Genomic DNA, 72,089 nt, shown 5'->3' on the forward strand with positions numbered 1-72,089 from the left:
ATGCATGAGCAGGTGGTACAGGGGTTTGGGGGAATGTTGTGAGGATAAGGAGACAAGACCCAGGAGAATGCATTTTGCAAGTGCCTGGCATTTGTGGAATGTTTACCCCTTCACTCTTTCAAGGAAAATATTCCCAGAAAGATTATGAAGCATCTTGGATTATCTGAGGCTGAAACTGCTTATGCCCATAGATTCACATTTCCCTATTTCAAAAGAGAAGGAAAAGTCCTCCTCTCTATTATTAAAATTCAGAGACAGGCAGATACCAAGAGAAAAGGCAGTCATGGAGATGTGTGCACAGGTTAACTCAGACACCAGCATCTGTGTTCTGAAGGCAATCATTTGACATGACATTAAAGCACTTATGATAGTATTCACCAGGAGTGCATAATTATTGGTGCATGCAGAATATGTATAGGAGAAGATAATTTCACCTGTCAATAACCCAACATCCTTTTGCCTTATAGGACAATCACTTTGAAAGTTGAAGCAGACCCCGAGCCTTGGTACAGAGGCTGTGGCTATCAAATCACTGTAAAATGTCAAGTGTACCTTGATGTCCTCATGTTTTTTCAAGGTAATGTTGTCTCTCCTTTGTTTCATCTTTAGTTTTGTATACCCTAATAAACTTATGGCTATCCTTGTCCCTCTCAGTCTGTGCTTATTGCAGGTGCACACGACATCCCTCTGAGTATGAAAAGTATAATACGTTCACCCTTAGTTCCAATGCAGGCACAACCATTGGCCGGGAAGTACTGGGTACAAGGGAGTCCTCGGTGGGAGGTGGGAACATCCTAATCTAGATGTGAGTGGTGATTGTGCCAATTCATTTTACAAATATTCACTGAGCATCTGTTGCCAGCCTCTCACAAGGTGATTTTGTTTATATAGACTGGGATCTGGTTCCATAAAGTGGCTGATTTAGCTGGTGGGTGATGAATGAGGGGCCAGAAGTTGTAAGCCAGGCCAGTACAGGGGCTCTGTGGTCATCCAGGCGTTGTTGGGCCTTTGCCTCCCTGTGTACCAATTCTGAGAGACCTGTGGGGAATGTTTTGCTGGAAGCAGAGTTTGAGAATTCCTGTGAGCACATACTGCGGCTATAATTTCTTTATTGGGAGATAAACAAAGATCAGAGCTGAGAGGACTTTGAACAGGGCTAGAGTAGAGAAGAGGGCCTGGGGGCTGGGTTTGAGGGGTCAGGCAGACAGTGGAAATAGTGTCAGTGAGACATACTAGGACAGAAGAGAGAGAGAGAGATAGGAGAGAGAGGCACAATGGAAATAGGAGAAAGGAGGAGAGAGAGAAGATACAAAGCCAGAATCTCTAGCAAGAGACCTAGGTTGCCAGAGCAAGGAAGAATTCAGAGAGCTGGACAGAGATAGTGAGCTCCAGAGATGGAAGAGATGGAGGAGAGGAATGGAGGCAGAGCAGACAAAAGAGATGGAGAGGATCTGACAGAGGTCGCCAGAGAAAAGGAGGGAATGTGGAGCCTGGAGAAGCAGGTGATAAGAGAGACATGGGCCTGAAAGCAGGGGACTGATGGGAGTCGAAGGCTCTGACCTCCCAGGGGCCATTTCCACAGACACCTGTCAACTTGGAAACCATGTATAGCTGCTTATCTGCTTGAACCTCTGGGTCTGGAAGTGAGTGGTGGCTTCTAGATGGTACTGCCCCTTCACTGTCACTGTGAACCACATCATGATGTGAGGCTATAATGCACCAGTAAAGGTATATTTAAAAGACGACGGATGGAACAGAAGACAGAGCCCAGATATAAAGATGTCAGAGACCACACAGAGCAGAGACGTGGAACTAACTTGCTGTATGAAATGGCAAAGTTTCATGGAATAGGTACAGTGAAAATATCTACAGAATTTACCTTTTCCTCTTCATTCTCCTGAATAGCCCATTTGCTGGGGTCACTCTCGGGAAATCCATGAGGTCCTGAATCATGAAGGGACAGAGGTTTATTCGGATTGGTATGTCCTATGCACAAAAACCAATTCTCCACCTTTCCCACACCATCTCACTCTTTTTCTCCGAAGTGCTGATGGTTTACCCTAATCCTGCCCTGGTCACCAAGGACAAGGGCATTGTTTTAAAAATGGTTTTAAAAAATGTATACATGGCCACTGTGTGGCCCTTGGAATCAAAGGCCCAATGTCCTCCACCAGGTTGACTCATGTGTGGCAAAGCCCAGCAGTACCACGACTGTCCTATTTTGTGTAGTAAAGAAGCATGCCCTCCACAAGTCAGTGTGGTCTGTGCAGACAGTCATGCCCTGTGGTGGAGGTGGACGGGCTGGCTGAGGTCTCAGAGGCCACTGGCGTGGAGAAGGATGCGCTCCTTGTGCCATCAATGGAGGTGGGTGACCTGGCTCACTTCATGGTATTTTAAATCTAAGAAAACCAAGGTAAACATGGGAATCATAGTTTAATGAGATTATGTTTAAAAGCATTTCAAAGATAAGGAAACACATGTTATCTATTTGCTCTCTTGTCTATAGAAGGAGGCATCATAGTTCTTAGAAAATGGTACCATTTCAGATATTTCAATCATTATCAGGATAGATCAAATTAAACCACCAATAAGCTTTTATTTCTGTTACCCTCCTATTCCATGGAGTCTTGCTTCTCCATGGGGGTGTACATCTTTTGCCTGGCAACCTGAATTCTTCTCTGAGCCTACAGATTCTTGATAAGCTCAGATCATGGCTTCATTATCTTCCCATTTCCCCAAGAGGTAGGCTGTACCAAAACACTCCCTCTACACTTTAGATTCAGAGCATCTCTAGCTTCTAAAGGTTTCTATGCAAAACTAAGCTACACCTACTCTGCTTTCTCCCAAGAAGTGTCCCTTTTCCTCGACTCTTATCTGAACCCATGGCAACCCCTTCTACACTGCCATTCAAAACTGAATCCAGCAAGGGTACAATTGTGAGGAGGTAAGAAGTCAGCCATACACTCACACCTCTTTCAACCAGAACCACCATCAGATGCAAGTACTGAAAAAATGTTACGAAGACAATAAAAGACTAAGTAAGACCTTACCTTCATGTCTAGGAGGCAATATCTGAGAAATAAAATTAAATATGCCAAAATATATCATTAGAAATACCTAAAATTCCTGGTGGAATGATAATCCAGTAAAATTAAAATATTTAGCTCAATGTAATAAATTCATTGCAATATAAGTTAAGAATTTAGAATTATCTAATTTAGTATTAACACTTCATAAGTCATTTCTGACTGAGGACATAGTAAAAAACTTTCTTTAGACCAAAAGATCACTCTACATTCTATTAAATATCTATAAATCTGAATCTTCTCATGAAAGTGGCCAGCATCTTTTGTCTATTCTTCTAATGTATTGCTTCTCTGAGTTTCTTTTTGGTCAAACCTGGTATTCAAAATGGAGTCCCATAACTTGGCTTATTATCAGTTGATTTAATAATTTTTAGCACAGCTGTTGACCCAAGGACCTTGTTCATGATCAGCCAGTGCTCCACTATTGATCTGTGTCCTTAACATCCAAGGATTATTTTAAAAACCCTCTGAGAGCCAGGCATGGTGGCACACGCTTGTAATCCCCACGCTTGGGAGGCAGAGACAGGAGGATCGCGCAGGTTCGAAGCCAGCCGCGCTGGCGTAAGAGACCCTGTTTCAAAAATATAAAATAGGTCTGGGAGTGTAGCCTGGAGGAAGAAGGGCTTCCAGGAACCCCAGTACCACCAAAAATAAATAAATAAATAAATAAAATAAAAAAAAAAAACCTCTGAGAAAAAAACACACAGGTAAAATCTGAGTACTAAAATGTGCATCCTTATCTCAACAGAAAACTTAAAACCCTAAAAGAGAGTTGGATGGCTGCTGAATTAATAAACAATGTAAACAAATAAAGTCCCATGACTTTCCCAGACTGCCAAGAAGATCATCTTCCAATAGAAAAAGGGTGGAAGGCGGCTAGGGCTGCGATTTCAGTCTCACCGAAACAACACACCATCAGTCAAGGAAAAGTGCCAGGGCTCGAAAATCGTATTGCATTGATGATAAAGGGTCAATTAATCAAGAAGATTGACAATTATCAATATAAATGCACCTAACAAAAGAGCATCAAAGCACATGAGTCTGGACGGGGATATCGCTCCGTGGTAGAGGGTTTGCCTGCATGTGTGAGGCCCTAAGGTGTATCCCCACTACAAAAACAAAACAAAACAAAAAACCTGACGCTCACACTGAATGGACTGCAATGAGAAACAGACTATTGTAGTTTGACAGATCAACACTCCTCCATTAGTTTGACAGTTCGATACTCCCCCATCAGTCTCTGACGGGTACAGCAGGCAGAAAACTAGTGAAGATTCAGCAGCGCCAAACAGCAGCACTGGTTACTGTGACTAAGGAATGGATCGAATACTTCATTTTTTTTTTTTTTTGGTGGTACTGGGGTTCCTGGAAGCCCTTCTACCTCCGGGCTACACTCCCAGACCTATTTTTATATTTTTTTTAATTTGGAAACAGGGTCTCTTAAGCCAGTGCACGCGGCTGGCTTCGAACCTGCGTGATCCTCCTGTCTCTGCCTCCCAAGCGCGGGGATTACAAGCGTGCGCCACCACGCCCGGCGAATACTTCATTTTTAAACAAGAGAATACCTGTTCATTTCAAACTCATATAATACATTCACCAAGATGGACCACATTTAGGACAATTAAATACAACAAGTTTAAAGAAGTAGAAATCATGTTAAGGCTGCTCTCAGATTACTGTGGAATAACAGACATATACTAGACATGTGAAAGACATAGAAGATGCATCGACAAAAACATTTAAATATTGCAATCTAAATCATAAGAAAAATAGTATTTATCAAAATGTGTGTGGTATGCAGCACGTGTTGCTTAAAGGTGAATTTAAAGTTGGGAATGTAAGTAAAAGATGCAGTGACGCTGAACATTTTTGCTTGTGTGGGACTAAAGTGCAAATAGAAGGTAGTCAAGTATACTCACCAGAAGGAATAATAAACGTGCAACAATGGCCGCTGTAGAAAGGCCCAAGAGACCATGAAGAATTGATGTCTTGTCATAAATGTAAAAATTTTTAGGCCCAGGTTGGACATGATTGTCGATCTGCTGTACTTATAGTATTGTAAAGAATGAGAAGTCTCAAGGATATTCATAACCCAACAGATATAAGGGATCATCCTAAGAAATCCTAGAAAAACTGCCAAAATGTAATCACACGCCTCAGGTGACACCAGCGGGTGCACCGCTTCAGGACAAGTGGGAAACTGGCAGCCCGGTGGGTCTTCCTCGGCGGCAGTGGTGTTCGACACTGCGAATGTGGGTGTCTTTAAACATGATTGAATTAGTGTAACAAAATTTTACTTACAAGGCTGCCAACCTTTCACTACTATGATAATACGGGAAAACAGATCCACATGGATTGTAAAAAAAAAAAAAAAAAAAAAAAAAAAATTGGAGCCATGGAGGGAGATCTCACCCAGGGCTTCCAGTCTCCATCTAACTCTTGTGATGTCCATCAACACAGTTCCGTTCCACTGTAGAAACAGTTTTCTTGACATATCATCATATATGTTATTATTCTCACCTTCAAAAAGGGCACAGCTCTCTCTTTAATGCTCTAAGGTTACTCTTTCCAGGTTTGCCTCCTGATGTGGTTGGAGCAAGAGACCTCGATGCGCACAGTGTGGCCACAGCCCAGTCAGGCCGAGGGTCTCTTCTGCAGGGAGGTCGTGGGTCCCATGGAAGACCCCGGAAATGCAGTTCCCTGGACCGCAACGTGACGCGGCTCAGTGGCAAGGCAGAGACCACTGAGCGTGTCAGGGTTACTCACTTTCTCCGCTGAGGCATCAGCAGAACTGACCAGCAGCAGCCAGAAGAGGATCCTCTTTAGGACCCCCATCTCCTGGTCCTCAGGAGTCCTGAGGCCCCAGGAGGAGGGGTGGGGATGGGATGAGGATGGGGGTCGGTGGGGTGGGCAAGGAGGAGGAGTTAGGCCCTGAAAGGAGAGGAAGGGGCTCAGGAAAGTATCAGTTCAGATCAAGTCTAGCGGGATGACACAGGGCAGTAGCTCAGCAGACCAGCAGCGCTCAGCAGCCCTTGGAGGCGGGCAGGGCTCTGTGTCCTTTAAGCTCCTCCTTTTTGGTGGTTGCCTTAGCAGCCGCGATGCTTTATAGCCTCTCTGGACCAATCCGCGCCCTTGTTGCATCACAGTGTGCAGAAGGCACGCCTTCCTGCACAGGAAATAGTCCCTAGTCCTGCCCCAGTGCCCAGCCGGCCAGCGCCAGGTCTCAGCCTCTGTGGAACCTTCTTATAGCTTTGAACTTCTGTGGTTACATAGAAGCTCCCCTGAACCCCACTTTGGGGCGCCTTCTTCCTTTTTAAAGTTTCCCACAGTCAGTTTAAAGCATAGAAAGCAAAAGCAAAGTTTTATTTATTTTTATTTTTATGTAAAACATATTGAAAAATGGCATACATTCAGACTTTGCTTAGTACCATCTCCCTTCCCCTCCCAACAGTGAGTTCCTAGATTAACCATGCTATATTCATAATTTTACACATATTTGGGTGTAGCTCTTCCATTAATCAACCTCAGCCTTCTTCCTCTCCTTCCATTCTAGCTTTGCTGAGATTTCCCTTCAGTTATCTGGAGTCCCTCTGGTATCCCTAATACTCCCTAGTTTGGGCATATTAGAGAAAACATATGTCCCTTCTCTTTCTGTGCTTGGCTGATCTCACTTAACAGACTGTTCTCCAGGTCTTTCCATCTTCTTAAAGCAAAGTTTTAAAAACCCCAAATCTGGCATTTTAATGTTCTTAAATTATTTGAAATTAGCTTAAATGTACTTCCTATGCAATTTAGTAGCTTGTATTTTTTAATCATTCACTTTATGTTTAATAAATATTACTACTAGATAGCCAATGATCAAAATATATCTGTAGGCGAATCTCATAAAGAAGCAGAATTGGAGGTTTCACACCCCTGTCTCAGCGAGTTATTTGGTAAGCAACAAACAGAACTTTAGTAACATACAGAAAATTGTAACAGCAAACTGTCTAATCTTATCCACCCATCTGTTGTTTTTTAACCTATAAAACACCTGTAGAGAACTCATTAAATTTTCTACCTCATTTCAGTGTTTCCAAAGTCATGGAGGCTGCTTAAATGGTTGCTTTAAATAGTCTCTTTTAACATTATGCAAATTTATTGTAGAAAGGAAGCTTTCTGTTACTGCTATAGAAGGAAAACCAAAGTCTCCTCATCATTGATATAAAGAAACCATCATTAACAGCCAAAAAAGGGAAACCATAATCGGGATAATAATACAATGTTATGAAATTCTTTTTACTGTTTCTATAAAGAGCGGCTGAATTGTTCTGTCCTGGTTATAAAGGAGACACCAGGATCAGGGGCTGCAGTGAGGCCCACAGTTTGGGAAGCTAGGCCTTTAGAGGACAAGGACTTCCATATGGGGCTGCCAGTGTTACTGGGGCTGTATTTCATCAGGCAAGAAGGAAAGGAATGCACCCCTGTAATCACAGTACTTGTGAGGGTGAGACGTGAGGATCACAGCTTCAAGGCCAGTCTCAGTTATGTACGGAGTTTCTCAGAACTAGTTTTTCAGAAAACTATTTTCTCAGAAAGACTTTGCCTTTTTCCAAACAATCAAAATAAATAAATAAATAAATAAATTAGTAAAAAGGGCTGGAGATGTAGCTCAAAGGTAGAATAGCCCTGAGTTTAATCCCCAGTACATAAAAAGAGGTATCATTTCTGTAGCAGAGGAAGCCGTAAAGGCAGTGTCAGCCTCCCATGCAAGGAGCCCTCCCGGTCCCCACAGGCAGCACCAGGAGCCCTCAGCTGGGCTGGGTGTCGTGGTCAGAGACCACCTCCGCTATTAACCAGCTCCGTGAGCCTGGGTTTGTTTCCTTCTGCACATATAGTGACCATGGCCATGTGAAAGCCTGTCATGATTCCCCAGGAAGTAGCATACTGGGCACCTTTGCACATGAGCATTGCTAGGGGCATCTTTCTTCCCAGAACTGGCACCTTAGAAGGTCTTCAGCCATTAAAGGTGGTAATGATGACAGTGGTGCCTTGTTACTGCTGTGGGGAGCACTTGGCAGGTGCTGTGTCCTGGCTCCTGAGGCACTATCTCCATCTCCTTCACACAGATGAGGAAGCAGGTCTGGAGAGATGGGAGTGGCCTTTATCCAGGCAGCAGAGGGATGGGAGACTTGGGTCTGGAGGGGATGTGAGGAGTGGGGGACTCCCAAGGGTGAGAGGCCAGAGAGACATGAAGTCACCTACATGAAGAGGTCAGACCACATGGGCACATTCCCAGCCCAGCCGCTCCCCTGCCACTCAAGTCACAGCCAATCATCGCTGTGATGATGATGATGAAGATGTAGATGATGACGATGATGATGAGGATATCATCTGATGTTCCCCATGGTGTCATGGTTGTAGAGCAGAGGGTTCCAGCCACTTTGGCATGGGCCCTGGGGGGCCACCCACTCCTTCTTCAGGCTTCTAGATCTCCTAAGCCTCAGGAAACACCTCCCCCTCTAATCCCATATGGACCCTGTGCCCTGTCCCCAGCGCCACCTTACCCTGGCCAGTGTCTGGCCTCTCAGAGGCCCTGCAGGTGGCAGATGCCTGACATGGGATTTGGAGCTCAGAGAAGGCCGCCTTCAAGGAGGAGAGTTCAGGGGGCAGGTTGCAGCAGAGGCTGTTTTCCCCATTTGCACACGGGAGTGCCAGGCCTTCTGGTTGCTGTTTGTGTGTGCACATGTGGGTTTGCTTGTATAAATCTATTGTTATGAGGTACAACTGCCAGAGAAGCCACTCAGACCCAAAATATAGCCCAAAGAGTCTTTATTAGCCAGCCAGTAACCACACTGCAGGGTGTTTAGTCCTGAGTGCAGCCCCAAGTCATTTCCCAAAGCTCTTTTTATACAGAAAAACTGCAAACTTATGGATGTTTTAAAAGTTCATGTTCTTACAGCAGGGTGGTACAGGAGGGGTGTTTGCCAAGTGTAATGTTCAGGAACCACACAGCAGCATGTGCAGAGGCTCAACAAGCCATCTTGACCCCTTCCGTTATACACACATCCTGGTCATGACAAAGATGGATCCTTCTATTATATACATCCCAGTTGTGGCAAAGATGGAAAGTTCCTAACGGCTTTTCCTTCAGGTGCAAGTTAAACAGAAAGCTTAGCCAGAGGTTATGTATGAGTAGCTGGGCCACTTCGGGCAGCAACATGATGTCACTTACTCTAAGGCTAAGGCCCCAGGTTAGCTCATAACATTATCTGTGATCACTAAGGTGTTGAGCTTTGGTGTCTGAGTCTAGTGTTGGATCTGTGGGTTTTCTGCTGTCTAACCAGGTCTGCAAGTCTCCTGAGATCTCTGTGTGCCTTTGGGTGCAGGTGACCCTGAATGAGTGTATGTCAGTGGTACAAGTCTGTGTGTCCATGATTATGTAAGAGTTGTATGCGTACCTATGGGAGTGTCTCTGGCGTGTGTGTTTGTTTTATATCTCTGTGTGCTGGCTGTGTGTTATTTTGTGGCCTCTTTGGGCCATCCTGATTGGTGTGTGTGTGTGTGTGTGTGTGTGTGTGTGTGTGTGTGTGTGTGCCCAGTATGCATTGAATGTGTCCTGGAGCTCTCTCTCTTGAGCCTCCAGGTTGTGTGTGCCTGGGCTTCTCTTGTAGTGTCCATGGAGCTGCCGTGTGGGTCTGTGAGCCTGTCCAAGAGCTGTGCACGGAGAGCCCAAGTGAGTCTGGGGCTGGTTTTGTGCTGGCTCATTTCAGTGCTAGAGGGGTCTGTAGATTCCCCAGCAAGTGTGTGTGTCTGTGCAACCCAGAAACAGGCGGATGTGGACGGATCCTGTCCCGTGTTCATCACGAGGAGTGTGTGAGCAGTGGACAGTAGGATCTTTCCCACCTCCTGGCGGGGACACTTATGCCCTGCTTTTCACAGTCCTGGTTTCCCCTGGTGGTTCCATGCCAGACCCCAAGAACATGGAGTATCCTCAATGCCCAGGACCCCAGATCAGGGGTGTGAGGATGTCTCTGGATTCTTGGAGGGGGTTATAGAGAGGAAAAAGGGTTAATGGATAGGGGAAGTCCTGGGTACAGTGAGTGGGTACCCCTAGGAAGGGCTGGAGGACAAAGCTCCTGGTTCGTTAGGAAAGAATAGGTTTGTGGGTACCTGTGGAGGAAAGTCTGGGTTTAGGGTTCCTAGGTTACTGTGTAGGGTAAAGGAGTACTTGATCCCCAGTGGCTAGGTACCTCATCATCCAGGCTGGGATTCAACTGGGATGAGGTACAGCAGGAGCAGCATTATTGGGAGACAAAAGGCAGAGTCCCCATTGAAGAGTGGGGTAGGGAGGGGTGTGGTAGGCAGGGCTGGTCAGCAAGCCAGAGCTTGTGTCTCTGAATACCGCTGTGGCCTCTCCTCTGGCAGGGTCTGGGCAGAGCCCAGCAGGCAGGTACCTGGAGCCTCGCAGATCTTCCCGGGTCCTGGCTATGACTATACAGTGGGCACTTGGGCTGCCCCAGAGGCTGCTGGGCCTGAGATATCTCAGAGGGGGGATGTAGGACAAGTATGGAGCAGGGGAGAGTAGCATAGGTTCACTCACACAATAAGTAGACAACCCAGTGGTGCTGTTACTTTTGCTCTTTAGGATTTTATTAAGTGCCACCCAAATCCAAGAGCCACTTGGGCCATCTAAAGGAACAGATGACTTCGAAGAAAGGCAATAGCTGAACATGAACGGACAAAAACCTTGGCATTTTGGCTCTCCTGACACTCTTCCAAATCAGCTCTCTCCACCACGCCCTCCTCTCACCCCACCCTGGGGAAACCAGGGTGGCCAGGGATTTGCCCAAGCCTGCGTGGTGGATCCTGTGTTAATTGCCGGTTATATCCCAGTGAACTCCTTTTTCCGAAGTTCCTTCCGTTTAATCTTGCCGGTGACAGTTTTAGGCAGCTGGGGGACAAACTCCACCTGGTTGAGGAAGCAAATCCATCTGGAGTCTGGCTGTAGTTCTTACCAATTGCACATGCCCTTCCTTTGCCCCTTCATGATCCCCATTAGGCTAAAACCATACAGTGACCTTAATGGGGCCCAGTGAGTATTACAGACTCAGCTCCTGACCCCCCCAAATGGGGTATAGCCATGTGACTTGTGTCACCCATGAAATGTGCATGGAAATGCAACAGGTCACCTGTTGCAGAAGAGTTTGGGCCCAGTGATGTTGGCCACCTTCTCTTCCATCTCTCAGATAACCTAGCAGGTGTCTGTGTGGTGGCTGCTCCTATATTCTGGTCCCAGGATGAGGGCATGGGGCAAACGTTCCAGAAAAGCCATGCAACATGAGGGAGAAAGAAGCTCTCATTATTGTAAGCCTGCATTGCCTGAGGCAGTGTATTACCTTTTGTGAGATCTAACCCATGTCAACTGGGAAAATCACCTAGTTGCTGTCTCACCTAATATCTCAAGCATGAGCTTGGCTTTCAAACAGACATGTGTTGGGTGTTTGACTTCCAGCTCTGCCTCTAATGGACCTCAGGATATTTACTTTGAGTGTCTGAGCCTCATCTTTGTAAGCTGGAAGAGTCATACTATTTCAGGCTGGGGAAAGGATTAAATGATACATTAATGCAGGTAGAGCCCGTCCCAGGCTGGGCACCCTAGTATGTACTCCATAAATGTGACCCATGTCACTGCTTCATGATGTGTGCGTATTGACTATCTACATTCAAACAATACAGTAGAGTACGTGTGTGCGTGCGTGTGTGTGTGTGTGTGTGTGTGTGTGTGTGTGTGTTACTAGAGATTGAGCTCAAGGGCACTCTACCTCTGAGCTATAACCCCATCCTTATTTTATTTTTTAATTTGAACCAGAGACTTGCTAGGTTGTTAGTCTGAGGGTCTAAGTTGTTGAGGTTGGCCTCAATCCTTTGATCCTACTGTCTCAGCCTCCCAAGTACGGGGATTACTAGTATGCACCATCATATTCAGCCAAAATATTAATATTTTGACATATATATCTTTAGATTTAAACCAATAGGGTAGACAATATTTTATGTATATTCTTTCAGTCTGTTTTTTCTCTTAGAAATCCACTGCCAAGCCGGGCGTGGTGGTGCACACTTGTAATCCCCGCGCTTGGGAGGCGAAGACAGGAGGATCGCGCTGGTTCAGAGCCAGACTCGCTGACTTAGGAGACCCTGTTTCCAAATAAAAAAATAGGTCTGGGAGTGTAGCCTGGAGGCAGAAGAACTTCCAGGAACCCCAGTACCACCAAAAAAAAAAAAAAGAAAAAAAGAAAAAAAAAGAAATCCACTGCCAAAATAAATTTTATGATAAAATAAAAAATCTTTACCATCTCTTTAAATTATAGGTAAATGTGAAATTTTATGAACAACTTAATCCTTTCTCTCATTGGATGTTTGTGTAGGTTGCACACAACATTTAAAAGAAATGAAGTCAAATAAGGATATCAGAACATAATGCATATAAGGATAAATGTCATATTGACTTTCCTTTGTTATATGCATGCATATATGGTTCAGCTACAAAACAGAATGAATATCTCACTATGAATCATGTTTATAAAAGTATGAAAGAGCCAGGCGTGGTGGCACATGCTTGGAATCCCCATATTTGCAAGGCTGAGATAGGAGGATCCAGGTTTGCGGCCAGCCTCAGCTACTTAGGCCCTTTGAAACTCAGTGAGACCCTGTTTCAAAGATTAAAAAATCAGGCTGGAGGTGTAGCTTGGAGGTAGAATGCCCCTGGGTTCAATCCCCAACACCACAAAAATTTCTTTATAACATGTTGCAGATTATAGCTTTTTTTTAGTATCTTTGGCTACTTGGCTGATTTTTTTTTTTCTGTCAGAAATAGATTCCTTTTGGTTTCCTGGCACTGGATAAGGCCATGTATGATCGGCTGGACTCCACCCCATCCGCCAGGAGTAGAGTCCTCTTCCACAGAAGAAAAAAACATTGGCTGCCTAAGCTTCCCCTTCTACAGCCACCCTACAAGATGTGGGGCAGCCGGGCATCAGGAACCACTGAGGGGACCAGACCCTGTCCACGGGCCCTGGCTCACCTTCCTCGGGTACTTGTAGGGGGCTGTCACCGACTTCACATGCTGCTGAAGCTCCTTGATGAGCTGGTCCTGATCATAGGTCTGAAACTGCGGGGTCAGGACCACAAACGCCTTCACCACCTGCAGAACAGAAGCAGAGGCCCAGGTGAGTGAGTGCCTGCCTTTTATATACAAAGATTGCAAAGTAAGAATGTACTGAATGACTGGAAAGGCAAGCTGATGGTTGAACCAATAGTGCCTAAGAGTAAGAGGGCTTTGGAAAAGAGGACAACCAGGTTCTATCCCTATCCTTCCTGCTCCTACTTCACGCCCAACAGAACCACTTGACCTGGGAACAGTACAGCTGTTCTCAGGGCTTCTGTATAGCTCCCATGAGGTAATACACATAAAACATCTGGCCTGATTAAATTTGTTATTACTCTCACCATCAATAGCATCATCACCATGATTTCAGTTCTGTGCCTGGAACCCAGTGGCCATTGAATACATGTTAATTTATTTCTACAGGAGTCATTTTATCCTTATTTCATGGCGCACAGCTCTGTACACAGAAGGTGTTCTATGAACAGTTGGCTCAACCCTCTGAAGACACGTTGCTTAGAGGAGTCCTCCTTGGGCTTTGTGTCTTTTTAGCTGTGCGATGTGTGCAAGTTACTGAACCTCCTAATGCTTCTTCGGATGCGCCAAGAGAGTACAATAAAAGCACTTTGATAGCCTGGTTTTGTGAAAGTTAAGTGATTTGGTGCATAGTAGGTACTTAATAAACATTAGCCTTCTTCATTACCATCCCTAAGCTAATTTTCAGGGCCACCCACGAGGCCACAGTGCCAGTTGGTGAACACGGTGTTAAGTGTGCCAACACACCTACTATGTCCTCTCTCTACCTGGGATCTGAGGCTACGTTGACACCCTGGAAGTTTCCTGGTGTCCGCTTTTCTAGTGTGCACACCCAGACATAAAACTCCTCACCTCTCCTCGCTTGGGGTCTGGGCTGCTCACCACAGCCGACTCCGCCACCGCCGGGTGCTCTGCCAGGGCGTTCTCCACCTCTGCCGGCCCGATGCGGTACCTGCAGGATCAAACGTATCAGGGGCATGTGCCAGGGCTGGGCAAACCAAGTCTTCAATTTTATACTTTGGAGGGTCACATTGCCTTAAAAAAATTTTTTTTTGTACTCAGAATTAAACCCAGGGGCATTCTACTTTTAAGCTATATCCCCAGCCCTTTTTATTTTTCATTATGAAACAAAATCTTGCTAAGTTGCTGAGGGTCTCTGAGGATATCACCAAGTTGCTGGGGCTCACCTCAAACCTTCAATCCTCCTGTCTCAAAATCTCCTTCTAACACAGGGAGTAGAGGTCATAGGGAGCCAGAGACTGGTGCCCCACTTGTGTTTGGGGCCCAAAATGTAAAGACATGGACACGCTGAGTCCCTAATACCCAGCTCAGATGATCCCTGGGACTTCTTAGGCCACTGTCTCTGGTGCGGGAGGAGGGGGTGCCTTGTCCTCTGGGGGTCTGGATACCTGGTCCAGTTGATTCTCCAGCCTCCAATTTTACGTGAACTGTTCAGGTAAATTATGTATCCTATTCCCTGTCTGATCAACATGCATTATTTTATTTTGCCTTCTAGTGTATGTGTTTAAAGTGGACAACATGATGTTTTTCATAAATAGAATGAAATGATTGCTACAGTCCAGCAAATTAATGTGCCCATTGCCTCATTGCATTGAGAGGTGGGCTATTTAGAGCACTTGTGTAAAGGCACTTAGAATCTACTCTTTTAGCACTTCAGTGTGTGTGTGTGTGTGTGTGTGTGTGTGTGTGTGTGTGTGTAGTCAGCAGGTTTTAGAAATTTTGGGTCGATAGACTGAATTGTGGTGTTCCATTTCACAGTAGGGTGACTACGGTTAACAATAGTGTGTTATAGTTAATAATAGTGTATTATATTTTCTTACCCAGAGACATCGATGACATCATCAGCCCTCTGCATCGACAGTTACACTAAGATAGCTAGAAGAGATCCTTCGAATGGCCTCAACACAAGGAAATGATAAATATGTGAGGTCATAGGTATGCTAATGATCTCCTTCCATCCTGACAGAATGAGTTCATCTACTGAACCATCTCATTGTATCCCACAAACATGTACAATTATTACGTGCCAGTTAAAAAACTCAATTTCTCTGAAATATTCAGGAACATTGTGGAATATGTCTATTTTCAATATCATATAGGCGTTAGGGCTCAGACCTGTACAACCTGGACTCAAATCTAAATTTCCCCATTTATTATATTTCAGAGTTTAGACAGGATTTGCACTGGCCAGTCACCCAGTTTCTTTTCTTTTGTGAAATGAGGATAATAATTGCATCTCTTTGCTAGTATTGAGACGTGTTTTATAGACAGCACTTCAGAGCGTTTTGTCACATAGTAAGTACTTTATAGAGATTAGCTCTCATTATTTTCACTGTTCTGATTCTCCTGTGACATTCTGTGCCATGTGCGTGGAGTGCAGACATAAGCTTCCAACTCATGGGGCCCCAAAGAGTCTCCCTTCCCAACCCCACCCTCTTCCTTGAACTGTGTGATGTCTTATCCCCTTCCAGATCTCTTGGCTTCATTCTATTTTTTTTTTTTTTTCTGGGCACGGGAGTTGGGGAGTGCACAGGTACTAGGAATCAAGGCACGCTGGACATGACCTGTTCAGAATTGGGCTGAGGGACCCGTCACCCAGGCATGGAGGAAGGCGGGGTTAGCAAGATCCCAGGAGTCAGGTGAGGGTGAGCCCATCTGACAAGAGCCAGCCCAGGGTCGACCGCACCCACCCAGAGGCATTGATGACGTCGTCGCTCCTCCCCAGGAACCAGATGTAGCCTTCTTCATCCATCGCTGCTCTGTCCCCGGTGTTGTAAAAGTCCCCGCATTCTATTTCAGCTGTCTTCTCTGGGTTATTCTGCAAGGAGAAGAAGAACAAACATGCTCCATCTGTGGAAGGCAGTGAGTTTAGAGATGATGACCTCCAACTTCAGGTGCTAATCTGGGGTTGAATTCTGGCTTTCCTTGGTATCTGGGCAAGTTTTGAAATTTCTTCAAGTCTAAAGAATTCCATGTAGACACTCAATGTCTTCTGCTGCTCAATTACTGGACATTATTAAACAAACTTTAATAATTATTATAAAAGCAACTTGGTTTGTGTAGAACTCCACCAAAACAAAATTTTCATTATGGCTTGAATTCTGTTTATTTTATTCACTACTATAAGCTCAGAATTCACACAGTGCTTGGTCAACATTCACTGGTAAATTTTCTTCCCCCATAACTATCTCAAACCTCACAGAAAGCCGATAAGGGTAGAATTTTAAGTCAACATTTTCTTTTAAAATAATTACAGAAATTGGGCATGGTGGCACATGCCTATAATCCCAGTACTTGGGAGGCTGAGATAGGAGGATCACAGGTTTGAAGACAGCCTCAGAAAGTAGTGAGACTTTTATCAACCTCACAAGACCCTGTTTCAAAATAAAATAAAATAGGAGTAGGGGTAGAATGCCCCTGGGTTGGATCCTCAGAACCACACACACAAAAAGATAATTATAGATTAAAAATAATACAAAGAGACCCTATGCATTTTTTATTTAGTTGTCTTCAATGGTAACATCTTGCAAAACTATTGTTCAATATTCCAGTGAAGATATTAACATTAATACAGCCCGCTGATTATATTAAGAATTTTTTAGTTCACTTATTTGAGTGTGTGTGTGTGTGTGTGTGTGTGTGTGTGCGCGTGTGTTATAATGTTTGAGCAGCTTTCAGAACCATTAATACATGTGTATGTAAGTGTATGCATGTATTTGTATGTAGTTCTCAAAGCTGCATAGTAGAATTGTGTTGGTACTGGGAATATTGTTTTCCAATAAAAATGTAAAAGGCAGTTAGAGCCTGGGTGTTGCACAGGCACTTAGGGAAAGCCTGCAGCCATGCCTGTTACACCTCCGAATCCCCCTCTCCTCTTTCTTGCCCTGATGTTAATGCATAGTAAGAATGTACAGGCAATTAGAACCTTAGGAACATAAAAGCAATGAAAAGCCCTGGGATCACAGGTAGCTCTGCTTGGCACATCTTAAAGTCATAAAGATAGCAAGAGCCTTAGGCCTTGCTCTTGGAGATTACATGCAGCTACTCTGGCTATAATCAGTGCCTCTATCTCCTATCTCCCTTTTTCTGTGTGACCTGGCCTTGTATGAGGGATGTAAATTCCATAAGTTATTTCAAAGCACCTATAATTGATGGACAACTGATACAGCAGAGGTAGAGAAAGATAGATTATCTATCTACGGTACCTGAATTTAGTAGTACACTGACCAGAGACAAGATAGCATCGCCTGCAGGGGAAAGTGAGTTGCTATCCTGTTGACATGGTAACACTGATAAAAGAATTCTAAAATTGCAGCATAAGGGAGGCTGAGACAGGAGGATCAAAGTTCTTGGTCAGCCTCAGCTACTTAGGGAGGCCCTTTGCAACTCAGTGAGATCCTGTTTCAAAAAAAAAAAAAAAAGAATAGAAATAGGGCTAGGGGTGTAGCTCAGAGGTAGAATGCCCCTGGGCTCTATTCCTCAGTACCAACCAACAAACAAACAAACAAGCCAACTGTATTTAAGGGCCAGGGGTCCAAGAGGAAGCAGAGTTCCATTTATGGCTTCTCCATCATGTCTTTCCAGTAGGCTGATTTTTTTCCTTCTGTCTGTATTTCTTACTTTGTAATAAAGACTCGCTTAAGCTGCAACTGAGCTATCAGTTTTTTAGTTTTCCCAATTCAAAATATCTATTTGAATCAAGGAAAAGAGGCCACAACACCACTGCAAACATCAGATAATCTTTTTTTTTTTTTTTTTTTTTTTTGGTGATACTGGGGTTAGAACCCAGGGGCTTTCCTACCTCTGGGCTATACTCCCAGACCTATTTTATCTTTATTTGGAAACAGGGTCTCACTAAGTTGCTGAGAGCCTTCCTAAGTAGCTGAGGCTGGCTTCGCACCTGCTTGATCCTCCTGGCTCAGCCTCCCAAGCGTGGGGATTACAAGCGTGTGCCACCACGCCCGGCTCAGAGAATCATTTGAGATTTAAAAATCCTATGTGGGTAGCACCCCCTGAAGCCATAGTATGAAGACACAGTGATACCAGAAAAGTGTCCAGTAAAGTGTCTTTGGAGACAGGAGATGGAATCTGAGGCTGGCTTCATGGCCTGGTCTTCCTTCCATGGCCAATGTTGGAAGCGAATGGCTTCCCCTTGGTGGTTGCTACTTATCTGGGATGGCTAGGGTTTATTAGTTTCAGTGGTTTTCGTATTGCCCGTACCAGTTTTCTGCAATCCCTGGATATCTCATTCCGTGTTTGAGGCCCAGAGGACATGGGTTTGGATTCTAGACATGCCATTTATTTGACATAGGGAAGACACATACCATATCCAATGTGCAGATATGCCTCTGCCAATGGAGCCCAGGGACTCAGCAAGGATAAGTGACTTGTTCACATCTTACTGTTAGTGAGTGGGATGGCATTATCTGAATCCATGTTCATAAATAAGGAGGCACCGGAACCCTCATCTGGTGATTCGGAAGTGAGTCTTCTCTCTACCCCATCAGTTTTCCCTTAAGCCTCCAAAGGGTTAGAATGTGGAGGGGTGTAGGAATGCACTGTGAGCTTTGGTTTTAATCAAAACAGGCTTCCTTTAGTTGAGGCAAATAGTGGAAGAGCCGAGGAAGTGCCAGGGTGCAGAGCTCCATGCAGGATTCTCGAGGCCAGGATGGGGGCAGATGGGGTTCCATTACCTCATAGCACATGAAGAGGCCTGTGGGCTTGGTGGGCTTCATTCTGATGCCAATGTTTCCCTCGGTGTTGGGTGGCAGGACATTGCCGTTGTCATCGATGATCTGGAGTAAGGGGCCTGTGAGTCCCACCACGCAAGACTCCCCCAGCCCTCTGCCCCACCTGTGCACTGCCTGGCTCATTCATGGGACCTCAGAAGGGAAAAACTGGGATAATTATGGAGAAACTGACCCTGAAAACAGAATAAAACTATCAAAAGTCTTTGAAACCAGAGAGCATGAATCCTTAGGCAAGGGATTAATTGTTTCATGGGTATGTAGACATTACCCATGTGTCTTCAAAAGATTGATCAGGAAAAACAAAAGGCACCAGTTGGTAGAGAATGCTTTCAGCATTACCCGAAGCTCCCCTTTCCCTTTCATTGTATCAAATGTCTATGCAGCCAGGGTGAGCTGCATTCATGCCCACAGTAAGGAAGCTCTCATCCAAAGCCTCCATAGGAAGGTGGAGAAAAATAGAAAGAAAAGAGAAAGGTCGACTGGGATGGGGAAGTGCGGCTGCTTCTGCCACCTGTCACACAAGATCCTACCCCTGCTGAGCCCTAACTCTCCCTGCCAATACCCTTAGGACCAGACCTGGATGTCAAAGGGCGGGACGGCTTTCCCCATGGAACCCAGCTTGCTGTTCATTCCCCGGGAGAGACCGCATGCCAATCCCTGTTCACAGAAGAAAGAGGAGTGAAGATGGCCAGAGGCCAGGCTGATCACACAGCAGCAAGAATCATACATATGCTAGGTGTGGTGGTGTACGCCTATAATCTAGTACTTGGGAGGCTGAGGCAGGAGGATTATAGGTTTGAGAACAGCTTCAGCTTCAGCAACTTAGCAAGACTTTCAGCAACCTGTTTCAAAACAAAAAATAACAAAGGCTGGAGGTGCAGTGTGAAGGTAGGCTGTCCCTGGATTCAATACTCAGTACCAAAAAAAATTATATGCCCCTCCACACACACACTCATGGTTGTCATTTAATGGTGCACAGAGAGCCCTTGTGGCAAAACTAGAAGGCTAGGATTCTAGGCTCAAGGCATTGACCCAACTCTGTCCCCTGCGCCCAGAGAGGGCGAGATTTGTACTGGGTTGACAGAGCCCAGTGAGGAAGACAAGGGAAAGAGCCAGTGGGTAAACCCAAGACTGTGGCATGTCATGTGAGCATGGGATGCCTTCCACCTGCCAAGCATGTGCCAGTTTGCCAGGAGAAGGCCTTGAGACCATTTAATGAACATTTACTACTGAGTGGTGATGGAATTCCTGCCTCGACTCCTCATGGAGATCCCAAGTTGAGATTCGACAGACTGTGCTATGCCCTGCGAGTGCTGCCAGCCTCCATTCATTCCTCCTCCAGGTAAGTTTGATTTCCCCTTTACAGTTCTCTCAGTATCATGTATAGCAGTGAGCTTTAAAGTCAGACCGCAGTGCACTCACTATGCTAATGAACACCTCTTGATTTCCTTCTCTGTCAAAGTGGAATAACTGTCACGCTCCAATCCCATGGTACTTGCAGGTGTATGGGAAACTACAGTGTGGGTTGTACATTGGATGTTTAGTAACTGCTACCAGCTATGACCCGGCCCCAAGAAAAGACAGTGGAACATTCTCCTTAGCAATGTTTTCTCCATAGAGTATTTCTCTGATAGCCCCCAAATCACTGTTGTTAGTTTTGCTTGACTATTTCCTTGGTAAACAACAAATATCCCAAGAACGGAGCATTTCCCATCACTTCTGTGCTCCAAAATTCTGGCACAATAAAAACACTAGCGACTTGGGTGGCTTCGGTGCGAGCAGGTGCAATGGCTGAGCTCTGTGGCCAGAGTTTGGTACGTTGGGTTACCTTAATCACAATCCAGAAACACTGGCACTCTAATTTCCATTTTACAGAGGGGAAAACTGAGACCCAGAAAGGTTGACTGACAGCCCATGGTCTTGAAGAAGCCTACTGATAGACAGAGCTGAGACTTGAACTGAGTTCCTGGGAGAGGAACTCTGTGTGTGTGTGTGTGTGTGTGTGTGTGTGTGTGTGTGAGAGAGAGAGAGAGAGAGAGAGAGAGAGAGAGAGAGAGAGAGAGAGAGAGAGGGAAAACTGCTGTGTTGAGGAGTGAACAGGTGGGAAACTGATCTTAGGATGAAATTCCCACCTATTTTTGCAAAGCATTGATGCCTAGGGACTGGATTCATGGATGGAACATATTCTCCCCACCCTCTTCCTTGTCTGAATATAAACTGTGAGCCATTCAACATCAGGCCCAGTGTCTTGACATTTTCTTGGGTCTGGAAGCAAACCAATTAAATGATGAAAGAAAAAAAAGTCAGACAAGTTATGGATGGGAATTAAAATCATCAGTTTGTTACAGAGCCTGAGATGGCAATCATCCCTCTGTTGGCTAGAGGAATAATGGAGAGGGGTTGAGTAGCTCTGTGAAACATCAGAAATGGGTTGAGAATGTGCTGGAAGAGAGGTACCTACCTACACTGTCTCTGGTTAAAAACCCTTGAGCTTCAAGTCTTGCACCGTGTTTAAATCCTCTGCCCACCTGGTGGCTCACTGACACTTGGGTAACTCTGAGTGGATCTGTGTGTTCCACATATACAGAAAGTCTGTGCCCACCCCGCAACTCCTGCTGGTGTTTCACCACCCAGTCTGCCTGCTCTGCACATGGCCACCCAGGAAGAGATGGAGAGTTAGCATGATGACCTGTTGGCAGTGGTCTCCATATTGCCGGATAGATAGATCCTCCTGTCCCAACACCTTTGTGTTTGCCTGAGTTAATGATCACAGGTTAAGTGGCAAAATGTCCTAAGAACCCATATTAGGCCTTGGTCCAACAGTTTTTTTTTTTTTTTTTAGCAGATTGGTTCCCTCCTTTCCTCCTCTCTCTCTCTCTCTCTCTCTCTCTCTCTCTCTCTCTCTCTCTCTCTTATACTACTGGGGATTGAACCCAGAGGTATTTTACCTCTCAGCTACACCTCCATCCCTTTTTTAAAATTTTTTTACTTTAAAACAGGTTCTAAGTCGCTGAGCGTCTCCTCAGTACATTGCTGAGACTGGCTGCAAACCTGCAATCCTCCTGTCTCAGCCTCCCAAGTTCTGGGATTGCAAGCATGTGCCATCACACCTGGCTCAGCTTGGTTTCTTGATGAATGGGTAAACTGAATTTTTCTCCTGAAAATTGATTTGAGGACAAATTAATTTTAAACCCCAGAGCCTCCTATGGGCTTTGAGCAATGCTGTGCACACAGTAGGGCCTCAGCATGATACATAATGAGACTCAGTATATCTGCTAAGCTCGGTGACAGAGAATGGCCCAGAAGGGACCTGCCCACCTACCGTTTCTGACTGTCCATAGAGCTCATGAACCAGGAGGCCCGTCTGTCTTCTCCACTGCTCATGCTCCTCGGGCAGCAGGGTCTCCCCACCAGTAATGCAGTGATTCAGCGTGGGGAACCTGAGACTTAGAGACAGAAAACTGTGTCAGGCCTCAGACGCTCTGTCCCACGGCCCACGAGTCAGGTCACACTCCATCTGGATCATCTGTCTTTCTGTTTTCTCACTTCCTGGTTAACTTCTGATCATTTTACTGATGGCCAGGGCCAAGTGTCTGTTACTCTTTCCCCATCGGTACCTGTTAACTGTCTGGCAGGGAATATGAGGTTATTGGGTTGAATCTGGGAAGTTGGGATTCGATTTGGATGTTGATATAACAAGAGAGAGAAAAGTATATTTATCGGAACACATCTTAGGGAACCATTCTATGTGGCTAAGAGGAATCTTTGTGTAAACCATAAAGGGCACTCTTCAGTGGTGCACATGTGTCATTCCAGTACCCAGGAGGCTGAGACAGGAGGATTATAGTTTTGAGGCCAGCCTTGGCAATTTAGGGAGAACGTCAGCAACTTAGAGAGAGGTTCAAAACATAAAATAAAATAGGGTAGGAGTGTAACTCAGAGGTAGAATGCCTCTGGGTTCAATCCCCAATAACACACGCACACGTGCACACTCACACACACCACAGATAGGTGAGAGGGAAGACGCCGAGGGACATGCCAGGTGATAATAGAAGCTGTGCCTTCTGATTATTCTAACTGAAGAATATGTTTGAGTGGGAAATGGAAATTAGGATTTGGAAATGATTTGCTCAGTACATCAAGGCAGATTGGGCTGAGTGTATCAAAAGACAGTGTCAGAGAAATCAGAAATTCAGAGAAGACAGAAGTTCAGAAAGAATTTCAGGGAGAAGAGATAAGTCTGATGTGGGTATTTATCCTAGTTTACTAGGTTCACTGTGTGAGATACTCTCTCCTCCATTCTCCCCCATGAAGTGTCTCTAATGGATGCAAAGTCAATCACAAAATAATGACTGGATTCCCTAAAGAAATTGGGGGGAGTGATTGGGGTCTGTTCCAAGTGGTGTGGAGCCTGGCCACTGTGGGGAATGCCACAAGTAGCAACATGTTGACCACTTGCCACTCTCCTTGGCCTTTCTCGGTCACGAGAAGAGATGGCCAGTCAAAAGAGATTCACAGGAGAGCTGGTGCCACGGACCTGCTTCCTCCTGCTGGAGCTTTGCCCAGTATACACGCAATGGACATATTCTTGGGTGGAGTCAGTAATTATGGACTGGTGAAATTTGGGGAGTATAGACAAAGGCCATCAGCTGAGAGATGTTGGAAAAATTAACGGAAATATGAACTTTGAAATACAGATGGAAACAGTCCAGCTGATTGAGGCTTTAAGAATGAAGTCAAGTTGTACATTAAATTCCTTGACAGTTTAACTCTTACATCTAAAATCGGTTAGCTCTGACTTTGGAATCAGCTTTTCCAGAGCTCAAAAGACCCACAAGTGTCCATGAGGTTCAAAGAGCAGGTTTTTCATTAATTAGATTAACTATAAAACAGAAAAATTAAAAATAAAACTGTGGTATGATAATGCCACTAGCATCTATAAGATTTCTAAAATTTAACTTAGATAATATAAATATTGGCAAGGATTTAGAACAGTGGATACTCCCTGAGCTGGGTGTGGTGGCACAGGCTTGTAATCCCAGCATTGGGGAGGCTGAATCAGGAGGATTGTGGTTCGAGGACAACCCTAAGCTACTTTGTGAGGCCCTTTGAAACTTAGTGAAACCCTGTTTCAAAGTAAAGAATAAAAAATAGGGCTAGGGGTAGCTCAAAGGTAGAATGACCCTGGGTTTCAACACCAGTACTGCAAAAATAAAAAAAAAAGTATACTCTCCGATCTTTCTAGTGGGAGCATAAACCCATTTAATATTTTGGAAAATAGTATGTAGTGTCAGTGTTACCTAGTAATTATTCTAGAAGAGCCTTTCAGAAAACATGCTTGTATGCATCAGGGCATGTCACCAGAGTTCAGTGCAGCACCAACTATCAGCGGCTCCCAGGTGAAAACTATACATGCCTTCAATAAGAGTAGGACTGATAAAAAAAAATTACAGTATTTTTTATAAAATAGAATATTATATACCAATGAACACAAGCTATAGTAATATGTAACAACATGGACACATCTTAGAAACATGATGTTGAAAGCAGAAGAAATAATAGAAAATATATAATCATACATGTTAAAGCTCAAAAAGCATGTAAAATGAAATTATTTGTTCTGGAATATTGCCTTTACTAGCTAGATAATAAAAGAAAGTAAGGAAGGAAACAACATAAAAATTGAGAGCAATTTCCTTTAGGAAAGATGAGGAGGCATGTGAGGTCTCTGTTGTGCTGATAATGTTCTATTTTTGTGACTTAGGTGAGCGATTACATAGGCCTTTTCCCCAACATATTGTTAACCTGTAAATCTCTACATTATGCATTTTCTCTATATGTTTGTTATTTCATAATGAAAACATTTGAGCCAGGCATGATGACACACATCTATAATCCCAGTACTTGACAGGAGGATCACAGGTTCATGACCAGCCTCAGCAATAGTGAAACTTTTAGCAACCTAGCAAGAAAACTCTATTTCCAAATAAAAAAATAAAAAGGTCCAAGGGCATAAAACTCATAGGTAGAATGCGTCCGGGTTTGATCCCCAATACTACAAAACAAAACTAAACAAACATTTGAATAAACTCACAATAATGCAAGGCTCATTGAGTGTTTCTCTTATGTTTCTGAGTCATGCATTCAACTAGGACTGATTGATAGTTATCACGTCAACATTTATACACACACATATACACACACACCACCCTCAAAGAACCAAGGGAAAAGTCAGTCAAACCATGAAGCATCAGATTTCTTAAAATTCTATCCAACATTCGTTATTACCGGCCACTTCTACATACTTAGTGAATTTCCCCTGTAGAATCATTCGGTATATGGCTGGTGCAGCAAGGAATTGGGTGATGGGATATTTGAAAAACACCTGGAAAGGGAGGAGAATAGAAATTTTATTTTTATAGTTCAGGTTAAGAATATCAGCCAATCAATAGCAGTTTAGTTCTGATCTCCCCCTCGAGAGGAGCTCATTTAACATTTAATTCTTTCAATATATGTATATTGGGCAAAAATTTCATATACAGTACAAGTGAAGTACTGTCGGGGGGAATACAAAAAAAGTGAAATAAGGTTGCAGATCTTTCTGATACTAAGGAAACTGGATAGAAATCTAATAGGGCAGAAGTTGGTAGCTCACAGCAGAGATAGAGATTAAATTTGGTAAGAACATACGGAGGGAAACAGTCCTTCTAGTTGGGTGCCCAGGGGATTTCAGAGCAGAGGTGGTGTTCAGTAGGGACATTGACAGAGTAGGGACACAGTATCTGCAGGCAGAGCAATGGGGAGGCTCGTGAAGACAGGAGTGCCAGGAAGCAGAGTCTCGGGAGCTAAAGACCTATTTTGATCAAGTCAAATGCTGTCACTTATTTAGACAAGAGGAAAGTTCAGGAAGATGGAGGTTAGTTGGAACCAGATAATTTAGGCTCTAAAAGGCATGGGATTCATCATTTTTCATTAGAGATGGCAGATCAGGGTGGAGATAGGCTAAGAGAATGAGAGAACGTGGGTTTGGAGTCTGCCTGCTCTGAATTTAAGCCCCTTCCCTAATTTCTTTGCAATTCTGTGTCCTTATCTGTAAAGTGGGACTATCCGCATCTCCCATGGAGAACCATGAGGAGGCATAATGGGCACCCTGGAGACATGCTGGATCCACTATCAGGCCCCCTCTTCCTGGACCCAGTCATCTTGGAATCTCTGGCTTCTACCTGTGCGATAGCTCACATGTGTAGCCTCTGCAAGTATTAGTTATCCCCTCACCGCACCCACTCCTCCCACCCCAAGGTGCCCTTCTACACCCTCACGCCCCTCCTCAGGCCTGCAAGCCTCTGTAACCTCACTCTGGCACACGGGGTAGGTGGGCGGCTGGGTGACAGCCAAGGACGTTAGGCTGGACCACTCAGCGTCCAGTCCATCTGATGCTGGAAAGGGGGAAACCAGCTCTGCACTACTGTGACCGTCCTGCTCAGCTCTGTGCACATGAAGACGAAAAAGCAGGTCTACAAACGGGAAGAAGGGAGGAGGTATGCAGAGAAGAGCAGAAGAGGCTCAGAGATGCCTCGGTTCCTGGGGTCTTTCTGACCACACCCAGCTGCTTTTCTTGTTTTCCATGATCATGAGATGTCCTAAAGTTCTTTTCCCATACCTGGATGGTCTCCGACTTAAGATGGCTGGACTTAGGCTATTTTAACTTTACAGTGGTGAGAAAAATAAGACAGACACATTAGGTGGCAACCGCATGTGGAATTTTGGCTTTTGATTTTTCCCTGAGCTTGTGGGCTGAGGTGCTGAGCTCCGATGTTTAGTAGGTTAGGAGTATAAAATGCCTTTTCAGCTTATGAGATTTTCCGTTTACAATGGGCTCATCAAGACGTAATCTCCTAAGTCAGAAGAGTGGCTCAATTTGCTTTTCTGTTCAGCTATTTTGAAGAGGGTTTCTGCCACTGAGAGCGAGGGACCCCTGACAGTAGGTGAGCATTACAGGCCTTTGGTGTCAAGAGTTCTCCCAGAGCTTGGTGCTTGGTAGGTTCTTACCACACGTGGGCTGTGGTATTACCATCCAATTTGTCATTCTGCACTCATCTGCCTGCTTTGCAGCTTGTAGAAAGCTTATAGAGCAGGCACAGGAATTTCTTCCAACAGATCTGGCAAGCCGGCCTGAGTTGAGTGAGGTAGCAGAGAGGAAATGGAGGGACTATTTGCTTTGGTGAAGATGAGGAGCAGCAGGGTGCAGTGGCCCACGCCTGTCATCCCAATATCTGGGAGGCTGGGACAGGAGGATCACAGGTTTGCAGCCGGCCTCAGCTGCTTAGTGAGGCCCTCTGCAACTTAGTGAGACCCTATCTCAAAATAAAGAATAAAAAATAGGGTCAGGGGTGTACTTGGAGGTAGAATGCCCCTGGTTTCAACCCCCCAATACCGCAAAGGAAAAAAAAATATGAGCTGCAAATTATTTTGTTTGAGTCCTTGTCTCCCATCTTCAGTAGTAGGAACTAAAACAGTACATTGATTAAACATCTTATTATTAAAAATCACAACTGTAGTAAGTTGGAAACAAAAAAAATAAACTTTGAAATGCCAGGTGTTTGGTAAATTAGCAGATAAAAATACTTTTAAAAATTATTCTGGCTTGCTGAGCATGGTGGCGCATGCTAGTAATCCCAGCATTTGGGAGGAGGAGACTGGAGGATTGCGGTTCACAGACAGCCTGAGCTACTTAGTGAGGCTCTTCACAACTCAAGGAGACCTTGTTTCAAAAAAAAAATTTAAAAGACTAAAAAATAGGGCTGAGGGTGTAGCTCAGAGATAGAATGCCCCTGGGTTCCATTCCAAGTACCACACACACACACACACACACACACACACACACACACACACACACAAATTCAGGCTTAAGATACCTGAAGACTTTAGGAACAGCCCTAACAGTAGAGGAAGATCTTGGCCGGGTGGAGCCAGGGTTGCTCACGCAAGCTGTGAGTCTCAGGTGCGGGACGTGGTGCGGTGGACAGTGGCGGTGGGGCAGGAGGGGATGGTGTGTGGGGACAGAGAGTGAGATTAAAAATTATTCAGGCTTGCTGGGCATGGTGGCACATGCTAGTAATCCCAGCATTTGGGAGGCGGAGACCAGAGGATTTTGTATGTATATGGGCCGAAGGAGAGAAGCTAGTGACAAGATAAATTGAAAATACAGAAGCAGGGCACAGTTGCACAGGCCTGTAATTCTACTACTTGGGAGGCTGAGGCAGGAGAATCACAGGTTTGTTTGTTTGTTGATTGGTTGGTTGGTGGTACTGGGGTTCCTGGAAGCCCGTCTACCTCCAGGCTACACTCCCAGACCTATTTTATATTTTTGTATTTGGAAACAGGGTCTCTTAAGCCAGCAAGGCTGGCTCTGAACCAGCGTGATCCTCCTGTCTCCGCCTCCCAAGCGTGGGGATTACAAGCATGCGCCACCATGCTCGGCCAGAATCACAGGTTTGAAGCTGGCCTCAGCAACTTAACAAGGCTCTTAGCAACATAGCAAGACCCAGTTTCAAAAAAAAAAAATTAAAAGTTAAAAGTTAAATAGGGCTGGGGATGTAGCTCAGAGGAAGAAAGAAAGAAAGGAGGGAGGGATTAAAGGAGGAAGGGAAGAAGGAAGGAAGAGAGAAAGAAATATAGGGAGGGAAGGAGAGCAATACACAGGCTCCTACCACAAGGAGAAAGGGCAAACTCAGCAGCTGCCGTGGGGGAGGAGGGTGGACCTTGTAATGTGAAGGGTCAGGTCTGACTCTGAGGTGGACGGTGTGAGTGAATTTCCTGATGAGTGACCTACACAGAGAGAGGTGAAGTCCTGCAGATGACGTCCACTTCATTATCATGTGCTCACAACATAAAAACAGCAGCTGTCTCCGTGGCCATGTGAGGAGTGTTTTCGATGTGCCAGTCTCAGGGCCGAGCCCTTTCACATTTTGCCTGTATCATCTTACATAGGCAAAACTGTTCAAAAATATTTCTAATAATTTTGTGCCATTGTAACTATGAAAAATCTCATTTTACAGAAAAGGAAACTGAAGCTCTGGCTGGTAAGTAACTTGCTAGTTAATTTAAAAGGTGGGATAAGAAGTTAAGTCTATGATATCGCAAGGGTTTACTTTTACATACTTTATTATGATGAATAATACACACACACACACACACACACACACACACACACACACACACACCAGCTACCTGGCCCTAGCAGAGCCAGGATCCAGGACCCAGGATACTTGGGCTTTATGTGGCTGCTTTACTTTCTCAAAATGCATATCTTTTCTGACTTTCACACCCACAAAATCTGATCTATGGGTCTGCGAAATAGCCCAGAAATATGCTTTTTCTTTCAGGTTACACTATGATGTGATTTTGATCCAGTAACCCTGATTCAGCATCCCATGCGGTGAGAATCCCGGAACCAGGGCCATCTTAAGCATGTGGGTGTCTTTGCTTAAGAAAACATTTCTCAGCAGAGAAATATCTGGCCTTGAAACACTGGTTTCTTCTGGGATTTTTTTTTTCTTTCTGGAAGGTTGGCCTTCTTACCTCTACAATGACCTTGGGATCAAACTGGGGCATGTGGTGGATGAAAAGTGTAGACCCTGCTGTCCAAGGTTCAAATAGGCATCCCACGGCAGCCAGAATCCAGCCTGGGTCTGACAGGCACCAGAACACATCGGATGGCTTCAGCGCCAGTACTTTCCTGCTAACTCCAAAATGCAGGGGCCTCAGCTTCACCATCACAGAGAAGACGGCCAAGGGCTGGGGAAGCTGGTTGTCAGCTAGGGAGTCGCCCCGTCACTCTCTTGGCTCAATGGGATTCCTGTGGGGCCTCAGAGCACCCTGCCACAGGTCCCATAGGGGTGCTACCAAATCACATTTCCTGATCACACCGTAGTGAAGCTAGTTCAATGCTAACAATCTTTATGGCCTTGGGTAGGAAAATAAGACAACACTCTCTTGCTGGATCTGAGTTTGTTACTGATGTAGCCCTAGGTGATACTGGGAGGCATTTTTGGACAAGGAGGATTGAGCCTTTTTGAGAATGGCATCAATGTCTCAGAAAGAGAGGAGACAGGGAGAGAGAGAGAGAGAGAGAGAGAGAGAGAGAGAGGAAGAAGAAGAAGAAGAAGAAGAAGAAGAGGAGGAGGAGGAGGAGGAGGAGGAAGAGGAGGAGGAGGGAAGGGAAGGGAAGAGAATAGAATAGAATAGAATAGAATAGAATAGAATAGAATAGAAAGAGAGAGAGAGAGGTAAAAACTCAGTGTGGAGTCTTTCCAGCTATGTCTAAAGCTAAGCCCTAGATGTTCTGGTTCATGAGCCAATAAATTTTCTTATTCATTCTTTGGCTTTAGAGGGGTTTGGGCCGGGCTTTTCACTATTTTAATTACTTTTTGGGGGGTAGAATGAGAGAATAAACTTAATCTTCCACCTTGGCTAGGGACTGGAAGCCATTAGCCAAAGGGTAACAATGGGAAGGCACAGTGGAGAAGGCTTCCCGCCTATCTGCCCTCCCGCTGCTGCTCCTGAGAGACCTCTATGTGCCCAGGTTCTTGGGAAGCACAAAGCTCCCCTCGGCAGGAGATGGCTTTGAGGAGCTTTAGCACTATCAGGGAGGGTTTGGTAAGCCCTCTACACCCCCTCACCCCATCACACCACAGGAAATCACCAGCTAGGGGTCTTCTAAGCATGGTGACTTTTTCAAAACAAAAATCTGAACTCATCTCTCTCTCTTCCTAAAAATCTTTCACAACCTTCCCACTGTCTTCTTAATAAGGTCCAAACTCTACACCAAGGCCCTAAGACCCTGCATGATCTGGGCCCGGCTCCATTTTCCACCGCTTTCCGCTGGCTGGTCTTGATCCTTCACCCTATACCCTGAACACTAGTCTCAAGTCTCTGGAGTTTTATGAATGCTACTTATTATATCCTGGTGCTCCTGCATTTATCCCAAATGCACTGAAAGCCTTCTCTTCTCTCACCTCTAGGGGTCTTGCTGTTCAAGGGTTAACATTAGCACTAACTACAAGGAGTTGTCTCCGCCCCTTGTTCTGGTTATTAAGTTAGAAAATAGATAACACTGTGGTCTGGTGTGAAGAGTACTTGTTGGAGAAAGGGAGGGAAAGGGTCAGAGAGAATTGGTTCCAAACAGATTAAATGTTTAACCCAAGGCTTGAGCTCTTCTCCGTGTGTTCTTGGTTCAAGGTCAGGGGCTCAGAACTGGATGTAGCTCAGTTGTAGGTATTTTCATCCCTAGAACTTCATGACTGGGAAATACCAAGTCTGATTTGCCCAAAATAGAGAATAGGAGGAGCTCTCTTGTGTCAGGTTATAGGGCTAGGACATTCTGTCTCCCCTACCTAGCTGTGGGAGCCACTGTCAGGGAAACAATGCTGATCGTTTATGTGGGTTACAGAAGCCTGCCCTCCACCCACACTTCCTCCACACCTCCCACAAAGGTGCCTAAGTAGGAGCCAAAAGGGCCTCCTTTGTTATTCTGTCAACAAACATTGAGGATTCCAGACCTTTGCCTCTTAGACCCTCACAGGTCTAAACCAGAGAACAGAAGGGAGAGACGGAAAGGGACACTTCTCTTTAGCTCCAGCCCCTGCTGCCCACATCAGGGACCCGGCCTGGAGGTGGGAGCCCTCCTCCTACCTGGAAGGGAGGCAGGACCGCAAGGCAAGTCCATGACTGTGCTTCGCCATCTTGGGGAGACCAGTGGTCCCACTGGTGAAGAATATGACCATCGGATCCTTAGTCTGTGACTTAATGCAGGTGTGGTGGGGCGAGGCTGATCTGCAGAGAGATTCAAGATGAAAAGAGGAAAGCCATGCTTGCTGGTTTTCCATCCGCGAAGGAAAGCAGAAGAATCAACACGAGGCACAGAGACAGGACCTGGGGGTTTTGTGACCCTGGAGGGAAAACTGGCTCTCCAAGGTCAGGCATCAAACTGACAGCGCGGGTGTGTTAGGACAAGTGCAGATGAGTGGACCACACAACTATGGGAATGTACACGATGGAATTTTACTCAGCCGTAAAGAACAAAATTATGTCATTTGTAGGGAATTAGATGGAACTAGAGAACATTATGCTAAGTGAGATTAGTCAGTCACACAGGTAAAAAAATCAGAGGCTTGCCCTAATATGTGGATGCTAGGGAGAAAAGGATCGTAGGAGGAACTCCAGACAAAGAAGGAGAAACCATAAATGAGCAAATAAAGTGACCTAGCTGAGGGAGATGGGAGGGGGGAGAGGGAAATTCCCTGATGTATATAATGTACATTCCCAAACATCAAAGAGAAGGAGGGAGGGGAGAGGGAATGGGATGGGAAGTGGGAAAGGACTAAGTAAGTGATGTGTACATGTATGCCTCTACCATCTTGTACTCCATTAAGATATATGACTATAATGCATCAATTAAAAGGAAAGAAAGAAAAATGGGGAAAATATAGTGGATAAAAAATTAACAAACACTTAAATAGCACTTGCTATGTTCCAGGTGGTGCTCTAGGTAGAGAAAAAGGAACTTCTGTATCCTCAGAACAACCCTGGGAGGTTAGCACTGATATGTCTGCTCATTTTGCAGATAAGGAAGCCGGAGCTGAGAGAGGTAAAGTAACTCGCTTGAAGACATACAACCAGTATATAGCAAAGAAGGGCAAGATTCAAACGCAGGCAATCTGAACCGTATCTGCTTGTAGCTACATGGCTGAGCTTGTTATATACTACAAACTAGTTTTACAGGACTTTAACTCCATGCCTCTGCTGTTGAGGAGTGGAGAAGAGAAGGGGGTGGGGAGGGAGCGTTGAAGAATTGTATATAATCACTGCGTTCAATGGGCCTGAGCTGGCTGGTAGAATCTGTGTTTCTTTCAGTCTGTTTAATTCTCAGTGGTCTTGGACCTAGTCTGATTGTAAATACAAGTTTTCTACAGTGTTAAAAGAAAATTGCAAATGATCTCAATGTGGGAAGGAACATTGGCTCTGTTGGTGTTACTGAGAAATGGTACCATACTGACTGGGCAATTTGAGTGATTTTTCCAAGAGTTTTCTTAACTGTAAGTGGTTGTCATTTAGTTATCTGACATTCGCATATGATGTAACTCTGCTGCAATGTTTGCCTTTTGGGGTTAAAATAAAGAACTTTAATCCAGGTGTGGTGCTGCACGCCTGTAAATCCCAGTATTTGGGAGGCTGAGACAAGAAGATTACAGGTTCAAAGCCAGCCCCAGCAACTTAGCAAGGATTAACAACATAGCGAGATTTTATTTCCAAATAAAAAATAAAATCAGGCTATGGGTGTAACTCAGAGGTAGAATGGGTTTAACTCTGGGTTCAAGTACCACACACACACAAAAAAAAAAAGTAAGGAAGGAAGAAAAGAAGAAAGGAGCTTGTTTTTCCAAAGATACAAACCCAGCATGTTTTGTGTGTGTGATGTAAGATATGTGGACATGCTTGAGGGGAAAGGCATCTTTCTTACCCCCAACTCTTCCCTAATATTCCCAGGAAGAGGTCCCTACGGGCACCCAGCCTCTGGCGGATGCAAGTGTTTCCTCTTGAAGCCACAGGTCAGCCAGAGCTGGTGACCTAATTTGTCTTGAAGTCACAAGCTTCACCTTAAAAAAATTCATTTTCATCTTTTAATGGAATTCTTCTTATACACACTTTCATATAAAAATAAGCGTTTGGATCTTCTACCTATGAGAAACATGTAACATAAGTCCCCTCTGACTTTACATCTCTCTTCTTGGCACAGTCCCAGGATAACTGTACTTTAATAAGAGGATAGTTCAACCTCCTTATTTCACAGATAAAGAAAGCAAGCAAGACTCAGAGAGGGGAAGTAAGTAGCCCAGAATCCACAGCAAACCACCGATATCACTGGGAAGAGAAAGTTTCTGGTGTCTAATGTTTTGAGCTTCATACCACTGGCTGCTCATCTCCCAGCACCTGCAAGTGGATACACTCTTCCCACCGTTCCATATCCAGATGCCGTATTCATCAGGCTAGAAACTCACTTAATCAGTGACCAGAAGTTCAGCCACCCTTTATGTTTGTGATCCGATACCAGGAGTCTGGTTTTCAGGTCAGGGCACTCAGAAGCCACAGAGTCCACCTCTGGAACAAGGGTGTCTATGGTCACGATAGCCTTGGCTTTAGACATTTGTAGTCGGTAGAGAATGTCCTTGGCTTTCAACTGAGTGGTCCCAGGAATGAAGACAATCCCTGGAGACAAAAAAGGAACCACTTGTTTCAGTTTGGCTTTTACAGTCATGAACTTCTTATCTGGAGCATGTGCAGGAAAATCCCCCAAATGTTTTTCTATGCAAAGTGTGGTCCACAGACCAGCAACATCAGCATCACCTGGGATGCAGAATCTTACACCCTCAGCCAGAATCCACGTTTTAGCAAGATTTCAAAGGGATTCCTATGCACACTAAAATTTGCAAACCCTACCCTAACCTTTCTACTCCGTATGGGTCCATCCAGAGGACAGGAAGACATTGCTTTACACAAATGTTTATTAGATTTGGGGACATAGTTGTGAAGAGGACAGTGTCCGTGACATCGGGACGAACTGCACCTTGGCCCCCTATACGTCCCCTTTCACTTACCTCTCTTTCAGTCCACTGATGGCAACTTGAGTTTCCTTGCTTCCTCTCATTCCAAGTCTAGCCACAGTGTCCTTGGGACTTGCCTACCTTCTCTTCCGTCTCCATCACCAACAGTGATTCTGAACCTTTGTCTGCCTCTGTGGATTCTCATCCTTACACTGAATGCCTTCCATGAGTTTTCCTGCTGCCCAAGCTCCATAGAGCTCTGACTCCCCTCCACCTTTCTTCTCTGCTCTAATACCTGTGCTGTCCCTCCAGGAAAATGTTATGCTCCCTGTCCTCACATTACCCTTTGCCACAACTGTATTCTCTATTTCAAAATGGCCATCTTCTGTTTACTCTGCTCCTGACGCTAAGCCTCTGTATAGGCGATGCCTTAGAATGCTTTCTTTGCTCCTAATCCTCTTTAACTGTACTCACTAGGGCTTGGCTCAAGTATTGGATTTCCCATGTGTCATTTCTTAGCTCTATAGAGGATATGGTTTTCCCTTCTATACCCCCTCTGTCAGTGCAGCTAATTCTTGATACCATATGACTTTGCAGAATTAGTCAAATATTTTATTTGTTAGAGGAAAGAGAGAGAGAGAGAGAGAGAGAGAGAGAGAGAGAGAGAGAATGAATGTGTGTGTGAATATGAGCATGATAGAGTTTTGTACAAAATGCTCGAAAAAATGGGAGAGGTGATTCAGCGAAATAAATTGTGAGTTTCATATTGATTCTAAATTATATAAAGATATATAGGCCATTAAAATAGGTAATTCTATATGAAGGTAGATCTCTACAGAATAATTCTAATAAGCATAGTGAGTACCATACAAATGGGAGATTTCCATATAAGCCACAATAACAACATTCAAAGCAGTCAAAAATTATCAGTGGATACTCAAATCATAGTGTGAAAGATTGTTGACAAGTAGGACATTCATACCATCTCACACGGATGATTTTTAAGAAAAGTCTGGTGGAGAGCGCCTTACTCAAGTAATGACATGATTATCACTGCCAGATCCATCCCCACCCCGATGGGACGCACCGGGGAAGACACACACTGCCCTGCTTGTATTGCGATCCAACGTGTTTAACCTCAATACGACCATGAAGAAAGCATCATAAATACAAAACATAAGGCATCTGCTGTAAGACAATTGGCATGAACCCTTAAAAGATGCCATTGTTATGCAGAAAAGGCTGGGGAACGAATTCAAGACTGAAGGAGACTGAGGAGACATGACAGGTAAATACAATGCACGATTCTCAATTGAATCTGAAGAAACAAAAAGGCTCCAAAGGGTATTATTGGAGCAGGTGAGGAACTTTTACTACAGATGCATGTCAAGTCATTATGCCATTTGGGTTTTATGTTGCTTATGTGAAAACTGTACTGCAGGTAGGTGAGTAGAATAGCTTGGATTTTAGTAGATGCACTCAACTCTTCTGTGTTCATAGGTTTTACCTGGTTCTTATAGGCGTCACTACATCCCCAACTGATTCTTTTTTTTTTTTTTTCTGGTACTGGAATGAAACCCTGGGGCATTCTACCTCCGAGCTACCCACCAGCACTATTTTTTATTCTTTATTTTGAAACAAGATCTCACTGAGTTGCAGAGGGCTTCACTAAGTAGCTGAGGCTGTCCACAAACCGTGGTCCTCCTGTCTCAGCCTCCCAAATGCTGGATTACAAGCGTGCGCCACCACGGCTGGCTCCCACCTGATTCTTAAAGGAGTCTGTGAGACAGACAGAAGATGGAGAAAGTGCACTCAAATATGGAAAAATGTTGACAACTGATGAATCTCTTAAAAAGTGGAAAGTCTAAGACTGTGCTAGAGGAAGTGTGTGTGGATGTGTACATGTCTGGATGAGAGAGAGAGACAAAGTGATAAAGAGACAGACAGAGAGAGATTGATTTATGACATTGTGATCGAGTGTGGAGAGCATGAGAAAACAAAAGAAGATGGGGAAAAAGAAGGCATTCTGTCTCCAACTGACAGAATGTTAATTCCAGGAGCCAAGCTCTGTGGTTCCAGTGTGGGAGCCCAGGCTGAAGCCTCTGAGCTGTTATTATGTCAGGCTGGACACATAGCACCTAACACTCCAGGACCCACATGGGGGCAGCTGGAGGTCCACTGGGGCCCCTGTGAGCGACTGACCTGTTCGGATGCAGCCCGTGGTCACCAGCCACCACTCGGGCACCCGCGGCAGAACCAAGGCCAGGCGATCGCCCTGCTGCAGGCCGCAGGTCTGCGTGAAGACATTGGCTGTGCGGCGGGTTAATTCCGCCAAGTCTCTGAAGCTCCACTTCACTTCATCTCCATGGCCGTTCACCCACCACAGCGCTGGTTCTGACCCTCTCTTTCCCTCCTGGCCAAGATCATATATTATGTGTTACATCCTGCTTCACAGAAAACAGCCGCTTCTTAGGACAATCCCTGACATCATCCCATTGCCTGAGTTCAGCTCAAGGACTGAGGTCCCGTTTTAAACATTTATACAGAATCAAGAGAAATTAGGAGGTAGGATAGGACCCCGCCAGCTTCTGGCCTACTGTAGCCACCTCCCTCCATTCCACACCGGACACTGTGTTATCTCTGTGTCCTATGGCAGATTTAAAACTCTAGTCATTTATGTAACTGTCTTAGTCTCACTGCGACAGTAGGTTCCCTCTCTATTCCTTAGTTTTCTCATATGAAATGGGGACAGTAGTACTGGCTAGAAATTGGTGAAGTTTAAATGAGGTTTTCATTTGTTTTGTGGTGCTAGAGATTGAACCTAAGGCCCCTTGCGTGCTAGGTAAGCTCTCCACCACGAAGCTACATTGCCAGACCTTTTTATTTTTTATTTTGAGGTAGGGTCTAAGTTTCCCAGGATGCTGTCCTTGAACTTACAATCCTACTTCAGCCTCCTGAGTCTAAATGAGTTATTTAATGAGTAAAATACATGGGTGCTTGATAATAATAATGGTGATTATTATGATGATAGCAACAAAATAAAAGAGGTTAACTTAATTGCCAAACTCTTTTAGATGAAAAAAATTTAGGTACTTCTAAAGATTAAGATGGCAAGATAGCAGATTTAAAAACTCTAGGCCCCCGTTTCTCCATAGAAAGTCATATGAACAGTGGACTGAAAAAATATCTTTCTGGGAGCTCCAGAAACCAGCCAGGGATCTGCAGCAGATAAGCAAAAGTCGGAAACTCGAAAACTCTATGGCCAAAGTGTAGGTTTTGTGATGCTCTTGCTCTCTCTGGCCTCCACCCCCTTCTTGGTTTAGTACGGTGTGGTCAAGGGGAAGCCATCCAATTCCTGACTTCTCTTTGGGGACCGAAGAAAGACAGCGGAGTTTGTAAATGTGCTTTTGGATGCTCATGGACACTTTCAGGTGGCCTAGCCCCTCCTCTGGGTATCGCCTAAAGTCAAGCCCGATTTTGATGATGGGGATGTCAGTCAGATGCACCGTCCTCTCAGGCGCAGGTGAGAACTCAGCTGCACGTGCGCTTGCTGACTTTGTCGTTGGAATCTTGCACTTGATAGTGATTTTGGAGCACTGATACTTTTACCTGCTATTTAAGTGAATTTTTAAAAAATAAGCTTATTCCCCATTTCACAGACGAAACCACTGAGGCTCAGAGAAGTGAGGAAATAACCAGGCTGGGAACTGAACCCTGAAGTGTAAGCTTCTCCCAGTACACCAATAAGAAAGAAGTCGTCCTTGATTCTCTGTGTCTCTCAGCCTAATAAGAGCAAGAGTAGGCCAGTGAGGTGACCACTGTTCCCATACCCTTCATGATGCCCTCACCTTCTCCATTTGAGCCCAGTAGTCCAACACATAGCTTGCAAAGTTAAATTCCTCGGGGGTATCATGGTCATTCCATCTTGGGGCACCAACTGCTGATGAAGGCTGGGAGTGGCACTGCTGAGGGGAAGGGCGGAGGCCAAGGAGGGATCTGTGGATGCCCCAGAGGACCCGGGACCTCATCAGCCACTGCATGGTGAGACAGTCCTCAGGAAGTGATGCAGGATACTCAGTCACCACCTGCTTTGGGAAGAGATGGCTTACAGACTGGCCACGAGGGAGGAGCTTTTTCCACAAAAAAGATGCATGTCCTGTTTCATCGCTAGATTAGCGCTTTGCTTCAGCTCTCTGGAATCAGGAGGGCACAGCTTAGTGATCTAGATGGGGACTTACCTTCCCAGCTGAGGGAGCACAAGGCACAGAGTACCAAGGAGGGGCCGTGGCTAATACACGAGGCTGGCGCACATTCCTGAGGGTCTTCTCCTTCACGCCCTTGGATGTAAGCCCTGGATGGAAACCGTGTGCCCAGCCATTCCTTTTGTAGTAGAAACTGACCCCTTAGGAGGTTCTGTACCACAGGCTAGACTTACTCTAGAGACCTCTCTTCCTGCCACACTCAGTCTTGTGGTTCCTATGGAAGTGGTCAATCCCATTCCCTGATTAAACCCAATTGGTTCAGGGTTGACTGGTTTGGAGTTGAGGGGTGTGTGAGAGTGTGTGTGTGTGCACATGTTTGTGGAAGTGGAGATTGAACCCAGGGGCATTCTACCTCCGAGCTACATCCCCAGCCATTTTATTTGTTTGTTTGTTTTGATACAGGGTCTCACTAGGTTGCTGAGAATTTCACTATATTTTCAAGGCTGTTCTCAAACCTGCAATCCCTCGTCTCAGCCCCCTAAGTACTAGGATTACAGGTGCACACCACCACGCCTGGCTTTCTATGATTTTTTTTAACCCAAGTAGGGCCAATCACAATCCCTCTCTTATCATGTGGAGAGGATGAAGCTGATGTGCAGAGATGTGGCGATGAAGGGTAGAAAGAGTCCTGAGACATTCAAGTCCCTGGTTTCTACTGTCCCTGAGCCACTTCCGTCACCCTCCTATCAATATCCTTCCCTGCCTCCTGTGAGCCAACGATTTCCTTCTTACTGAGACTGAGGTTCTGCCACTAGAGACTATATAGATTCTGACAAATAAACACCAGTACTTAGGGTGGATGTTTCTAGTACCACTGCACCTTCTCTACTAGACTGGAATGTGCCTGCAACATTTCCCCTAGAACAGGGTCCTGCTCAGCCATCCCCAGTCCATCAGTTACTGCATGCAGTGAAACCCCTTTGTCCTTCCAGACCCAGACAAATGCCTCCAACACAGGGGCAAAACTCTCATTTATTAGGGTCCTTCTTGAATCTCACTGTGAAAAATGGCTTAAGCTAGAAAATTTCCATGAAAATGTTTTTGTTGTTGTTTAGCACTTTAGAAAATCTTTTATTTGAGAGATCATATATCTGGGAATTAATTTTTTATTTTACAGACTGGATCAAGATGTCCTAATGGATGACTAGATAACTAGATTGTTGGCTTCTTGAGAACTCCAACTCCAGTCTTTAATTTTATTGTAGAAGGGAGTTTATTGAAGGGTATGAGCCCTGGACACAGGGTCTTCATGGAATAAATACTTGTTAGTTGTCTTTTTTGGTGTGTGTGTGTGTGTGTGTGTGTGTGTGTGTTTGTGTGTTACTAGAAGTTTAACCCAGGGACATTCTACCTCCAACCTACATTACAGGGTCTCACTATGTTAAGAGTCTCACTTAGCCGGGCGTGGTGGTGCATGCTTGTAAGCCCAGCATTTGGGAGGCTGAGACAGGAGGATCTGGGTTTGCAGACAGCCTCAGCTACTTAGTGAGGCCCTTTGAAACTCAGTGAGACCCTGTTTTATTTTATTTTATTTTTTGTTTTGTTTTGTTTTTTGGTGGTACTGGGGATGGAACCCTTCTCGAGCTACACTCCCAGACCTATTTTATATTTTATTTGGAAACAGGGTCTCTTAAGCCAGTGAGGTTGGCTTCAAACCTGCGTGATCCTCCTGGCTCTACCTCCTAAGCGTGGGGATTACAAGTGTGCGCCACCACGCCCAGCTGAGACCCTGTTTTAAACTAAAGAATAGCTTGGAGGTAAAATGCCCTTGGGTTCCATTCCCAGTACCTCCCCTAGAAAAAGAGTCACTTAGTTGCTGAGGCTGGTCTTGAACTTGTAATCTTCCTGTCTCTGCCTCCTAAGTACTGGGATTCCAGGCATATGCCACCACGCCTGGCTTGTTAGTTTTCTTTTATTTAATATTGACAAATAATAATTTTGCTTATCTATGAGGTGCCATGACTTGATTTGTCCTTGAAAATGTTGGCTGAAAGCCATTTGGCAAACAGTTTTGAGATTCAAACACTTGAACACCACAAACCACACCTTTGCCAGTTTCAATGGTAATATAATACTTAAAATCGATTTATAGAATATATTAATAAAACTAGTCATGGCTAGCAACACTGGGTTGTTATTTCAACCCGGCACCAACTGGTTAGAGCTGAGAACTGTCTGCTTCATTTCAAGTGGGAATATTTCTCCAATTTGACATGGTTCTCACTCCATATTTTGTGGTCTCACTGCAGCTCCCCAGCCCTTATTGAAATTTGAACCTTAAATCCCTGATCTAGGCTAACATCCCAGGAGGAGCAGAGATTTCCTCAAAGTTTCAAGGCAAGTTTAATAGCAGAAAAAGTTCTAGAGGCCTACCTATTCTACTACTTTTTGTTACTGGCACAATTTCTTCCACATGTATGAGCTGATTTAAAGTGATTTAAAAAAAAAACCCAGTTTCTATTTTTCTTCTTCTTTCTTTTCTTTTTCAATGATAGAGATCAAACCTAGTGGCTCACACATTCTGGGCAAGGGCTTTACAACTGGTCTGTTTCCCAACCGCTACCCCTGTTATTATTTTTCTACACATGTTTATGTATGATTTCAGGGCCTTCCTTAAATATTAACTCACTATTTTCCCCAAAGGCAGCACAACAATCCCTTTATAAGTGGATAAAGACCAAAAAATGAGAAATGAGAGAGAGAGAAAGAGAGAGGGAGAGAGGGAGAGAGGGAGAGGGAGAGGGAGAGGGAGAGAGAGAGAGAGAGAGAGAGAGAGAGAGAGAGAGAGAGAGAGAGAGAGGAAGGATGAATTGACTTCACTCTTTGGGCTGGATTATGTTCCCACAAAATTCATATCCTGAAGTTCCATTCCTCAGTACTGCTGAATGTGACTGTATTTAGAAATACATTCTTTAAAATGGCAATTAAATTAATAATTGAGTCCTGAGGGTAGACCCTAATACAATGTGACTGGTTTTCTCATAAAAAAAAGGCGATTAGGACCCAGACAGACACACAGAGAACGCCATGTGAATATAAAGATAGCCGTCTATAAGCCAGGGGGAGAGGCCTCAGAATAAACCACCTTGGCCTTGGGCTTCCGGCCTCTGGAACTGTGGAAAATAAATTCCCAAGTCACTCAGTCTTCAGTAATTTGCCCCACGGCAGCCCTTTTAAACTAATGTACCCTCTTGATCAAATAAGGAAGCAATGGCTTTGGCACCATTTCATAAATGTGTTTTCAATTCTAACTTAATCTTCATCATGTGAGAGGGTCAAATGTAGTGCTCAGTGGAGGAGAGAGAGTTGGCGCCTGGGAATCTAACACATGGGTTCCAATTCTAGCCCCTTCACTCTCCACCTGCCACCTTAGGGACCGAATGATTTTCTTAAGCTCCCCCTAAAACACAAAATTGGCAGCAGCTGTGGCCTAGGGCTGTGGTGACCGGTGAATGATATCCTGCACAAATCATTTAGTACCAACTCAGCCCTGATAAGTACTCTAGAAATATGAGCTATGGGTGATTCACACTCTATGGGGGAAACTCTAAGTGATTGTCTGACCTGAAGAAATGGTTTCTTAATTTTCTGGTCTAAAGAGAAGGAGTGGGGATAGATTCCAGAAGATAGATACTGCAGGGTCCTATGTCTGCACTGATATGCACAGATATATAGGAAGTGATCTCACAACATCAAGAACACTAAAAGTCAGAGATATCTATACATCTATGTATAGATATGGTTTATGTCTAACTGTATGTCTTTATAGATAGAACTATTTCTGTGTCTATGTTTAGAACTATATCCACGTCTGTAGCTATTTGGATGACTATCTACAACTATAATGATATCTACATATCAATAAATACATCTCTACTATATGTATATCGAAGTCTCTATCTCTTCTTCACAATGCTTGACACAGAAAGTATTCAATAAATTGTTAGATTCTTCCCTTTTTTGTCATAATCCAGAAAAATGAGGAGAGAAAAAAGTGTGCTCATAGAATGTCTGACTACAGATAAAGATTTCCTTTTCTTTCTTTCCTTCTTTCCTTCTTTCCTTCCTTCCTTCCTTCCTTCCTTCCTTCCTTCCTTCCTTCCTCCCTTCCTTCCTTCCTTCCTGTCTTATATTGGGAATTGAACCTAGAGGTGTTCTATGTCTGAGCTACACACTCAGTCCTTTTTATTTTATTTTTTTATTTTGAAATAGGATCTTACTATTGCTGAGGTTGGACTTAAACCTACAATCCTCCTGTCTCAGCCTCCCAGGTACTGGGATTACAGGTGTGCATCACTGTACCCAGCATGATATTTTTCTTTTCTAAAATATCAAATGTAGATTGGCCATGTATGGTTTTAGATATTATCAGATATTATTAGATTGAAGGAGTTCCTACCCTCTGAGAACATATGGTCTAAGGACATCCTATCAAGATAGTTTTTTAAAGAACAATCTTTTGATGTGATTTAAAGTGCATTCTTTTTTATTTATTTATTTTTTTTGGTACTGGGAATTGAACTCAGGGGTCATCTGCCATTGAGAGATATCCTCAGCCCTTTTCATTTTTATTCTGAAACTAGGTCTCACTAAGTTTCTAGGGGTCTCACTAAGTTGTTGAGGCTTGCCTAAAACCTGTAATTCTTCTGTCTCAGCCTCCAAAGTTCTTGGATTATAGGCCTTTGCCACTGTGCCAACTTTAAAGTGCATTCTGAGGCAGTTTTGCATTATGGCTTTTAGAGGTGGCTGGGCTCAGAACTATATGCTTAGGTGCACAGGACTTTGAAAGGTGGCACATGCCTTTAATCCCAGTAGTTGAGAAGCTGAGACAGGAGGATTGCAGCTTTGCGGCGAGCCTTAGCTATTTAGCAATGCCCAGCAACTTAGCAAGATCCTGATTCAAAAGTAAAAAATAAAATAGGGCTGGAGATGTAGCTCAGAGGTAGAATGTCTCTGGTTCAATCCTCACCACCCAAACAAACAAACAAACAAACAACCAAAACAAATAAAACTTCGGACTCAAGAAGCTATTTAACAAGGTAACATACTCAGGGTGCTACTAGGGGATCTCAGAGATACAGAGCCAGGGTTTGACCTTTGACTCCACCACCTACCAGCTGAGTGGTCTTGGGAACTAACTGTTTATGTTTCTAAACTTAAGGACACAATAATAACACCTACTTCCCAGTTTCCCATAAAGATTGGGAAGATAAGGCCCACAAATCATTTTGACACAATAAGGGCTCAGTAAATGGTAAGGTATTCTCAACTCCCAGAAATTCTAAAGCCAAGATCCTCCTTAAACATATACATATCTAAATGTGTGTGTGTGTGTGTGTGTGTGTGTGTGTGTGTGTGTGTGTGCATATATACATTTTAACGTAATGACAGGGAGTAAACCAACTTCTGCATAGTGAAGTTCTCTTTCAATTATTCGCCCTCTGGCTCTGCACTCTCCTTCCCACCCCACCACATCACCCAACTATGAACTGACCGCCTTCTGTGGGCCAGCCACTGTGCTCCCCACAGCTCTTGTGTATCTCCGTTCATTCTTCCCACCCAATCTCCATCCTTATTGTGGAGTTGAAAGGAAGTATCAGAAGGTTAAGTGACTTTCCCAAGATTGTCCACCTTGTCATTGGCATTGCCAGGACTTGAAATTGCATTGTAAGTTCGGGGCTTCTGGGACACACAGACAGATAGACACACATGCACTCACGCATGTGCGCGCGCGCGCGCGCGCACACACACACACAGACACACACACACACACACACACACACACACACACACACACACATTACAAAGAAGCTGTCGTTTCCCTTCATCTTACCTGGGACTGCTGCTCAGGACAGTCGGGCTAGGTCTTGGGTGGGTTCAGGAAAGGAAGGTTTTATAAGTCTGGTTCTCTGTGCTCAGGTCCTTACCAGATGTGTGCACACAGCAAAACTTGGCTCCTGTCTGAGAACCTTGAGCAGAGAACTTTTCAAGAACTGGCTGATTCAGCAGGGGGAGGAAATGCTCAACAGAACAGTAAGAAAATGATCTCAGACCTCCAAGGAACAAGGAAAGAAAATGAGCTAGAAAAACAATTTATCAAGTTATCTGTGTCAACGTAAAGATTATCTAAGGGGGAGAGAAGCAGGGAAGGACCCAGAGGGAAACATATCACATGCTGTGTGCAGATATGTTGCCATCACTCTGAATCTCCTTATGACATATAATAGCAATGCGGCAATTTACAAAATGATTTGCAATATTAATCATTAAATATGATTATTTGAAAATGGCAAAATACCAAACAATGCATGCATGATTAAGTAAGTGGTTGAAAGAAATTATGGCATATTAAAAGAAAAATCAGACAGTCACCTCCAAGTTTTGTGAGGTGACTTGGAGTATGAAACAATAAAAACCAGTGGAGCACTTTCTCTGGCTCTGACCTGTCCCTTTTCCCAGCCCGGCCCCCATGTTTTCATCTGCATGACAATGGAGGGCTGCTGGCCCAGGAGCCATGAGCCATGCTAAGTCAGAAAGATCTGGGTTTGAGCTTCAGTCTGGCTCTAAACACCATCTTATCCTTGTTGACCTTGCTTTATGACTCATTTTTCTTAGTTGTACAAAGGAATGACAACTGTGATGACCATTTCCAAGGTTTTTGTGTTTGTTTGTTTGTTTGTTTGTTCAGAATAGATGAACTGGTTCATAAAAAGCATACAGCACAGTGCTAAGTATATTTCCTGTTGGCTGTTTTACTAATTTGGGTTTCTAACAGATAAGATTCAGTACACTAACAAAATTTGGGGTCTTTAGAATCCCAGAATCATGAGCTTAAATTCTGGCTCAGTCTCTTACAAGAAGGCCCTTGGGTAAGTCCTTCCCCTTTTGAAGCTTGGCCTTTTCATGTTTAAAATGTAAGGAGGGAGCTGGGCATGGTGGTGCACGCTTGTAATCCCCGCGCTTGGGAGGCGGAGACAGGAGGATCACGCAGGTTCAAAGCCAGCCGCACTGGCTCAAGAGAGCCTGTTCCCAAATAAAAAAGTATAAAAATAGGTCTGGGAGTGTAACCTGGAGGTAGAAGGGTTTCCAGAAGCCCCAGTACCACGGAAAAAAAAATGAAAGGAGGGAATGTTATTCATAAGATCTTTCTATGGGATCACTGAAAGGATTGTGTGACATTAAAGTCTGTAGCATAGTTGGCCTGGAAATTTAGACACAGATTTGGTACTGATGTTGCATTGTTTGACCTAAGTCATCACAGGTATTGGACTGTACTATTAGTTTTTCACTAAAGCCATTTGGAGGACTTTTGTTCACGAATGGGCGACCTCTGGAATTCTAGCCTAGTTTCCTCAGTATCTTTGATCTGCCAATCTGAATCTGGGGGAAAAATAGATTCCTCTGCTCGAAGTCACCACTGCATATTGCTGGAGTTAGGGCTGAGGATTGAATTTGGTTTCTTCTACTGATCTTGTGAGTTTAGAACAAGCTTTACTTTTAGGAGAAATGTAGGTGAGAAGGCAGGACTAGGTAATCAGCCACAGCAGAATATTCATTAAACACTTGAGTGTCAAAGTACAAAAAGCCCTGCTACTGAAGCAGAAGGGATAATCACTTTTGAAGAGAGAATAGAGAGGAGGCAGAGCTGCGAGCTATATCCTGCATCTGATTAGGTGTCCCCCTGGAGCTGTAGTCTGGTATATGGTCAAGAGGAAAGAGCCCAGGGCCAGGAAACCTGTGTCCAGTGTAGCTTTTCCCAGTTACCAGCTCTCTGACATTGAGCAGGTTTCTTTTTCTTCTATGCCTTGGTTTTCTTATCTTAAACAGACAGTGGACAGTAGAGACTCAAGAGTCCATGCATAATCTTCTTTTATTCCAAGTCTCTTCTCAAACCTGAGGCCACTGACCTCCAATCTTGGGCAACGAACTCCAGTTAAAAGACACAAATCACTCCTGGTCAAGGGCATGTAAAAGGATAGTAAATACTCTATATTCTCTTGTTCTGATATAAAGCCATTGAGAACCAGGAGTAGAGACAGGGTCACCATAAAAGAACAGAGACTCTACAATCTACTTTCTAAGTGGCTTTGCATAATCTCCCATCTACCTGGTTTTATTCTTACTGTCCCCTGTAATCTTATAACAAACCTATGATATATTCATTCATTTGATAGAGACTTAACAGGCATCTTCTAGGTGTGGACACATCAGACATGCTTGGAACATGTCAGACAAGGTCACCACTCTCAAGGAGTGTACGTTTATTTCTATGGCAGAAAGGCAAGAGACAACAAGAAAACGGTCGATTGCTGTTTTTGAAAAAAAAACTTCAGAGTTAGATGGCAGAGTTGGAATCCTTGTTCTACCTGTTACTGGGCTACACGGACCCCGACATAGTCATTGCAATGCTCTCCTTCATCTAACATAAGAATAAATACCCATATCATCTGATAACTGTGATAATCAAAGGAGATAATATATAGAGACTTCCTAGAACAGTGCCTGTCATGTAGTGAGAATATTATTACTACTTCTGCTATTATTACTTATTAGAAGAGGGAAATGGTATTAGTCCGCTTTCTGTCACTATCATTGACAAGAGCAACTGAGAAGAGAAACATCTCATTCAGACTCACAGTTTCAAGTTTCAGTCCATGGTCTGCAGTCTCCAAAGCAGAAATATCCTGGAGGAAAGTTGCTCAGCTCAGGGGATCTGGGTACAGAGAAAGAGAGAGAGTGTAAGGGACCAGGGACAGATAAAGCCCCTCAGGCCACTCTAGCCACACCTTACCTGAGGGCATTCAATAAATCTATTCAAATTACTAATCTTTCAATGGATTAATCCACTGGTGATATTAGATCCTTCATGATTCAATTATTTTACTTCTAAATATTAGTGTATGCCTGACACATGAACTTTTGGGGGAGAAACATTCCGGATCCTGACCATAACATAGTAAAAGAAATGATTATTTCCTAAGTCCTACTGCCTGAAAGAATTTCTAAACACAACCTTATTTGATTCTTATGTTAAAGCCTCGAGATAGATATTTTTTTCTTTTCATTATGCAGATGAAGAAATTGAGACCTAGACTTAGTCTAGGTTCAAATGTTCTCTCTGTCATTTCCTGGCTGCATAAATTTGGACAACTATCTGAAATCTATAAGCGTCAACATTCTCATTAGTAAAATGGTAGTGATAACGGTACATTTCGTATAAGGTTTTAAATAATATAACTTGATACATATAAAAAGCTTAGAACAAAATGAATATTAAATATGTTACGGTTATTATATTCATATTATAATATGAACCGTAACATATTTAATATTCATTTTGTTCTAAGACTCACCTGACTGTCAATTCTTAGTCACCATCACAAGTTATTCTGGGAATAACTTCCAACTAAAAGAATACACTGTTCTTTGCAAATCATTATTTGTCTTTACTTCTGAAGTCAACATGTCCATGATCCAGTAAGAGAAAATGTCCTGAGGCAGAACAAAGTTTAGCCTGAAGCCTGTATACTCACTCAAATCCAGTTTTTTTTTTACATTCTTTTTAGAAATCCCAAGGCATTTCATCCTAAAACAGCATGTTTTAGAATTAATTTTTAACCACGTTAAAATTTACATACTTACAGCGAATGTGAATGAGTAACAGAGATTAATTAAAAATAATTAACAACTAGGAATATAATTACAGGGTTTTCATTGCAAGTAAAGGACAAATATCTTTTGTAAAACCAACCTTTTGATAGTTACCAACCATTAACTGTGGGAAAAAAATATGAAAAACTATCCGCATGTACTATAGAACAACCACCAAAGCAGGAAAAATTGTAGTTAGTCTACACTTGGGATATATGAATGGCATTAGGTAAGTTTCTCATTTTTGTTGAAGAAATCCAAGAAAGAGAATTAGAGGAGGGGAACCATACATTCTGTGAATAAATTCTGCCCATATTACTAGCTGATTGCTGAATACACAGAATCTATGCAGTATTAGGTTAAAGGACCTCAACAGTTCTAGTTGTTAGACACTGCAGGAGGTAAAGAATTTAGTCTGAATATGGACAAATTAAGCAACTGCTGAAGAAGAAAAGGGAGGGAGAAAGGAAGGAAGCCAGGCAGGCAACACTTCAGAAAAACAAAATAAAATCCAGAACTTTTACAACACATTAACGATAAAATTCAACTTACAATTCAAAGTCACTGCAGCTGGGGATGCAGCTCAGTGGTCGAGCACTTGACTAGCAAGGGCTAGGGTTCAATCCGTGGCACCAGCAAAATTATTACAGACATAGAGACATGAGAAAACATTTTCAAAAGAAATAGGACGTCAGTGGAGAAGACTGATGAGCCTGATGCTGGAATTAGTAGACAAGAACTTTAATAACTGTGCCACCTTAATGATTATTCTTGGGGATTTATGGAAAATATTCTCAAAATGAACAAATACAAATATTTACGAAGACAGAAATAATTTTTAACTTGAGAATAATTGACTGAAAAATCTATTACCTTGAGTTAAAAATTAACTGAATGAATTTTCTAGCAGATTATCAGCCTGAGAACAGAGAAAAGAATATTGAAAAAGGACAAAAGAACTATGGTACAACATATATAACTGAAGTCCCAGCAGGATGTAGAAAAATATTTTAAGAAATAATGGCCAAATTTTTTTTTCCAGATTCTGGATAAAGATATAAGTTGACAGTTCCAAGAATATCAGAAAATCCCAAACAGAAGTACAAAAAGAATAATCCTTAGACATATGACATTCAAATTTCCTTATATCAAAAAATAAATAGGAAGCCGGGCGTGGTGGCGCACACTTGTAATCCCCGCGCTTGGGAGGCAGAGACAGGAGGATCGCGCAGGTTCGAAGCCAGCCGCGCGCGCTGGCTTAGGAGACCCTGTTTCCAAATTTTAAAAAAATGTAAAAATGGGTCTGGGAGTGTAGCCCGGAAGTAGAAGGGCTTCCAGGAACCCCAGTACCACCAAAAATAAATAAATAAATAAATAAATAAATAAATAAATAAATAAATAGGAAATTGTGGAAACAGAGGACAGTGACACATTACATGCAAAGGACATTGATTCAAATCACTGCTGACTTCTCATCATAAAAAAGGAAGCTGGAGGGTGAGCCTGGCAAGATGACAGATTCTGCAGCTCCTCACTCATGCCCCCCCAAAAGTAAAATAATTTTTCATCTTTCCACAGACAGAAGTACCTCTCTGGAAGCCTTGTGATCCAGGCAGGAGTTTGTGAAGCCCCAGAGGGGCTCAAGACCTAGGAGGGGTGTTTTGAGCTCAGGGTAAACCTGAGCTCAGCAGGCAGACTGGTTGGCTCTGGTCCTGGTGCCTGACCTGGAAATGGTCTCACCTCTCGGTGGGTATCTGCTCCGGGCTCGTTTGGACTTTATCATGCTACCCAAACTTCTGCCAAAGAGTCTGGCAGAAGTCACATTGGTAGTGCATTGGGCAGAAGTCACATTGGTAGTGCATTGGGAGACAGGCCTACTTAGTTTGGTTCCAATTCTGGACCCTGAAGTGACTAACTCAACTCCTGACCATCTCGCTGCAGTGTGAGCTCAGTCATAGTTGCACACAGACACAGAGGGAGGTATGGCTAGCTCAGTCCCGGGGACAAGTGTTTTAGTCCACTTGTCTGTCACGGCGACCAAAATATCTAACACAAACAACATAGAGGAGGAAAAGTTTCTTTGGCTCACAGTTTCAGAGATACAGTCCATTGTCAGCCAACTTCCTGTCTCCGCCTCCCAAGTGCGGGGATTACAAGCGTGCACCACCACGTCCGGCTGCACACACAGTTTTGAGACCTTCTTCCCCAGTTCTCTATTCTCATTCACTCTTATGATCCAGCCCCCCACTGGATATGTTGGTGACTGGCTTTTTCAGCCAGCATTCACACTGCTATGACCCCAAATGCCTGGTTGGTAACCATAACTTAGAAGAAGGAAGATTTGTTTGCTAACACTTCTGGAGATTTCAGTCCATGTTAGAACGGGTCACATCTACAGAGCTCAAGACATGGCAATGAGAAGCAGAGAAATAACAAGGACCAGGGGTAAGGTACACATATAATCCTCAAGGTCGCACCCCCAGTAACTTACCTCTCCCAGCCTTACCCTACCTGCCTGTCTTACCACCCAATAAGTTTGTTAATTCATCAAAGGATTTATCCACTGATGAGATTAGAACCTCATCATCCAATGATATCACCTTTGAACGTTCCAAATTGTGAATACATGAGCTCTTCCAGGGACATTCTATATCTAAATCATAACACTGACTATACTGACCTCATACATATTGTAGAAAAGAGCATCGTGTCTGATGAATCCAAATAAAAATGTGAACAACACACCGTGTTGCAGATGCACTCAATTTAGGGAATGGATCTATCATGCCAGCCTTGTGGCCAAGTAAGTCAGAGTCCACCCCTTAGCAGAGTAACAAATTCCCCCATAAATAGCAAGGTTCTTGCTAGCCCTCATACTGTCTTGGTGAGAATTTGAGCAAGATTTCCCCTTTGGAAAATAAACTTCTGTTAGGCATGACCTGTACAACCCAGGCAACAGCTTGAAAGAGAAAAGGTAGGTAGAAAAATATGGACCTTCAAATCATTTGGCTTACACAAAAATGAAGAAAACTTTCTGTGCCTTTTAATGGCCCAACACAATATCCCATATCCTCTTGACCAGTCCCCAAGATGTAGAAACAGTGGCAGGATTTGGTTATGAGTCAGTCAGAAACAAAAAAGTAAACAAAAACTTCTAACAATACATGAAACCAGTTTTTCAAGTTTGGAAACTTTAGTCCCTGTTCAATTTGTCCTACCCCTGTGGCCGTGTTTGTTTAGGTTATCTATGCAAAAACAAGATTAATGTTTACTTAGTAATCAGTTGGATAATTATGTTCAAACTTAATTCCGTTCCTATAAATAGAAAACATTACAATCATTTGCTAGTTTCTTAATTTTCTCCATATTATTTATCCCTACCTGTCCTTTTCTGTGTTCTGCTCATTTATCTTAATTATTTCCTGCTTCTGCTGGCACCTCCAACAACTATAATGTGAATGCACAGGGGAGGTAGCTTTCTTTTTCAAGTTGTAACCTCAGGGTACAGGACAATACTCAGCACTAGTCGTCCTTGAATAAATGAACGCAAAGATTTGGCGCCATCTGGTGGTCATATTAGCTATTACATGCAGGCATCTGAGCTTTGCCATCTTAGTCTTGTTTCAGAGTGGCTGGGGCTTGGCAGCCAGGGCACACCCTTGAGTCATGCCTATCAGATCTGGCTTTGCCCAAGAAGATCAGTATTTGGTACAATCTCCCAAGGAAATGGAGGACTCAGAAATCAGTGAATTCAATGCAAACAAAAAACTCTACTTTTTGAGGAATTCACTAGCTCCCTAGGCAGCCCACTGAATCAGAAGCAAGATTCTACTTTCAGAAAATTCTGAGATTGTTCTAGCTGAGACCTGCCTTCACACTATTTGCCATCCTCATTCTAGGATTGACCTCAGAGTCACAGACAACCAGCCGACTACCCAGGCCTGTCTCCCATCTTGAGCTCCAGGACTTCCCCCACAAGCCCAAGTCTGCCTCCAGAGACAATCCTTATCCCTGGACCTGTGCCCTTCCAAGGTGACCCCTGAACACCAGCATGGCATCTTTTTTCTTGGTGGATTTGTGTGTCCAGTCAGAATCACATAATGGGATGACTGAGGTTTCCCCTGATCTACCCAGACTTGCCAGGGAGAAAAGGAAAAGACCTGAGAGAGAATGAGTTCTCTGTTGTAGGGGAGGCCAGAGGGAGCTCACAGGGTGCTTATCCTAGCACACCCGAGGAAGGAGGAGAAGACCAAATAAACTTCCCCCATCTGGCTCCTTCCAAATCCCCCCTTTCCCCTAGATGTTGCTGGTAAACTTCACAAAGAGCTGGCATCGTTTACCTATAGGGAGAACTCTGATAGAAATTGAAGAACTCTTCTTTTACTTGCATTCACTCTAACAGCTTCAGAAACATCCTTTGGCACTATCTACTTGCAAAGGTCAATAAAACGATAAGAGAAAACCAGTGCTTTGAGGGCGTGCTGTCTCCCCATGGGAACCCTTCTGCCGTGCAGGTTTCAGATGCAGCCTCTTATCAACTGTCCTCCTCAGCTGCCTGTGACATCTGGTTCCCCCAAATCAATTGTGCGTTGAGCTCTTTATCCAGGTGACAGCCCTGGGGTGGGGGCGGGGTCCTCCATTTCTCTTGTCCCAGGACTCTCTTCCTCCTACCCAGCCCCTGATGGACATAGATGGAATGACACTCAAGAACTGGTAGAAGACGATGACCTATAAAAGTCTTGGCCCCATAAAAAAGCGGGATTCTGGTATCTGTGAATGCCCCTATTCTCCCTATCAAACCCCTTCTCTGCTCACGTCTCCCCTCCAAATGCTCTTTGCAGCAGGATGAGTCTCTCATGTTGGACTGAGCAAAGGTAACTGAGATGAAAGCAGTGGTTATGTCTGTTCCTGGTCCCCACAGGCTGTCTGAGGTGCCCAGCCTGCTGGCCCCTGGGTGGCTGAGGAAGCTTCATTCTCTGGCCTCTGGTCCTGCCCCTCACACTGCACTCGCCCCTCCTAGTTGTTTACCAGAGTCTTGCTAGGTGTTCCACTGGTGCCATCTGCAAAGTCTCTACTGCACCCTGGTGGTGAAGTTGGATCACTCCCACTTCCCAAATGAGGAAACAGAGGCTGTATGGTCAACGTACTCCTCTTTTATTAAAAAATTTTTTATTGGTGCATTATATTCATACATCTTATTGGGATAAAAACCGTGTGTGTACATACATGTACACATCACCGATTTAACCCCTCCCCAATTCCCACCCCATTCCCTCCCCATCCCTCCTTCTCTTGCTTGGCTTAGTGGTTGACTTCGATATGTTTAAGTACATTGCGTGTTTTAGAGATTTTCCTTCTTCCCCCTCCCATCCCCTCATTTAGGTTGTTTTGTTTGCTCCTCTTTAGGATTTCCTTTTTCATCTAGAGTTCCTCCTATTACCCATTTCTCCTTAGCTTTCACTAATAGGGAAAGCTTCTGATTTCTTATTTTTTGTGACTGACTAATCTCACTTAGCATAATGTCCTCCAGTTCCATCCATTTTCCTGAAAATGATGCAATTGAGTTTTTTTTTAATGGCTGAGTAAAATTCCATTGTGTACATATCCCACAGTTTTGTAATCCATTCATCTGTTGTTGGACATCTTGGCTGGTTCCATAGTTTGGCTATGGTGAATTGTGCAGCTATAAACATAGATACACATGCATTAGTTTGGTAGTTTGGTTTCCTATCTTTTGGGTAGATACCCAGAAGTGGTATTGCTGGATCAAATGGTAGATTTGTTCCCATTCTTCTGAGGATTCTCCATACTGTTTTCCAAAGTGGTTGCACTAATTTGCAATCCCACCAACAATGTCTTAGAGTTCCCACTTCTCCACATCCTCGCCAGCATCTGTTGTTGTTTGTGTTTTGAATGATTGCCGTTCTGGTTGGAGTTAGGTGAAATCTCAGGGTAGTTTTGATTTGCAGCTCTCTGATTGCCAGTGATGTCAGCGTACTCCTCTTCGTAACAGATTGTGTGGACAGCATACTACTCTTGTAACAGAACTAACACTCAGACTCACAACCCTCAACTCTAAAATTTAGCTGCTTTCTCTATGGATGCTCGGTGGCTTTCTTCTTGGTAAGATGACACATGTTTGTTCCTATTGGTTTTACCCTTTCCTCTCCCTTAGGGTTCTTGATCTATTCTTACTCCAGGATCTGTCAAACTTCTATCACTGATGGCTTTTATTTATTTTGCTATCACCATACATTGTGACCTCTCTTTTTATTGACTCAGTGTTTTCACATTATGTCTCTTAGATTTTTTTTTTTAGAAAGTAACTATACTGACTTAAATAAAACTCTGAATCTCTACTCCAATTTAAAAATGAGTCTTACAAGCCACAAACAGATGAAACTAAGAATGAATACAAGCAACACATGCACTGTGAAACAACACACACCTATGCTTTGTTATAAGAGTAGAAGGTAAAGAAGTATAGATCTTTGTGAAATCCCAATTGCTTAAAGTCTCCTGGCACGTATTTGAGACAAGTCTTGCTTTCTTCTCCTGAAAAGAAAAGATTCAGATTTTGCCAGTTATTTACTATCTTGATGATCTTGCGTAGCTAAAAGTAAATCTCAAGCACTTACACTAATACCCATTTCCTTTTCCTTCCCAGGTCTGCAGATGGCCTGGGGTTCTGGGACTACCTCTGCTGGGCGAGGCTTTCATCCTGAGATGATCGTTTCACCAAGGGCAAGTTCTTTTCATAAGGAAGGCAGACATACCACAAATCAAGTCAGACTGTACCTGCAAAACGCCAGCTAATATTCCAGGGGTCAAAACAAGTTACAGCACCTAGCTCAACCAGAATGGAGCAGAAGACTAGAATCTTCCCTTGGGGTAGTAGAGAGTAAATATCATCTTGCTAGGTTGCTCAAGAGGCATGTACCAACATGCCTATGTCAAATATGCTTTCTTATAAGAGCAGGAGATATAAAAATATAGAAGTAGCAAACTGAAACTTTCTACCTGACTTCATGGAAGAGAATCAAAAGAGAACTGGCTTAGACCAGTTATGATTTTTGTCCTGCTGTTCTGAACAAAGCCATAGATCTTTTAGCAAGGAGCAGGCCCTTGCAGGAGCAGGGTGATGCACAGGTGTTGGGAGGATGGGCTGTGTTTGACACATTGTTCAAGTTTCTCTCCTCTCTACAAGTTGCATCTTTTCTTTGGCTCTGTTCCATTTATTAAAGAGTATACCTCAATACCCATTTCTGTCTCTTTCCTTCTATCACTGATAAATCAACAACTCTCAGTTTCTGTAACCAGGTACCTTTCTAATATCATGCCTGCCTTTCTGATTCTTCTTTCTCTGTAATATTCATGGGCTCTCCTTCCTCATTTTACCCTTTTAGCATCCCTATTCTCCAAGGAGCCATCCTCTGTCAACACATCCTGCTACTCTGTGTTCGCCCTTTATCCATCTCATTTATTCCCTGTGTGGACAGGTCACTAAATCACATTTTAAACCATGACCTCTCTAAGTTTGAACATAATTAGCCAACTGATTACTAAGTAAACATTAATCTTGTTTTTGCATAGATAACCTAAACATGGCCACAGGGACGCTCAATGTTCCCACCTCCAAATCCTCTCTTCTCTGTAAGTTGTTGTGATCCTAGGTTTCGGTTTACCTAAAAAAAATGTAGACATCCCCTTTCAGTGCTGCCCGTCCCTTGTTTACTCATGAAGTCACCAAGTTCCAAGAAGAAATTCTTTCAAGCACTCTTCAATTCTCTTACAATGCATTCACCTCTTAGCTACCAGGGTAATCATTAAAAAATGCAGAGCTGACTGAGCTCATTGATGTCTTCACAGCATTTTCATGATGTTACTCTTATTTTTTATTTTTATTCTTTGGTGGTACTGGGGTTCCTGGAAGCCCTTCTACCTCTGGGCTACACTCCCAGACTCATTTTTTATACTTTTTTTTGTGGTACTGGGGTTCCTGGAAACCCTTCTACTTCCAGGCTACACTCCCAGACCTATTTTTGTACTTTTCATTATTTGGAATCAGTCTCTTAAGCCAGCACGGCTGGCTTCGAACCTGCGCGATTCTCCTGTCTCCGCCTCCCAAGCGCGGGGATTACAAGCTTGCACCACCATGCCTGGCTATACTTTTCTTTTAATTTGGAAACAGGGTCTCTTAAGCCAGCGTAGCTGGCCTCGAACCTGCGCTATCCTCCTGTCTCCACCTCCCAAGCGCGGGGATTACAAGCGTGTACCACCACTCCGGGCCATGATGTTACTCTTTAGGTGAGGTCTAAATTCTGTATCACATGACACAATGATCACCTCTTCTGTCATCCTGAAAGTTGAACTTGATGCAGAAACGAGATTGGATATGGTGAGGTGACACCCCTTCTCCAGGGACAATTATATGAGCCCCCTTTTTATCTACAGATGCTGGCAGTGATAGGTTGGGTCCCGCGGGGCGGGACCTTAGAAAAGGAGGAGACTGCTGGACGATATCGCGAGATGGGCGATATCTCGAGAGGGGCGGAGTTTCCACACGTAACTCCACCCGCAAGATGTAAAGTTAAGAGAAAGGGCATTTCCCTTCCAGCGTCGGAGGAGCTCGGAGGGCTTCAGGAGCGGTCCAGCTCTGATCCCCGGGAGAGAACGCATTAGAATTCTTTTTCTTCTCGGCGCAACCGGTCTCTCTCGCCTTTTTTATTTGCGCCTAAAAACCTAACAGGCAGCAAGTCTGGAAGTGGGATAATATCATTTAGATGTTGAATATCTGCGAAAGGCTTTGGCATTAAAACCTTATTTCCCAAAGTGGCACTGCTGAGAGGTGGTGGAAGCTTTAAGAGGAAGGACCTAATAATGGTCACTGGAATGGTCACTGGGAACACACCATTGAAGGGGACTGTGGGGCTCAGGCCCCTTCCTCATTCTGTTTCTAGTCCCTGGGTCATGAGTTGGGCAGTTTTCCCCTGGCACACATTTCTACTATGATGTACTATCTCATCATAGCACAAAGCCATGGGGCTAACTGATCAGGGACTGGAACTTCAAAACTATCAGTCAAAATGAACATTAAAGTTTTCTCTTTATAAGTTGATCACATCAGGTCTTTTCTTGTAGTGAAAGAAAAGTGGCTGGTAGAGAGCATTGGTGCTGAGAAATGGGAGTTGTTGCTATAACTTTTCACCTTAATGACATGGGAGAAGACTTTGGGGTTGGTTTACGAAAGGAGTTTGAAAAGATTTAAAAGAACAGGCTAGAGAATGCCTAGAATTCTGTAAGTGGAGCTTAGTGAGAGTTTTGTACAGGGACTCAGAAGACCACAATGCTGACGAGAATGTGAACAGTTAGGGTGATGTTGATGAGGTCTCAGATGGAAATAAGCATTCTATCGAGAACTGAACTAGAGTCTACTTCTGCCACACCATGGCAAAAAACTTGGGTGAATTTTGTCTGTGCCCTGAGACTTTGTGTGAGGTTAAGCTTAAAGGCAATCGACTAGTTTATCATGGAAGAAATTTCAAGGGAGCAATACATTCTGTCTGTAGCTCCTTTTAGCCATATTTGCAGTGAGAATTAGAACAAAAAAAGAGCAAAGTGGAAATATTTGAAAAATTTGCATCATGCAAAACATATGTGTATGTATAAAGGTGTTGAGCTTTGCCTCATCCTAAAAAAGGCAATAATTCATAATTTTACTGTAGTCACAATAAACTAGTCTATGTGAAAAGTACAAGCTGAATGGTACATTTGCTTTGTCCAATGCATATGTAGAAAGAATGGAAGGGGCGGGAAGGAAGTTAGATTCTATACTGTGAGAAGAAGAGCATATATTTCTCCTATACGTTCCCCCTATTTGGGCTGGGCATTGCCTTAAGGGAATATACTAAAAAACAATCCCAGTATAATATAAAGATAATAGCCCACAGGTTAAGAAGAAAGGCAGGGTCAGTAAGAAACCTGTAAAGGAGTATGGCCCAGAGATACCTCCTATCTAGGAAAAAAAAAGATATGGTCAACTCTACTAAAAGCTTTTAGTGCCTCACTGTGAGAGAGCCCATGGCTAGACAGATTATTTTCTCTAGTTACTGATGTCTAATTAGACACAGTCCTGGCCATAACCATCTAAGATCTAAGCCTTTAGTTACAATCCAATGGAAGTAAATGAATGAATGCATTGAGAGGAAAATTTTAGGAAGAAGAGGGAGAAAAGAAGCATCAAAGAACACTGGAATGCAGGCTCAAGCCTGCCCATTGGGTTTATCTTTCCTGGAATTTAGTTCAGTGGCACTGAAGCTGGAAGGTGATAAAGCCAGAGGGCAGATGAGGTGACTTTATGACATTATCTTGGACACTCAGAAGAAATAAAAAATAAGGCAAATGGTTAGGGAGAAGGGATCATCTGGTTCCACAGAGCTGGATGGAGTGGCTTCCTGAGGTCTTGGTTTTCAGTTGCTGGTCACTACTTCATGAGGTCTGGTTGACTGTCCTGTTCAGCAACTCCATGAAATATCCCCAGATTCTTGAAAGAGATTTTTCTTTTTGCAAGACTGAATAATTTTATACACCTTTCAACCTAAGGAGGCCTGAAGACACGGGCCAGGATTTATTTCCAAATCTCATTGGCTTATTCGCAGGTTTCTGTTCTTACTAATGACACCTTTACAGGCTCCTCTTTGAATATTCTAATCAATATGTTAGCCATATCGAGTAAGGAGGCATATACCTGTCATCCTGGCACTTGGGAAACTGAGGCAGGAGGATCACTTATACTCAGGAGTTTGGAGTCAGTCTGAACAACAGGCTGAGACCCTAGAAAAATATAACCCACATAAATACTAGAAGATGAAGTGTCTTAATCTATGCAGACTATGCCATCCACAGACATTATATAGTCTGATTCCTGAAAATTTAAGGAAGTTTAGTTAAACATAAACAACTAAAGTTTAATTATACAACACAATATTAGGTCTTTAACCCTGTTTTTAACTGGAAATTTCATAAAAAATATTATCAAGAAAGAGACTGGTTCTGTTTCTCTGGGGAATCCTAGTGCAGACTGGGAAAAAAGAGCTTTATCAAGGGCCAGGGTGAAGGCAAACAAATTAGTGATTAAGTATAAAACTTAGAAGCACAGGTGTTGTACAAAGAGAAGCCTGTGTTAAAACCTGGCTCTGGCGCTCACCAGCTCTGTGGCTTTGGGGAATCTCACTTAATCTCTCTACAGCTCAGTTTCCTCCACTGTGAACCAGGAAACATAAAGGTGCCTGAACCGAAGGGTGATTAGAACACGAAGCAGAACTAATGTACATGTTTGCTTGGTGGTGGTGCCCAACTCTCAGCAAGTGCTTGAAGAACAACTATTGTCAGTATTTCTGCTGTGCAGACTCATCCCCACCTCTGGACTGTAGGTGCAGCCCTCAAAGTCCTCTTCTCCCCCTCTCCTGGACCTGAGGACCTGGTGATCCAGACACCCTGTGGTTCATCATCAGTAGTGCCACTTGCTGGGGTGACCTCCACGGGTTCCCTACCTTACAGATCACTGGAGACATCTCTCCTCCCGCTCTTTGCCTTCCCCAAAGACTCCTCGGGGTCTAGATTTTTAAATGCTTTTTATTTCTTGATTCTAGGAAGGCCAGATCACATCAAAAGCACAAGTTATGGGGAATGACATCTTTTGGGGTGCTTGCATTGTTCTCAGAGTTCGACCTGAAGCTTGCAGTGCCACAGGGAGATGAAACGAGATGGTGTGTGCTGTTTCTAGGATGGAGGCCTGGCACGTGGCAAATGTTCATTCAATGAATGGTGGTTCCCCCCCCATGGTCACAATAGCTCCAACATTTGCGGTGATTTGGAAATAATCCCAGTGTCCTGACACACGCTCTCTTTTTTCTTCTTTTTTCCCCTTGATCCTCTCTCCAACTCTTTCTTTTCTGTATTTTCTCCCTCCCTTCATTACCTTTTCCCTTTATTTTTCCTCTCTCCCTCACTCCCCACTTTATTTTTCAATCGGTTTCCCTTGCTATTTTAATGTTTCCAAGACTTATTTTTCTTTCCTTTTTCTGTTACCCTCTCTTGTATTTTCTCTCTTGTATCCCTCTTTCTTCTTTTAAAATCTAACATGCCAATGTTTTATGTTAACAACCCAGGAAAGAAAAATCACAGGCATATCTCCTCATGAAGAAGCATGGATCTTCACAGGAAGGCTGAAGGCTGGAAAGGAAAAGAAAGGAGAAGCCGAGGAGAGCTCCTGGATGTCTCACTGGGCCCGGGCCTGCCCAGACCCCTTCCATTCTTTGGCTCTAAGCTTTGCTCGCTCAACTTTTCCCGTGACGGTCTTGGGCAGGTCCAAGACAAACTCCAACTGTTGGAAAAAGAATATATATCAGAGCAGGATGGGATATTGGTGACCACAGAGGGACTGGATACTTCAGTTTTGCGAGGGGCAATCTTGAGGCTGGAGGCTCCAAGTGAGTGAAGACAAAGTCTGGGATATTTCCAGAGTGACTCCCTACGCAATAAGGAGCTTCTCAAAGCACCACAGGACAAGGATGAGAAGGGATATCTAGAAACATCTAATGCCCAGGTTTCCAAAATGCTCTTGTACAGAGAAGATGCAACGTATTGTCATGGCACAGTGGTCAGAAACCTGAGCTTTGACATCTCTGGACTCCAGTCTCTGCTCTACCTGGCTTCGGCTTTTCTGAACTCAGTTTCCCCACTGGGTAAATTGGGGGAGGGTTAAAATAACAATATCCCTGGTTGTTGTAGGGATAAAATGAGATTCTGCAGGCTGAGTTTTTAGCAAGAAGTAAGCATTCACAAATATGAACTGTGGTTATTAATCTGGACTAGAAAGAGTAGATGTCTAAGCGTTAGAATATCTGGTTTTGAGCCGGGCATGGTGGCGCACACTTGTAATCCCAGCATTCGTGAGGCGGAGACCAAAGGAATGTGGTTCACACACGGCCTCAGCTACTTAGCGAGGACCTTTGCAACTCAGTAAGACCCTGTTTCAAAAAATAAAAAGACTAAGCCAGGCGTGGTGGCGCATGCTTGTAATCCCCGCGCTTGGGAGGCGGAGACAGGAAGATTGTGCAGGTTCAAAGCCAGCCACACTGGCTTAAGAGACCATGTTTCCAAATTAAAAAAAAAAAAAGTATAAAAATAGGTCTGGGAGTGTAGCCTGGAGGTAGAAGTGTTTCCAGGAACCCCAGTACCACCAAAATAAATAAATAAATAGACTAAAAAATAGAACTGGGGGTGTAGGTCAGAGGTATAATGCCCCTGGGTTCCATCCCCAGTACCGCAATAAATAAATAAATAAATAAATAAATAAATAAATAAGATAAAAAATAAAAAAGACTAGAATATCTGGTTTTGAATTTCATCTCAGTCATTTTCTATTGATGTGTCTTTGGCCAAATTATAAAATATCTCAAATTTCACTATTCTCACCTATCAAAAGGAATATTTAAAGTTAAGGACCCACCATTGCTAATATTCCTGAATATTAAGATTTAAATGAAGACAATTCATTGAGGCTTATAGCTGTACCACTCAGCTGGCCATGACTTTGATCTGGGAATCAGATGTGTTTAGGTTTACTAAGAAATAATAATGAGAGGAATCCTTAAATAGCAAAAGTATTTTCGTGGCATCTGATACGAGAATTCTTCCCTAAGGCAAGACTTGACTTTTTTGAGAAAAGAGTTCTTTCAGACTTCTGGGAAGATGGCGACCGAGAAAAGCGGGGCTTAAGAGTCCCGCTAACAACCAATCTCCATTACCACAAAAAGAGCGCCTTTCATAGCCAGAAAACACCATCACCAGAAAAACAAAAAAACCCACCAGGCTCCAGAGAGAAAGCGGACTGAGAACAGAGCTCAGGGCCACAGAGGAGACACACGTGCCCGAGGACGCGGCAGCAGCGCCATACTGCCAGTGGCAGCGGCGAACTCAGCGGACGGCTACAGCAAGCCGAGGTGAGCCGCTGCAGAACAGCCAGGCGGGATCTTTCGGCGCAGACAGCATTTAAAGCTCCCAGTGGCTGAGCTCAGCACACGCTGCAGGGATTCAGAGTGGAAATCAAAACCAGAGAAGAAAAAATACGCCAGCCTCATGGCCGAGGGCGTGGCAGAGGCGCCATATTGCCACCGGCGGTGGCAGCAGCAGTGAATTCACCGAGTCCAGTACAGCTACATCTGCGTACTCAAGAACAGTGAGTCAAATTGCGGGCCATAGAGGAGAAATCGCAGTATTGGGCCTCCTGGGACTTGACCCAGTGAGGGAGTGGTGGTGGCAGAGATATCACACCATAGGAGAACGTGCAACCTGGCACCCCCCATAGTTTAAAGCAGCCTCTATCGACTCCCTGGGTCGGAGACTCTGTGATACAACCCAGTAAAGGAGTAGTGGGGTCTGAGATAATACAGACTCGAGATCCAGAGCACCTTAAGTGAAGCCATAGTGACCCAAGGGAAGAACCCAGAGAAGGCACAAACCTCCGAAATCATGGGAGAGAGGAATAACACTGGAGTAATGAATGTGCACAACCCCACAACATCAGAACCCGATAAAACAGAAAATCAGAGATTTCTAGAAGATCAAATCAGGAAAATAACTGTAGAAATAATAGAGGTGCTTCGAAAAGAACTCAGAGAGAGCCAAAAAGAGATAAAGGATGCAATTAATGAAGTAAAGGCCTCAATTCAAAGCACAAACAACCGATTAGACCACATGGAGAACAGAATCTCGCTCTTAGAAGATGAGCAATCCAAAAATGAATGCATAGTTTCTAATCTAGAAAAAAATATCCAACAGCAGGAATCTGACATTGAAGAAATATGGGCCCATCTTAAGAGAGCTAACCTAAGAATAACTGGAATAGAGGAGGGAAAAGAAAGTGATACCAAAGGGATCAACAATCTCTTCAATGAAGTAATAGCAGAAAATTTTCCAAATATAGAGCAAGAGGTTGATACACAGATCCAGGAAACTTATAGAACTCCCTTTAGACAGGATCGGAGAAGAGGATCCCCACGCCATATAATTGTCAAAACGACCAATGTGGAAGCCAAGCAGAGAATCTTAAAGGCAACAAAAACAAAGGGCCAACTGACATTCAGAGGCAAACCAATTAGAATCACTCCAGATTTCCCAAACCAAGTCATGAGAGCCAGAAGGGCTTGGAGTAACATATTCCAAACTCTGAAAGAAAACAACTTCCAGCCAAAAATTTCCTATCCAGCAAAACTTTCTATCAAATTAGATGGAGAAATAAGAAGCTTCCATGACAAACAGAAACTGAAGGAATTTATGTCTTCAAAACCAGCGCTAGAGAAAATACTCAAAGAGATTAACTACAAAGAAGAAATAGGTAACACTCACCAGAACCAGAGAAACAAGAGTTTCCATCCAACAGACAACTAAGATTGGTTATCTGTGGAGATTCATTATTTATGTTAGTCTTTTACCTATCTCTAAGTTGTATTGTTTGCCTTTATTGTTGTTAATTTTTAGGATTTCTAGTTGGAATATTAATATACCCTCAGATATAGCATTTGGAAATATTTTATCCAATCCTATTAGTAACTTTTAACTCTGTTTACATTGTCTTTGGATATACAATATTTTCTTTTATTTTTTAGGGAGTTTGTATATGCTTCTGTTGCCTGTGCCATTGAAATCATATCCAAGAAATCACTGCCAATTTCAATGTTGTGAGGTTTTATGACCCAGATTTTCTTCTAAAAGTTTATAGTCTTAAGATTTATATTTAGGTCTTTTATCTATTTTGAGTTAATACTTGTATATGGGATTAGGTAAAGGTCCAATTTTATTCTTTTCCATGTAATTATTATTTTTCAACAATATTTAGTTAAAAGATTATTATTTCCACCACCAAATGTTCGTGGAAACCTTGTCAAAAATAACTTGACAATATAGGGAAGAAGTTAGCTCTAGGCTTGTATTTAACTCCAATGGTCTATATATCTGCCTTTAGAACAGTACTACACTGTTTCAATTATTGTACCTTTATATGGTTTGAAATCAGAAAATATATATCTGCTAGCTTTGTTCTTTTTCAAGATCGTTTTGGGTATCTAGAATTCATATTCCATATTAGGATAGATTTTTTTCTGAAAAATAAATATATAAATATATGATAGTTTCACCTAAAAAAAACAGAAAAAAATATGCTCTAGTAAGAAAGAAAGCAAAAAGAAATATTGAAATGCTATCTTTAAATCATCAAACGCTTGGTATCAGACAAATGAAAGTGTTATGTGAGATTATCATTTTTTATTTTGGATAAATTGCTATAATACTAGATGTCAACCACTAAGCCAAGCATGGGAAGGAGGGATGGGGAGAGAATGGGGTGGGGATCGGGTGGGGGCTGACTGGGCGATGTGTGCATGTATGTCTACAAAAGTTTGTATCCCACTATGATGTATGAATACAGTGCACCAATAAAATAAAATTAAAAAAAAAAGAGTTCTTTCAAACCACAATGGGATGGAGCAGGGTCAAGAACCATGGCTTATAGGCAAAATATAGCCCTCTTCCTGATTTTATAAAGTTTTATTAAAATGCAGTCACACTCACTCATCCAGGTACATTAGTCCCTCATTATTTATGGGGATGGTATTTTCATGGTTTCAGTTACCTGTGGTCAACTGCCATCTAAAACTATTAAATAGAAAATTCCAGAAGTAAATGAGTTATAATTTTAAGTAAATTTTGATATATGAGAGTATTATAATTGCTTTGTTTCATTGTTAGTTATTGTTGTTAACTTCTTATTGTGCCTGACTCTAAACTTTATCACATGTATGCATGTATAGGGTAAAACATAACATAATTGGGTTTGGTATTATCTCTGATTTCAAGCATGCATTGGGGTCTTAAAACATGTCCCCTGTGGATAAGGGGGGCACACTGTACTGTCTCTGCTTTTATATTAAAAGGCAAAGTTGAATAGTTGCAACAAGACCATATGGTCTAAAATATTTACTATTTGGCCTTTGGGGGTGGATAAAGAGCAGAAAGCAGCCATACTGGAGATCTAGGTTTGATGCTAAGAGAGAAGTTACTTTGCTTATTATGAAGAGAAAGCGGGTGTGATCTGCAGAAGAAGAGAAAAGGATAAAAAAATCTGCTGCCTTGAGAATTTTAGAGGAAGGACTTCTGAAAAGGAACACATATATGGGAGATATTTGGGCAATATGCTGTACGCTATGTGAAAGGGCCCCTTTAGTGGACCCTCCAAAATGTTTAGTCCCAATTGAAAATCCATAGTATGTTTGGTGCGACTGGATTTCTAGTCTCCTTTTAAAGTACCTGTTAAGCACTTATCATGTGCTAGTTACTCTCCTAAGTGCCTGACACCTCACAAATATTAACTCTTAAAGTCATTAGCCCAATGTTACAGGTAAGTAAACTGAAGACCAGAGGAGTTATTGAGTAGATAAGTGGTAGCCGTGGATTTCAAGGCCAACATTCTGAATCCCGAGTCTGTAATGTACTGCCTCCCTCTCAGTTTAAGGCTGGAAGCCCTTGTGGTGGATTCTGGTGTGCAGCTGAGGTCCCCCTGCAGGAATGAAGTACACACTACCACTGCCCACCTGCTCCGAGGATTGCATCAGCTAAGGAGAGCCTTCTTGCCCGGGGTCATGGTCCCTCTCCTGGGCAGCCAGAATCCATGCTTGGTCTTTCCTTCTCACCCTGACTTAGCACAACTCCAGAAGCTTGTCCTGACCCCAGAGCTTCCCACAGGGTTGGCTGAAGTCTGCACTGAGCCTGAATCACACTGCAACCTTGCTCTTTGCCCCATCCTTCCCCCTTCCTTTCCCTCTCCCAGGTGTCAATGCCCGACACTACCTAGTGAGCCTTGCACATGCTAACTTTCTCCCTGGAGTCTGCTTCTCAGGGAATCCAACTGTGCCGAGGAAAAGCCAATGGGCTTCTGGGCCACATATAAATCTAAGGCAGTTGCTTTCAACTTCTACCCCATGCTCAGAAATACTTTCTTTCTTTCTCTGGGATAAGCTCTTATCTTGTACTCAAATCCAACCATGGTTCTCCCCTACCATGTCCGCTACCATGCCTTAGTTTCCTTTCCAAAGTGAAAACAGGGTTAGTTATTCTATGCTTCTTGTTTGTTTGGGTTCAGGGCGCTTCTATTTTTCTATGGGGAGCCACCCCTTGCTCATCCAATCCACATCATAGGGATAGGGCAGCCCTCTCTCTTTCTCATCCTTCCTGTTCTTTATCCAAGAATGAGCACATGACCCAGAATGGACTGGGGATTGGTTTAACAATGGGCACACGGTCCAAGCTGGTCCTACAAGAATCAGCCCAAAGGTGCTTGCTGGGCCTTTGGGTAAATGCGTGGTCTTTTCCTACTGAAGTTTGTTACGATGCTAAGGATGTGCATTTGGAGTATCTGAAGTATTTAAAGAAACAAAGCTAATAAAAAACATGGAGAGCTAAGGTTAGAGACATCTCTAACCTTAATTTGAATGCCAGGGACCAGCCCCAAGGAAAGCTCCACCCATTCCTGGGCTTTTTAGGTTATTGTTACCTGCAACTGTGAATTGTACAACCTTGAATATTACATCAAGAGAGCATTCGACTCTTCATTCAGAGTGAGTCGAAAGCCAAGTTCATTTTTCAAGCACTAAGATAGATGTTGGATTTTCTTTGGGGGCTTCCTTGGTCATAATTCCAGGAAGAATTCTGGAATTAGAAGGCTTGTTCCCACCCTAAAGAAGGTAAATGTAACAGATCTCCTTCCCTAGTGCAGGGACATGGGAATTCACAGCCTCACCTTTCTTGGGTACTTGTAGGGGGCAGTCACTGACTTCACATGCTCCTGCAGCTCCTTGGTGAGCTGATCCTGGTCATGAGACCGGAACTGAGGGGCCAGGACCACGAAGGCCTTCACCACCTACAGCAAGGTTGAGGCCAAGAGAGGAGGGATGCGGAGACTTAGTCATCTCCTGGAGTAAAGCAGAATCAGAATTGTCCCCCACAGGCCATAGTAGTGCTACATGCCTATAATCCCAGTACTTGGGAAGCTGAGACAGGAATATTACAGATTCGAGGCCAGCCTCAGGAACTTAGCAAGGCTCTCAGTAACTTAGTAACTTAGTAACTTAGTAAGAATCTGTTTCAAAAATTAAAAAGAAAAATAGGGCTGAGGGTATAACAGCTCAGAGATAAAAACACCCCTGGGTTCAATTCTCAGTACTCTCCCCCCAAAAAAGATGTCACATTTTGATATCCCCCTAATCACGCCTCCCAATATCTGGGTCTCAGAAAAGGAGAAACTTGGGGATAAGAATGGCCAGGTTTGCAACTCTCTCTTAAGTGGCTCTTTGGATGAGAAAGCAGGACAATGGATTGAGACCAGGCATACCTCATATCCCAGGGATGATAGAGAAGGATTAGGGAGAAGGTATGCAGGGAGGGAACAGAGGAGGACCTTCTATGGTACTTACTATGCCTTAGACTTTGTTCCAATCACTTTATAAATAACACTTTGTCATGAGAACCCCTCATCATACAGATGGGAAAACCAGGGAGTAGAGAGGCTACATAGGTTGCCAAGGTCACACAGCTCATAAATGACACGGCCAAGATACTGACTTGAGCATCCAGCCACCCAGTCCATGTCCTTAACTACCAGCCACACTGCTCTAATGTTTTGTAACTGTGCATTCCCAGGCTACAGCTCCCCCATCACCTCTCCTCGGGCGGGGTCTGGACTGCTGATCACTGCCGTCTCTACTACGGCAGGGTGCTCCATCAGTGCATTCTCCACCTCCGAGGGCCCAATCCGGTACCTGCAGAAGAACCCGTCCTTCCAAGAACACTGGACTCTCAGCCTCCAGTCCATTTCCCAAAGCCTAGAACCAGCCAGAGTAAAGATTCGGAATACCCCTCCCAGCCCAGAAACCACGCTCACCCGCTGGAATTTATGATATCATCTGTCCGCCCCATGAACTGGAAATACCCATCTTCATCCTTGGTTCCCCGGTCTCCCAAAAGCCAAAAATCTCCTCGAATGTTGGCCGCTGTCTTCTGAGGATTGTCCTAGTGACCACAGAGAGACAGAGTCTTGGACGCGGGACACTCTCTGTTCCCACATCTTGCTAGTGCTTCTTGGAGGAGGGCATGATGTTGGGCCTCCCTCATGTCACTCTTTGCCCCCATTCCTCTGGAGGACAGGACCAGGACAGGGTCTCACCACATAGCCAGAGAAGATGCCTATGGGCCTGACAGGCTTCACCCTGATGGCTATGTCTCCTTCTCTGCCAGGCGATAGAACATTACCTTCATCGTCAATGACCTGGGGAAGAAGCAGTTTGGAGAAAAGGTCCACATAAGAGGGGATGGCTTGAGTGTCACTGGGAAAGAGCTGAGCTGGCCAGACAGGACATTCTCTTGCTCTGGAGGAGACCAAAGAAGGCCAAGAGTTTAAAGCTCGACTGCTGATACCCATGCCTGGGTGGTGTGGGTGGAGCCTTTTGTAGAGATTGGACCACAAGAGCCTGAGCAGGTGCTTCCAGATAGGAGCTCGGGAGAAGTAAGATGCTTTGGTCCTTTGAGAGGCCCACCTCACCCGTGGCTTGGGAATCAGACAAAGCAAAGCTCCGTTTACACTCTGCTGCCTTACTAATAGACCTTGAACTACTCAAACCCCTATGCTTTCTTTTGTAAAACAGAGATGATGACAGCTTATTTCCAGGATTTTTATACAGAAGAAATAAGGCACTAAACAAGCAGCTCAGTAAGTGGTTATCATCACAAGTGGCGTGATGGGTAATTTACCCATCATTCCAAATAGCCTTTAAATTTATACAACATAGATACACACAACTATACATGTAACCATAGATAAACAAACACAAATTCTACTTCTTGGAATTCAGTCCATAGAAATAATAAGGTGAAGCTGGGCGTGGTGGTGCACACTTGTAATCCCAGCATTCGGGAGGCTGAGACAGGAGGATAATGGTTCGTGGCCAGCCTCAGCTACTACTTAGGCCCTTTGCAACTCAGTGAGATTCTGTTTCAAAATAAAGAATGAAAAATAGGGCTGGGGGTGTAGCTCAAAGGTAGAATGTCCCTGGTTCCATCCCCAGTACCGCAAAAAAGGAAAATAATAAATAATAAGGTGAAAAACAAAACTTTAGCTACAACACACTCATTGTAATATTGTTCTTGCTAATGGAATTTTGAATATCATCTGCTAGGCTAAGAAATAGCATAGAGAATGGTTGAGTCTACTACCTACTACTATTAAGCCAATAAAATTCCTGCTGCATATTGCTATTAATTGACCTGAAAAGATACCTAAGATTTTTAAATGATAAATGGAAGTGACACAATATTGTATTGAGTCTCACCCACTTTCATTTTTAAAGGATGCCTGCTCACATAACTATCTAGAGAATTTGATAGACGTGTAGTATCAATCTCTGGGTGATAAGAATATTTTATATATTTTATATAAATTTTATATAAATATTTTATATAAAATATTTTATATAAATTATTTTCATCTGGGCCTGATGGAACAAGCTTGTAATCCCAATACTTGGGAGGCTGAGAGAGGACTATCGCAGGTTCTCAGCCAGCCCCAGCTACTTAGTGAGGCCCTTTGCAACGTAGTGAGACCCTGTTTCAAAATAAATAATTAAAAAATAGGGCTGAGGGTGTAGCTTGGAGGTAGAATGTTGCTGGTTTCAATGCCCTGTATTGCCAAAAAAAAAAAAAATCTCTTTTCCTTTCTTCCTTTTTCCTTCTCTGTCTCTCTCTCTCCCTCCTTACTTTAATTTGGGAGGAGGTACTAGAGTTTGAAAACAGAGACATTCTACCTTGAGGTTATACCCCAACCCTATTTTATTTTTTATTTTGAAACAGAAGCTTGCTAAGATGGTGAGGAATCTCGCTAAGTTGCTGGCTCGAATCTGAAATCCTTCTGTCTTAGCGCCCCAAGTACAGGATTACAGGTACCACCATGCCTAGCTAAAATAGTATTTTAATATCTCTACTTTCTATTAGGTTTAACTCAATGAACAATTGATAGATAAATTCCTTAAAAATTTAATTTTGCCTCTATTTTTCCCCCCTCCTTAGTGCCCCTAGCAAACCTGCACATCGTAATGGGGAATGGCTGTTCCCAGGTAACCTGGTTTGGTCTTCATTGTCTTGGAAACCCTGCAGGTCACTCCCTGTAAAAGTAAAAAGCAGACAGGTCAGCAAACCTCAGGAGGGAGCACAATGTCAAAGAAAAAAAAGAGATTAAACAGGGTGGTTACTCCAACTGTCCAGAGCTAGCTCACATTTGTGGCTCCTTTCTGCCCCCTCCTCTGCCTCTCTCCACTTTCCTGGAATCCCAATCCTGGGGGGAGGGGCCACACTAAATTGTTTGTTCAGAAAGCAACTTGACATTATCCCCCAGGGAAGAAGAACTAACTGCATTGTGAACACACAGAAGCTAGAGAGGATGAATAATTCCTAGTGTTCTGTAGCACCATAGGGTGACCTCAGTCAACAATAATTTGTTGTATATCCCAAAACAGCAAGAAGAAAGAGTTGCCACAACATAAATAACACACGTGTGAGATGACGTGATGATGGATATTTCTATCACCCTCTTGTGACCATGACGTGTTGCATACATGCATTGCACTATCATACCATACCCCATAAATGTGTATAATCATGATGTGTCCATCAAAACCTTTGAGAAATATGAAATGACCAATGTGCAGTCTGAGAGGTCTAAAAGATTCTTCTTAAATTGTCTCCCGCAGTAGAGCCAGTTCTGCATGAATCCTGAAATGAGCCTTCGCCGTGGAGATGCTGGGCCCGTTCCCTACATGTGCTGTCCTCTCCATCCAGGGCACAAGCCCTGGCCAGGCTGTGCTCGCCACAATGTCACTGTCCTCGCCCACGGTGGTAAAGCTCTTCCCGACTGTTCCACACCACAGTACCACCATGGGCGCCTTCAAGGACTCTGATAAGAGGGCCCACTAGCCAGGGAAGGATGTCAGGTCAGAGAGCAGAGAGAAAGAGATGAGGGAATCGAGGCACTGGGGGAGGGAGAGAGTTGGGGGGACAGGATTCCCAGGTTGTTTTGATACGCAGCAGAGCATAGAACTATGTGAATGCATATTGTGTACACAGCGGGACCCCCAAGAGTTCCAAGAAAATGTCTCAGCTAGCATTTTCTTCCCATCCCTCACTTCTATCTGAGCAGCCTAGGGCAGCACGGGACATGTTTGGTGATCTCAGATGTCTGCTAAGGTGTGATTCCACCGCAGAGGGCTTTTGTAATCTCCATATCCCAAGGACCAGCCACTATGGTTGGAAGATGGCTTTCCCCTTCAAAACTCACGTTGAAATGTAATTGGGAGGTGGGGCTTTCACAGGCTACTAGGTCATTAAGAGGGACTGATGCATTCCTGGTGGGAACAAGTTCTCTCAGGACTGGATCA

At 43.7% G+C, this 72,089-nt stretch overlaps 2 protein-coding genes across 2 annotated transcripts in view; both read right to left on the bottom strand.

Annotated features, from left to right (window-relative positions):
• Positions 1 to 10,950: 10,950 nt before the first annotated feature.
• Positions 10,951 to 38,679, bottom strand: ACSM1 (acyl-CoA synthetase medium chain family member 1; the record flags this gene model as incomplete). Its single annotated transcript, XM_080703935.1, has 13 exons — positions 10,951 to 11,037; positions 13,150 to 13,269; positions 14,119 to 14,218; positions 15,978 to 16,105; positions 18,981 to 19,082; positions 19,614 to 19,694; positions 22,360 to 22,483; positions 25,343 to 25,422; positions 29,619 to 29,778; positions 31,731 to 31,871; positions 34,097 to 34,304; positions 36,842 to 37,052; positions 38,488 to 38,679. 13 exons carry the CDS (start codon positions 38,677 to 38,679, stop codon positions 10,951 to 10,953), a joined length of 1,734 nt encoding a protein of 577 aa, XP_080560061.1.
• Positions 38,680 to 60,832: 22,153 nt separating this feature from the next.
• LOC308267590 (acyl-coenzyme A synthetase ACSM2B, mitochondrial-like) overlaps positions 60,833 to 72,089 on the bottom strand; it is a gene marked incomplete at both ends in the record, with an annotated part of 21,476 nt that continues 10,219 nt past the window's right edge. Inside the window, 6 exons of the mRNA XM_080702414.1 lie at positions 60,833 to 60,937; positions 67,409 to 67,528; positions 68,327 to 68,426; positions 68,549 to 68,676; positions 68,831 to 68,932; positions 70,740 to 70,820. Of these exons, the coding sequence (XP_080558540.1) occupies positions 60,833 to 60,937; positions 67,409 to 67,528; positions 68,327 to 68,426; positions 68,549 to 68,676; positions 68,831 to 68,932; positions 70,740 to 70,820 (636 nt within the window). The remainder of the gene's footprint in view (positions 60,938 to 67,408; positions 67,529 to 68,326; positions 68,427 to 68,548; positions 68,677 to 68,830; positions 68,933 to 70,739; positions 70,821 to 72,089) is intronic.

This window comes from Muscardinus avellanarius (genome assembly GCF_963383645.1).
Source record: "Muscardinus avellanarius genome assembly, chromosome: 10".
Lineage (NCBI taxonomy): Eukaryota > Metazoa > Chordata > Mammalia > Rodentia > Gliridae > Muscardinus > Muscardinus avellanarius.